The sequence below is a fragment of the Papaver somniferum genome, chromosome 7 (assembly GCF_003573695.1).
Source record: "Papaver somniferum cultivar HN1 chromosome 7, ASM357369v1, whole genome shotgun sequence".
Lineage (NCBI taxonomy): Eukaryota > Viridiplantae > Streptophyta > Magnoliopsida > Ranunculales > Papaveraceae > Papaver > Papaver somniferum.
This window is the reverse complement of record NC_039364.1, coordinates 248,846,347-248,918,435: the sequence shown is the minus strand read 5'-3', so window position 1 is coordinate 248,918,435 and position 72,089 is coordinate 248,846,347. Positions and strand designations below refer to the sequence as shown.

Genomic DNA, 72,089 nt, shown 5'->3' with positions numbered 1-72,089 from the left:
GCTTTTCATTGTCCTTGAACGGATACCATCAGCAATTTAGGTGTGAATCCATTTCCTAATTTTAGAGCAACAAAATGAAAAGTCCCACCGAGAAAATTCAGCAGATAACGGAAGAAAAAATTACTTACGAAGAAATCACATCAATGTTTAAACCATTTAACCAAAATGGTTTGTTGTGCGTGATAAACGTGTTTCGAAGCTAAAGGTTTCCTGGCCATCATCCGTATTTGGTTCATTCATTATGTTATACTCGATCCATGAATCACTACTACCATAATTGTTCCCACTAACAACGTACATATAGAAAACAAAAGTTTCTCTTCACCTAAAAATCAACACAAAATAAATCATCAACATACATAGCAATTAAACCAAAGAAAGGAAAGGACCATACATCTTATTTTAAGAACACAGAGTTCATAGTTTCACGGAATTCAGTTGTATTTGAGATGGCTTCATTGATTACACTCAAGCTGGTTTCTTTTGTAGCTTCTTCAATCACAAACCAAATGATCAAACCCTAAAATAAGCCAAGAAAAATTTGAAGCATCATAACCCTGCAAAAAAATCAAGAAAACCATATCCAAAAAATACGGGAGCTTTAGTTTTCTACAAACATAAGATTAGTTGTGAAAGAACAATCAGCAATTATTAAGAAAACTCCTAGAATTTTTTTTTCTTCCAAAACACCATATTGTTGCCGTCTAAATTTGGCATACCGGATTTAATATGGATGGTAATTATAGATTTGGCATGAGAATTTAAATGATGGTAACCGGATTTAATATGAATGGTAAGTATAAATTTTTCGCATAAGTTTGATTTAGGAATATCTCTGATTGCGATAATTATTATCGATATTATCTTAATGTGATATTTTTCGGATATTCACATTAATTGTTGCAATATCTTTGCCCACAAAATATGAGCATATCTTTTCCTACAAAGATATTGCAACCAAAGTCTTTCTGATCGGGTAGCTAGATCATGCAACAACAACAACAAAAAACGGATATAACCATTCTTACAGACCTTACCTTATCGATCATGAAGAAGAAAAAAATAACTGCGAAGGATCATAATCTTTCTGATCTGGTATATCACACAACAACAACAACAACAGTGAAGCAGGAAGGGCTAAAACACAAAAAATCATAGGGAAATATAAGCGCACATTCCTTATTGGCTTATAAAAAAACATGATTCTGAATCTCCTCATCAACATACTTTTGCAGCTTTCTAATCTGCTGATTTTTCGCCATGCCTGCCATCATTGGTTGGAATCAAATAAGAACTCAAAGTTCCATTAAGAACAAAAACCCAGGGTTTTAACAATCAAATGATCAAAATACCAATGAAAAATAGGAATCTAAAATCGAAAACAAACATCGTGCAAAAAAAAAAAATCACCTTGAAAATATTATCGTGCAAAAAAAATCACCTTGAAAATATTTCTGATTTCTCCGGATGTTAGTTTGCAGCAAAGCCAAAAAGTCCCGACTTTTTTAGGTGTCCAGTACCTGTAAACCAAAAACCACCATCAATAATTGAACCTTAATATCAAAAATACCTGCAATATAATGGCAAAAATGATAAACCCTAAAATTCAAAAACAATAAACCCTAACCGTGTGGGGAAAAGAAAAAAAAACTATAAGGAGAATGATGAGATCCCGCACTTGTTGCAGCACTTTATATAGAGAGCATCATGACAAATTTTACAATTATATATAATGACGAAATAGTAAAAAATTCCCGGTTAAGGTAACAAAATCTCATACAAAATAGCCGCAATTAATTAGTAACCATGAAATAAAGATTATGGAAATAGTGAATTAATGATGAAATCGTGAATTAATTATTAACCATGAAATAATATTTTTTCGACGAAGAAAATAATATCTAAAGATTTTGTTTACATTTTCTTTGTTTTTTTAATCATAGAAAAAAAACAAATTAAGAAGAATAATTTTTGGAAATCATAGTTTTTTGAGTGCTTGTTTGTTTTGTATTAGCTATGTTCAAATCATAATCTTTGTTCTAAATCATTCATACAGATTACTAACAAAAATCCAACTGTTGTGCAGAACCACCAACGACAACAAAGATTTACTAAAAAGAGATTCATGACCGGGCTAATCAAGTTTGGTGGAAAACAGATTTATGACCGAGCTAATCAGGTTTTTTTGAAATTTTATTTTTTCTTGATTTAATTGATAGTTTGGGATGTAATTAGGAAGATTACATTTTTTAAGAATGTAAACGGACACAATTGATAGTTTGGGAATGTAATTAGGAAAAATAACATTTTTTTAGAATGTAAACGGACACTGGATGCTTGATGATCATGCGATTTATTTTCTCATCACGTGATGATTTATTTTTTTGATTATCATGATGAAATCACGATTTGATAAATTATTGGCATGTTATGAGATTTTCAAGATTTTGTTATCTGAGGCAATAATAAGATTTTTCAAGATTTAGTTATTTTATTTTTAGAAAAATAATATTTTATTAGTTAAAATTCAATATTTTATACTAAAAAAAGTAAATGGTGGGGCCAGAATCAACCAGAGGCGAGAATTAACGTGGAGCTCCGGTGAATGAGAACGCTTTAAAAAAACTCTCTTATTATATAGAAAATGTTAGTCTTTTTTTTTTTTTTTTGGGTTTGGTCTTGTCCTTGTTGAGCAGATTATATTTTTCATTTATCGTGGATTTGCCTACCAAAAAGGTAAGTAACATACTCAAAATTTTATTTTATTCTTTCATTTATTTTTTAAAAATAAAGTAATATTTTTTTAAACTTTTATTTCTTTGTACATAAGTATTTTATTCCTTTATTCGTAAATATTTTTTACTTTTTTAAAAATAACTAAAAAAACAGGTGCATACACCAATTGCATTTTCGTCTGGCACCGATTTTAGGAAAACATGTGGTTTAATACGGTGAACCCCCTGGGTGTTATCATCTGAAACACCATAAGCCTTTGCCTTGTGCCATTGACCAGTCTCTGGTTGTAGGTATATTGCTAAAGGTAACTCGAGCTTACCTAAATAGTGAACCCCCAGCAGTTGCATGTGCACAAATTTTTGCTTATCGCTAGTGGTTGTACTTGTGTATGCGTCATTGGATACGTGTAGGAAATAGACTTGAAGAAAGCGATATTTTTTGTTTGAATCCAACCCGTTACACAAATTAAGGTGGTACATCTTTTTTTTTTGCCGAAATGGTTAACGAGAATGAGACCCAGTTAATAAAACCCTTAGAGACTGTATGAATCTGTCTACAGTAGTACGTGACCCAGGGGTAGTTTTACCAACCTCTACTGTCCAATTTGATATTAAATCTGGGACAATAGGCATGCTTCGTACTTTTAGGGGGTTAGATAATGAGAACCCGTATACCCACATAAAAGACTTTGAAATGACTTGTGACACAATGAATTAACAGAATGTCTTCAAAGATGTGCTTAGGTTGTGCTTGTTTCCCTTCTCTGTTGATGAGAAAGCCAAAGAGTGGTATCAAATTATTCCCTCCAAAACAATCACCTCTTGGGATGGTCTTGTAGAAGTTTTTGTTAAAAAATTCTACTCACACCATAAGAATGCTGCTATTCGGAAGTCCATCCAAACCTTTAAGCAAAAATTAGGTGAAACCCTTCATGATTATGTAGAAAGGTTTAGTGAATTGTTATACCAATGTCCACATCATGGCTTTGAGAAAGCCCACATGGCCCAAATTTTATATGAGGGCCTAGATAGTGAAACAAGGTTGCAGGTAGAAACAATGAGTTGTGGAGAATTCACCCATCAGGACCCAGATACATGTATTGACTCGTTTATCGAGTTGTCTGAGAAAACTAGGCAATGGGCATCAATGAGAGAACCATAAATATCTATAAATACTATCCATAGGGTTGATAGAGTAGATAATGGGCCAGATATTCTTAGGCGTCTAGAGGCCTTATAATTGAATCAAGGATCACACCATGCTAGATACGAAGAACAAACCCATGCTCTTTATAACAACTTTAGGTTTGAAAACCGTCAGAGGTTTGATCCATAATCAGGGACCTATAACCCCAGTTGGATAAATCATCCTAACTTTTCATGGTTTAAGGCCCACAATCAAGGTCAGACTAGTAATCCCCAGGCTCCCCAAGGTTTTGGCTATATTAAGAATCCTTCAGGACCAACACAATTTCAAAGCCTTTCCGATAAGAATTACATGAGTTTAGAAGAGTCTTTCACCATCTTATCTCATAACACTGCAGTGTTTAAGCAATCGGTTGAGAAAGATTTACAGGAAAACTCTCAGGCTACTTCCGAGCTAAAAACCTAGGTTAGTATAATTGATGAGTCTTTGAAAGAGATAAAAAACGCAAGTTCTCTATGTTAGAGCATAGCTCGGTCAACCTCGCATTCGTTGCTACATCAAGCATGTTTTTCAATGTTAGTGATCAAAACTATGAGTCTTGATTTCTAGTATATTATAGCTAAGTCTCGGACTAGGGTAGAAAAGTGTAGTTGAGCTCAAGAACTTCATGGCGATTCATCATGCAACGACGAAGATCTACACAAGGAACCGTGGAACTTCATCAACAAAAAGGTATGTGGAAACTTGAACTTATCTATCACTCAAAAGTCTATCTATTCTATCTCCTACTTCTTATGAGACAAAAAGTCGTACGCTATATAGACTGGATCATACACATTTGACATTTCGAGCTGAGTATTCACTACTTATCTTTTTCTCGAAATCGTGTGTTGGTAAAGCATTTCGCTTTGATCAAGTTTATTTTCACCTAGTGACGAAAGTCATGAAAAGTTTCAATTACTTAGAGAATTGCTCTGACGTGAAACGGTCTGTAATAACGGCCTCTAAGAATGTCTCAATGATTGGAATGAGAGTTTAGATTACATAACCATGTATTCCTTAATCCGAAGTTTTCGAACTTTGTTGATTGAGAGAAACCGAAGTTTAGAATTGCTAATTAATCACAAGGTTCGAGAACTTGCTCATATAAAATCCTGTTGAGTGAGTTGTGTTAAAAACATGTATACTTGTTGCTTGCATCTGTTAAGTTAAGCTATTTTCTTATCGTCCATAGCTAAACTTGTGTGACAGATCCGCTAATATCAACTATTGGTTAAGTCAAAAGAAAATGTTGCACAATGTCTTAAAATTTGTCTTTAGGACCTGATTTTCAAATGTTTGAAGGACTTTATTTCTTGGGTATTTGTTGTACTCGAACGGATTCCGTTCTGGCCTCAGTCAACAGTTTTTTTTGGAACCCTAAATTGTTGTCCCCAAGAATAAATATCCAACTTCTTAGGTTTAGAAGTCACGTACGTGTACTTCTGGTGGTTTCTGGATTTTCAAAGAATGTCTTCCTTCTCTTCCTACTATGGTGGTTTCGGAAAAGGATTTCTTGACAAAAGTGTTGAGGTTGACTCCAGGAGGAAGAGAACACTTGTAGAAGAAGATCATCCCAATGCTTCATGCTTCTTTGCTTATTCTCATGAAGATGTTGAGAAGGATGATATGATCTCTGCTGAATTTATTCATGATTTTCTTAAGTACTTTTGGGAAGCAAAACAACAGCTTGTTGATACTTTAAAAGGTCTTGATAAGGTGAAAACTGAATTGGAAAAGGTTGTGTCTGACCTTGGTCTCATAAAATCTCAAATCAATGATCTTCGTAAAAAGAATCATCTCTCTGATGAAGCAGAGAAGGATGGCGTTCACAAACCCGAAGACTCCATGTCTTGTGAGGATTCTGTACTGCCCATATCCCTATTCGCTGTCAGGGAAACGATGGAGTCTGATTCTCTCTAGCTTGTCTTTTTAGTTACCTAGTATGTCTTCTTTTTGGATTAGTTGGAAGAATAACTGGCGTTTCGAATAGCGAAGATTGTGACTACACATAGCTATTTTGTTTTCATCTTCTTATGTTATATTTTAGGTTTATTTGTTTTAAATTCTAAAAATATTTGGAGGATGATATGATTGCAGTATTAATCTGTTTTGAAGTATTGCAATATTTTTATGGGATATGTATTGTTTGCTTCCGTGAACTTGAAGGTCCCATATTTTGTCAAAAGTAAAGTCGTTCATAAATTGATATTCGTATTGATAAAAGGACAAATGGACTTTTGAAAATTACAAAAGTTATGCCTATGCAGTCATTTATTTGATGAAAAATAGGATGAAATCTTTTGTTTGACAAGGATAAAGTCTATTATGTCGTTATGCAAATAGTGATGGAAAATAGAATAGATCCTTGTATGTTATCCACGGTGTTGATCTTCATTGATCCATTTTGTTATGTTTTACCGTGAAGGCTCCATTGTATATCTTATGTTGAGCACCTTACAACTATGTCGATTAATATTGGCCTTGTTGGTTGTTCCATGAGATGCTATATGTTGAGCATTCTTGAACTAAATTAATCATCTTGATTGGTTATTTAGTTATTTGCTCCGAAAGTCTTCTTTTGTCGAGCAAAATTTTTTGACAATTAAATTGATTGCTTCGGTGATTAGTTTGGTTATGTATTCCAATTAGATTAATTATAGGTTCTCTTGTAACTAATCTAGTTGAGTTTTTCATATATTCCACAAGTTCTTGTGTTGATTATATGAACGACTATACTAATCATGTTCTATTGGTTGATGTAGTCGTATATTTCGTAAAGTTTTCCTTATGTTGAGTATTTGAACGATTAAGGCAGTCATCTGCGTGTGGTTATCTTAGTCGTAGCTCCGTGAGTTTTCTTATGTGGAGCACAATCAATTAAATTGATCACTTTTGTGGTTTGGTTTAGTTGTTATCCGATTAAATTAATCATGGGTTTACTTGTGATTAATTTGGTTGAGTTTTGGATATAGAAAATCATTTCCATGGTTTTTGGTGTCCAATTAAAAAATCCTTCTTTTCTTTCGAAATTAAGGTCGCTCTTGTTGTTCTTTCGGGAATGACATCAAATGGGGGAGAGTTCTTTTGAACTTGTGCTTAATGGTAATATCTTGCGGGGTGTGCGGCTGTGGAATTTTATAGGGGTTATCTTGTATCTTAAAACTCCATGACGAATGTATTTAGCTTCGGCTTTATGATTGCATCTAAATTAAGTTGGTATGTATTTTTTTTCTTTTAGTCTATGAAATGTCTCTTGTGGAAATTTCATTATGATCCCGTTCTTTTACCTTTGCCAATTTTATTGACAAAAAGGGGGAGAAATAATGTAGTTCACGCTACTACAAATACATATGGTTTTCGGATCATTATGTAAGGGGGAGTGGTTTTCATGATCGAGATGGAGTATTAACTAAGGGGGAGTGATACATATCACCATAGTATTGTTGTTAAAGTCGTGATGCAATTGTACTTTGATGTTACATAATGATACTATGACACTGTATAATAATGATCGAGAATCTCGATTTCTCTCATTGTTATAGCTACGGATCTTCAACAACGGTGGTGCTAAACTTACAACCTTTGGGATCCTTGGAGTACTTGGAAGGACGAAGATTTCAAGGAACGTTGAAGATTAGACTATGGAATAAAAGCCACTAAAGTTTATCTTTTTTGTATTCCATATGTAATAAAAGTTTTGTCACTAAAATTGACAAAGGGGGAGATTGTTAGAGCATAGCTCGGTCGACCTCGCATGCGTTGCTATATCAAGCATGTTTGTAAATGTTAGTGATCAAAACTATGAGTCTTGATTTCTAGTTTATTATAGCTAAGTCTCGGACTAGGATAGAAAAGTGTAGTTGAGCTCAAGGACTTCATGGTGATTCATCATACAACGACGAAGATCTACACAAGGAACCGTGGAACTTCATCAACAAAAGGTATGTTGAGACTTGAACTTATCTATCACTCAAAAGTCTATCTATTCTATCTCCTACTTCTGATGAGACAAAAATTCGTATGCTATATAGACTGGATCATACACATTTGACATTTCGAGCTGAGTATTCACTACTTATCTTTTTCTCGAAATCGTGTGTTGGTAAAGCGTTTCGCTTTGATCAAGTTTATCTTCACCTAGTGACGAAAGTCATGAAAAGTTTCAATTACTTTGAGAATTGCTCTGACGTGAAACGGTCTGTAAATAACGGCTATATAACGTCCTCTGAGAATGTCTCAATGATTGGAATGAGAGGTTAGATTACATAACCATGTATTCCTTAATCCGAAGTTTTCGAACTTTGTTGATTTAGAGAAACCGGAGGAATTGGCTTTTCCAAGTCCGCGAACCCATTCCACGAACTCAGTCCGCGAATTCAGTCCGCGAACTGACGGAAGTTCTCTTACCGATAATTTCTGCTAGGATTTTCCAAAAACTTGTTTTCGTGTTTAGTCCGCGAAACTAGCGAAGTCTTTTTGCTGAGATTTTCTGCTGAGTTTGGAAAATTATGTCGGTTGCCTTAAGTCCGCAAACTTGTTTGTGAGCTTAAGTGGTTATGATCTAAAGATGTGCTCTGAACATGAAACTTAAATTACTAAGGGATGCTTTATGCAAACCGTGGCTATAAAGTTCATGAGCCGATTCGATGAATCGAATCATCTTTGTTTCAATTGTGTCTTGTGTAGTTACATAAGATCTCATAGTAATTGAACAACTCTCTAACTAGTTCATTTGAGTCAATTGAACTAGTTATGGTTAATATGAATAGCTCATATGGTTAACCTTTTGGGTTACTATGTTGAACAAACATACACGTACACGTTTTGGCATGGTTTTCACAAATCCAGTAAACGTCTACCCAAGTGTGTGTGACAAGCTAAGTTTTCGATCTAACGGTTGAGAAATATTAGCTTGAATCTAAATTAGGTTTTTATCTAACGGTGAATATTGATTGCTTTGTAACTAAGGCAAAACCCTTATTTGAAGGCTATATAAAGGAGACATCTAGCATTGTGCAAACCAATCCCCACACGTCTGTGTGATACTAGTGCGCTCGCTAGAGTCGATTCTCCTTTAACCTTTGGTTTTCTTCTCTAAAACCAGGTTAACGACTTAAAGACTTCATTGGGATTGTGAAGCCAGACCGATACTACTTTTATCGTAGTTGTGTGATCTGATCTTGCATCTTCTATCGTATGAGTACAATCTTTGATTGGCTTGAGATCGTGAGAGTTCTCCGATAGGCAAGCTAAAGAAGTCACAAACATCTTCGTCTCACTGGTTGTGATTCCTCGACAAACCGCTTGTGTAGTCAAGAAGGATTGTTGAGAGGTGATTGATTAATCTAGGCTGTTCTTCGGGAATATAAGACCGGATTATAAATTGGTTCCTGTTCACCTTGATTTTATATCTTAAGACGGAACAAAACCTAGGGTTTTTCTGTGGGAGACATATTTATCCTTTGATAGACTTTTCTGTGTGAGACAGATTTGTCTATTATCAAGTCTGCGATTTTGGGTTGCAGTAACTCTTAGTTTTGGGTGAGATCATCTAAGGGAATCAAGTGCGCAGTATCATGTTGGGATCAAAGGCGTATGAGTACAACTGTACCTTGGATCGGTGGGAGACTGATTCGGGTTCAACTATAGTCCAGTCCGAAGTTAGCTTGGAGTAGGCTAGTGTTTGTAGCGGCTTAATACAGTGTGTATTCAATCTGGACTAGGTCCCGAGGTTTTTCTGCATTTGCGGTTTCCTCGTTAACAAAACTTCTGGTGTCTGTGTTATTTCTTTTCCGCATTATATTTTATATAATTTAAATAATACAGGTTGTGCGTTAAGATCATCAATTGGAAATCCAACCTTTGGTTGTTGATTGATATTGATTGATCCTTGGATATTGGTCTTTGGTACCGTCCAAGTTATTCTTTGTGTATGATTAAAGACTCGCTATTGTTTTAGATTGAGTAAATCAAAACAAGTGAGAGATATTGACTCCTTGAGATACTTTAATCTAGATTGAGTCTGATTGTCTAGTTGATTCTCTAGCAAATTATTTCGGAGTTAGTCCATACATATTGCTAAGCGAAATATTGGGTGGTGTTGTTAGACCCTCGCTTTTTCAATTGGTATCAGAGCAGGCAAACACACTAAGACCTCATCAGTCTGTGTTTGTCGTGATCTGACTCTATGGACAAGAGTATTATCTCTGATAAACGCATCACCAGTAATAAATATTCTCTCTCGTCTAAATCTATTAAAGAGAAAAGTACAATCTCGAATATAGAGAAACCTTGTGATTCGACGAGACAGACAGACAATGGCATGAGTATTCATGATTTTCCTTCGAAAGAGACCTTCTCTTCTAATGAATGGGATACAGCTGAAGAGAGTAAATTGATTCTAAATCTTGTTGGAATTCAAGTTGTTAGAATGAATCAGTTAAAACACCATGTCAATGTTCTTCTTGGTATTGTAAGAGATTGCAAAGTCTATGGAAACGCTGAAGATCAGTCTTCATGCTTGACTCTTGAGGACAGCCTCGAAAAGGATTCCTTGGATATTGAACGCCGCTTGAATAAACTCTCCATTCAAGGATGTTCAAAGCAATCTAATGTACCAAGAACTTCTGATTCTTTACTTTCAGAAGTAAATACAGATATTCCTAATATTTCCTCCAATCATGAACTTGGGACATTCTGTAAAAGAGACAACTCTTCTGACGGTAATATTAAGACTACATCCTCCAATCATTCCTATGATCAAAAGGTATGTCTCGTTTGTGAAACCAAGTATTCTGTTAGACAGAAGAGAAACTCCAAGTTGAATAAAGACTCCTTAGTTCAATTTCAACACACCCTAGATTTGATTCTCAAAGGTGTGACTGACATCCGTATGATTGAGCCAATTGGTTTTCGTACCTATCCTGTGTATGCAACCAGGAAATTCAGTACCGTGAGTTCCTCCAATGTTCAAGGGAAGAATAGATGTCTTAATAAACATCGTCCTAAGGGAGTTCAACGCTTTGTCTCTAAATGCAACATTGTTCCTGTTGAGAAGATCATTCCATAAGAAAGGAAAATTGATAAAATAAGAAAGGATATTAAAGAGATAATTGTAAGATACAAAGAGCTTGTCAACAGATTATCTTCTTCCTTATGTCAAGGCACTTCTTGTAAGAACTCTAACTATGTCTCTTACTTTGACGACAATAAATTTTATGATAATTTCTCATGTCAAACAGGATCCCTCTCTCAGACTAATAGGAAAAACAAACTTAACCAAAGACATAAACCTCGTAATGAGCCTGTGGCTCGTACTTGTGCTAATTAATCACAAGGTTCGAGAACTTACTCATATAAAATCATGTGGAGTGAGTTGTGTTAAAAACAGGTATACTTGTTGCTTGCATCTGTTAAGTTAAGCTATTTTCTTATCGTCCATAGCTAAACTTGTGTGACACATCCGCTAAGATCAAGTATTGGTTAAGTCAAAAGAAAATGTTGCATACTGTCTTAAAATTTGTCTTTAGGACCTGTTTTTCAAATGTTTGAAGGACTTTATTTCTTGGGTATTTATTGTACTCGAACGGATTCCGTTTTGGCCCGAGTCAGCAGTTTTTTTTGAAACCCTAAATTGTTGTCCCCAAGAATAAATATCCAACTTCTTAGGGTTACAAGTCACGTACGTGTACTTCTGGTGGTTTCTTGATTTTCAAAGAATGTCTTCCTCCTCTTCCTACTATGGTGGTTTCGGAGAAGGATTTCTTGACAAAAGTGTTGAGGTTGATTCCAGTAGGAAGAGAACACTTGTAGAAGAAGATCATCTCAATGCTTCATGCTTCTTTGCTTATTCTCATGAAGATGTTGAGAAGGATGATATGATCTCTGCTGAAGTTGTTCATGATTTTCTTAAGTACATTTGGGAAGCAAAACAACAACTTGTAGATACTTTAAAAGGTCTTGATAAGGTGAAAACTGAGTTGGAAAAGGTTGTGTCTGACCTTGGTCTCATAAAATCTCAAATCAATGATCTTCGTAAATAGAATCATCTCTCTGATGAAGCAGAGAAGGATGGCGTTCACAAGCCCGAAGACTCCATGTCTTGTGAGGATTCTGTACTTCCCATATCCCTATTCGTTGTCAGGGAAACGATGGAGTCTGATTCTCTCTACCTTGTCTTTTTAGTTACCTAGTATGTCTTCTTTTTGGATTAGTTGGAAGAATAACTAGCGTTTTGAATAGCGAAGATTGTGACTACACATAGCTATTTTGTTTTCATCTTCTTATGTTATTTTTTAGGTTTATTTGTTTTAAATTCTAAAAATATTTGGAGGATGATATGATTGCAGTATTAATCTGTTTTGAAGTATTGCAATATTTTTATGTGATATGTATTGTTTGCGTCCGTGAACTTGAAGTCCCATATTTTGTCAAAAGTAAAGTCGTTCATAAATTGGTATTGGTATTGATAAAATGACGAATGGAATTTTGATAATTACAAAAGTTATGCCTATGCAGTCATTTATTGATGGAAAATAGGATGAAATCTTTTGTTTGACAAGGATAAAGTCTATTATGTCGTTATGCAAAAAGTGATGGAAAATAGAATAGATCATTGTATGTTATCCACGGTATTGATCTTCATTAATCCATTTTATAATGTTTTACCGCAAAGGCTCCATTGTGTATCTTATGTTGAGCACCTTACAATTGTGTCGATTAATATTGGCCTTGTTGGTTGTTCCATGAGATGCTATATGTTGAGCATTCTTGAACTAAATTAATCATCTTGATTGGTTATTTAGTTATTTGCTCCGAAAGTCTTCTTTTGTCGAGCAAAATCTTTTGACAATTAAATTGATTGCTTCGGTGATTAGTTTGGTTGTGTATTCCAATTAGATTAATTATAGGTTCTCTTGTAATTAATCTAGTTGAGTTTTTCATATATTTCACAAGTTCTTGTATTGAGTATATGAACGACTATACTAATCATGTTCTATTGGTTGATGTAGTCGTATATTTCGTAAGGTTTTCCTTATGTTGAGTATTTGAACGATTAAGGTAGTCATCTCCGTGTGGTTATCTTAGTCGTAGCTCCGTGAGTTTTCTTATGTGGAGCACAATCAATTAAATTGATCACTTTTGTGGTTTGATTTAGTTGCATATTCCTATTAAATTAATCATAGGTTTACTTGTGATTAATTTGGTTGAGTTTTGGATATAGAAAATCATTTCCATGGTTTTTGGTGTCCAATTAAAAAATTCTTCTTTTCTTTCGAAATTAAGGTCGCTCTTGTTGTTCTTTCGGGAATGACATCAAATGGGGGAGAGTTCTTTTGAACTTGTGCTTAATGGTAATATCTTGCGGGGTGTGCGACTGTGGAATTTTATAGGGGTTATCTTGTATCTTAAAACTCCTTGATGAATGCATTTAGCTTCGGCTTTATGATTGCATATAAATTAAGTTGGTATGTATTTTTTTTCTTTGTCTATGAAATGTCTCTTGTGTAAATTTCACTATAATCACGTTCTTTTACCTTTGCCAATTTTATTGACAAAAAGGGGGAGAAATAATGTAGTTCACACTACTACAAATACATATGGTTTTCGGATCATTGTGTAAAGGGGAGTGGTTTCCATGATCGAGATGGAGTATTGACTAAGGGGGAGTGATACATATCACCATAGTATTGTTGTTAAAGTCGTGATGCAATTGGACTTTGATGTTACATAATGATACTATGACACTGTATAATAATGATCGAGAATCTCGATTTCTCTCATTGTTATAGCTACGGATCTTCAACAACGGTGGTGCTAAACTTACAACCTTTGGGATCATTGGAGTAATTGGAAGGACGAAGATTTCAAGGAACGTTGAAGATTAGACTATGGAATAGGAGCCACTAAAGTTTATCTTTTTTGTATTCCATATGTATTAATAGTTTTGTCACTAAAATTGACAAAGTGGGATATTGTTAGAGCATAGCTCGGTCGACCTCGCATGCGTTGCTATATCAAGCATGTTTGTCAATGTTAGTGATCAAAACTATGAGTCTTGATTTCTAGTCTATTATAGCTAAGTCTTGGACTAGGATAGAAATGTGTAGTTGAGTTCAAGGACTTCATGGTGATTCATCATACAACGACGAAGATCTACACAATGAACCGTGGAACTTCATCAACAAAAAGGTATGTGGAGACTTGAACTTATCTATCACTCAAAAGTCTATCTATTCTATCTCCTACTTCTTATGAGACAAAAAGTCGTATGCTATATAGACTGGATCATACACATTTGACATTTCGAGCTGAGTATTCACTACTTATCTTTTTCTCGAAATCGTGTGTTGGTAAAGCATTTCGCTTTGATCAATTTTATCTTCACCTAGTGACGAAAGTCATGAAAAGTTTCAATTACTTTGAGAATTTATCTGACGTGAAACGGTCTGTGAATAACGGCTATATAACGTCCTTTGAGAATGTATCAATGATTGGAATGAGAGTTTAGATTACATAACCATGTATTCCTTAATCCGAAGTTTTTGAACTTTGTTGATTGAGAGAAACCGGAGTAATTGGCTTTGCCAAGTCCGCGAACCCAGTCCGCGAACTCAGTCCGCGAACTGACGGAAGTTCTCTTACCGAGAATTTCTGCTGGGATTTTCCAAAAACTCGTTTGCGTGTTTATTCCGCGAACTGGCGGAAGTCTCTTTGCCGAGATTTTCTGATGAGTTTCGAAAATTATGCCGGTTGCCTTAAGTCCGCGAACTTGTTTGTGAGCTTAAGTGGTTATGATCTAAAGATGTGCTCTTAACATGAAACTTAAATTACTAAGGAATGCTTTATGCAAACCGTGGCTATAAAGTTCATGAGCCGATTCGATGAATCGAATCATCTTTGTTTCAATTGTGTCTTGTGTAGTTACGTAAGATCTCATAGCAATTGAACAACTCTCAAACTAGTTAATTTTAGTCAATTGAACTAGTTATGGTGAAGAAGAACTAGGTTAATATGAATAGCTCATATGGTTAACCTTTTGGGTTACTATGTTGAACCAACATACACGTACACGTTTTGGCATGGTTTTCACAAACCCAGTAAACGTCTACCCAAGTGTGTGTGACAAGCTAAGTTTTCGATCTAACGGTTGAGAAATATTAGCTTGAATCTAAATTAGGTTTTTATCTAACGGTGAATATTGATTGCTTTGTAACTAAGGAAAAACTCTTATTTGAAGGCTATATAAAGGAGACATCTAGCATTGTGCAAACCAATCCCCACACGTCTGTGTGATACTAGTGCGCTCGCTAGAGTCGATTCTCCTTTAACCTTTGGTTTTCTTCTCTAAAACCAGGTTAACGACTTAAAGACTTCATTGGGATTGTGAAGCCAGACCGATACTACTTTTATCGTAGTTGTGTGATCTGATCTTGCATCTTCTATCGTACGAGTACAATCTTTGATTGGCTTGAGATCGTGAGAGTTCTCCGATAGGCAAGATAAGAAGTCACAAACATCTTCAGCTCACTGTTTCTGATTCCTCGACAAACCGCTTGTGTAGTCAAGAAGGATTGTTGAGAGGTGATTGATTAATCTAGGCTGTTCTTCAGAAATATAAGACTGGATTATCAATTGGTTCATGTTCACCTTGATTTTATATCTTAAGACGGAACAAAACCTAGGGTCTTTCTGTGGGAGACAGATTTATCCTTTGATAGACTTTGCTGTGTGAGACAGATTTGTTTATTACCAAGTCTGCGATTTTGGGTTGCAGCAACTCTTAGTTGTGGGTGAGATCAGCTAAGGGAATCAAGTGTGCAGTATCCTGCTGGAATCAGAGGCGTAGGAGTACAACTGTACCTTGGATCTGTGGGAGACTGATTCGGGTTCAACTATAGTCCAGTCCGAAGTTAGATTGGGTTGCAACAACTATACTGATTCTGGTTATTTCATTAGTTTTATCATAGGATGATCGTATAGTGAGATATCGGATCAATGTAGACTCCACACAAATGGAAGAAAGTCTACGGGACGGAGAACCCAGAAGTAAGGACTACAGGATGTTAGCAAATGACATACAGTCCCCAGGCGTTTCTTTAGTGAGTTGTTAGCGCTCCTTGTGTCATGACTTATCCTGCCCGTGCAATTAGGATCACGAGACCAAGGTTTGTTATTTCTTTTCAGACTTTTGCTCTGTTCCTGGGCAAACAATTCAGGAATCCAACACTGATGAAGAAGTCGATGTAAGTGTCTCTTTCATGCAGGTGATTGTGGCATCTCCTTGAATGAAATAATAATTGTTGTTGATGAATCCAGGAAGAAATTATTGTGTATGAACAAGGTATTGATGCTGCTCATTCATCCTTGGACATGGTGAGACGGAGAATTCCCAAAACCCGAAACTGCATGAAAGTAATAACGCTTCTAATGATGACTCCGGCAATATTGGTTCTTCGAACGGCTTAGAGACCACTTAAGTAAGTACCCATATTATATTTTCTTCATAGAAGTATAGGATATCTGATTCATGAGTGAATGAATGAAGACCCATAGAATAAAAAAATTTACCGAAATACGTCACCAAAAAATTCAGAACTCAGCATTTTAGCAAAAACGCCCTAAAATCTTCATCCGATGTCAGATTTTCGTGATCTACTCATGTATCCTTATGCCTAGGAAATTTCCAAGCTTTTCCAAAGAAGATTTTTAAGTTTTGAGCACGTTTAGGGGTCGAGATCGATGAAACAGTAAACTTCCAGGAAGTTTTCAGAAAAATTTCAGCTGGTGCGTAGTCCAAAGTTTTGGCCACATCGTTTTGCTCATTTCTCCAATTGATGTGAATTTTGGATATATTGTAGAGAACATCCATACGAAGATAATGGTATACGACCCATACCTAGATTCTTCACCAATTGCTCCCAGTTCGTCGTTTTATACAGGACAGCGTAAAATCATCTCAGACGGTCTTGTTGTAAAACACTCCTGTTGTGTCTTTAGGCCATTCGCTTGTGTCTTGAACGGTTGGTGAAGGATTTTAATGTCATTGTTTCATTCGAGATCAGGACCCCTTGATTGATATATGAGCATGGTGCTTGCAGTGCCATCTTGTTTCTGTCAGTCATAGAAACATCACTTCTGAAACCCTGGTCACGGGACCATCAGTGAGGTTGCTCTCAAGAGGGGGTACTGTAATGACCATGATTTCATGTCCCGGTGGTAGCATTTCTTTTATGATGAATGATCAACACATGAGAGTCTGGTGTCACGAGTCTTGGACTGTGAAACTGATCGCCTTGACCAGTGGACCGTCAACCCCCAATATTTTGTTAAATCTCTCTTTTCGTTTTCCCTTCTTCTGGCAAGACCTAGATAGAGGACCCAGGTAGAAAAACTGATGTAAAGACTTAGGTGGTCGAAGTTGAAGGTACCTTGATGAAGGACTTAGCAGAATGACCTGGTGGACACCGATCGACCGTGGAGGTTATGAATCCCGTCCACGAATTTCTGCTTGCATGTTGTATACTCTGGAAGCTGTAGGAATCTCATACGATGTCGGAATTCAGTGCTTGACCCCAACTTTTGAATCTAAGAGACTGAGTTATTAAACGAGAAAAGAATCACTCAATTTGGAGTTGTAGAAGTCATCCAACGAAGCGTGCACATTTGTAATTTGTAATCCCGTACAAAATTTTCAGATTTCGTAGACCTGACATTAAAGGACATATCTTTCATCTCGTATGTCCGATTGATGCGCCCTTTTGGTATGTTGTAGAAGAGACATAGACGAACATCTTTCGTTGAGGAAGCATTGTCCCATTCCTCACCCATTGATACGTTTTTGTAAACCCATGGCCTGAAGTGTGTTGTATCTCATTTGTAGAGGTGATGAGAACATCTTGTAGAAGACTTTGGATTGTGCCAGCCAGTCGTGCAAGCTTTGGGAAGACTTTCATGTGAGCATGTTATCAGGTCTACACATCTTTATATGAATCATTAGTTCTTGGAGAAGTCCGCTTCATGTGTAACACTTCAGAGAATGGTTAGTTGATGAAGCCCTGTCATGAGGATGTTGCTCTTGAGACCGTTGTTGATGCCGAGACCATGATTGAATTTTCTCCAGAAATTCTTGTTGATGCTGAGACCATGAATGGAGTTCCTCGAAATATCCTTGTTGATGTTGATACTATGGTTGGAGTTGCTCCAAAGACCTAAAAGACGAAGATGAAGGTGTACTGGGAGTTCAACCCGAATTCTCCTGAACAGTGTGACTTTACTACGAACTGGCTCCGTCAGTGAGTCGACATTGTTGCGGTAGATAGCATCAGCAGTTTTCGTTCTGGATGTGATTGGTGAAGAGAGGAAGTTCTTCAGTCGTGCAGGGGCTTGTGATGTAGATAGGTCCCGTTGATGAAGTTTCATGGAACCACATAGGTTGCAGGAACTTGTTATGTGGATAACATTTATTGAAATTGATTTGAATTGATTTCTCCAATAAGATCAAGTCCCCAGTGTATGTTGAGGAGTTTGTGCCATCCATGGATGAATGATGTTGCCTCTGCTTCAAAAGTCTTATCATGGGATAATGAAGACTTATCGATTGTAGTTTAGTTATACTTTGATTGCGCTGGTGTTGAATCAGTGTGTCATCATCGAGATATTTGTGCTGAAGATAGATGCGCCACCATAGGAGGTGTACTCTTTGATTGGGAGTACAACTTGAAAGCTTCTTAGATGCTTGAGCGTTGAAGCGTCATATCCCTTAGGCGTCGAATGTCTTAGGTTTGATCATCTCGGGCCAGACTATCTTCTGTTGATTCAGCATTCCTTTCGTTGCGGCAGTGGGATTCAACACTTGTGCAGACATCAAAGTTTTATGATTTTGTGGCACACATGAACACTCCTGCAAGGCTATGGATAAATGCCCAAAGTGTTCTTTTCCATGGACATTATTTCAGTAATGAATGTCTCAGTGCTCTATTCGGATAAATGGCAGATTCAACCACTTGGTAAAATACTAATGCGGTGAAACTGCCATTCATAACGTCTTGCAATAGAAGAGTTGAGTCCCAATGCTAGGATAACATGTGAGGAAATAAATGACATATCCATGGAAGGAATGAGACTTTCCTGAGTGTGGAACCTCTTGATGAATGTCTATGCATCTTTTGCAGGTTCTGCTTCAACCTCGTCGAAGTTCGAAATTCTTCCAAGTGCTCTGATGATGGAACGTCCGCCAAATCTTCAGAACTTTCTTCGTTGGAGAGATGTGCAACCGAAGACGCTTTGCTAGCAGCAATCTTTTCAGCGTGGATCCACGCTCGTCCGAAGATCGTGTCATATCTTGGATCTTCCAAACTATGTGAAACTTGATCTCTGTTCAGGTTGAACCTATTTTCATCTTGAGAGTGATGCATCCATAAGCATCTCTAAGTGTTCCTCCATGGTCTCTAATTGAGATGGGAGTATGAGTAGATTCTTGTCGAGTGATGCTTGTGGATCTGATGGTTTTCAGTGGAATGATGTTGATGGCGGTGTCAGTATCGATCAACATTCTTCCAAATTCATTTCCTCTGAGATGGTCTTCGGTAAGCAGTCCCCAGTCGTGCATCTCCTTGTCTGTGGATGAAGGTTCGAGGAGTATTTCCGGGATGGACAGACTCTGACACAATGTAATTTGGTGCTGTGAACATATGTTTCATTTGTGCCTTAGACAGATAGAGCAATTTCACAGATATGCTCGATCAACGATTGAACTGCTTCTTTGACAGGTTGTTCAGAGAGTGTAAAGATCTGATTAGGAGAGGATTTGTGTGTACTCCTTCAGTCCCCAGTTGAAGCTATTGTGGATCAACCTTCTCTTTGAAGATGAGCTTCAAAATGTTGCAGTAACTTGTTGAATGATTGATGAATCTATGAAGGTGACAGTACCTGGGATTCTCCATTTTTCTTCAATTGGCTTTCTCTGATGCACGACAATTTGATTGCACCATCTTGAACCTAGAATGCAGTAACTCGATCACTCCTTCCTGAGAAGAGAGAAGTTTTAGTCACCGTTTGATCATTTCCCCGTTCGTTGATGCCGGGTCGAGGATTGTGCAAGATTGGTTATCCTTTTTTTGCACTTTTGGGGGAGCTTGGGATGTTGGAGAAGCGTTCTTATGTGGCTGCACTTCATCTTTTCTCTTGCTCCCTTCAGCAACAACGTTTGTTGAAGTCTGGAGATTATACTGATTGTTGACTAGGCGTTGGATGCTTCAAGGTTTCTCGACCTTACAGACTTTTCTCTTTCCAGTAAAGCAGTTGCAGTAGTCGCTGATCGTTTGGATGCTTCATGAAGTTCTGAGAAAGTCTGGAACCAGAGATTTTCCAACAAGGCTCTGTAAACCGGGATCATTCCATTGATGCACAAGTCTACCAGTTTTTGTTCAGTGACATTCGGGTCATGACAATACAAAGCTTGACTCTGAACCATCTCTCCCAAACTAGCGATGCTCCCTGGTGCAATGTTGTTGTACCGTGCGTATGCTCGACCGGTCAGAGATTTGGAGAATTTCTTCAGACGGAAGACATGGTTTTGTTCGTCTCTCCTAGTGCCTCTAGGAATCGAGAAACGCGTTCTCGAGCGTTTCATGTTCCGTTGTACAGCGTGAACGTTGGAGAAGTTTGGCCTTTCGGGAGAGGAATCCTCTGTGTAGCAGCGGGATATGGAGGTTGATGATGATGGACAAATGATGTCTTGTCTTTTCCTCGAGCCTCCATGAAGCTTTCCAGATCTTTATGAGTGATGAAGCCTGCATGTTCCTTTGTTAGTGGGTTATCTGCAGCCTCGTGGACTTTATCATCGTCTACTACATGGATTGGAGTGACTTCAGGATCAGCAGCCGAAGATGTTTCTTTGGCTTTTCCTTTCTCTTGAGTTTTCTCTGACATCTTGTCAGTGAGAGTTTTGAGATAATTACGCAGCTCTTTCTGAGTGTTAGCCATATCAATTTGATTTTTGGCTAGAACTTCCCAGACCTTCATGAGATCATCTATAGTGGGCGGATTTTCTCTGACTTCCTCGGGATGACGGCCGAAGAGAGGATGATTTACAATGTTAGCTTGAGGAGGAGTGGTATTACCAGCACCGTTTTTGGAAGCAGGAATAGTTTCTCGAGTACCATCGTTGTTGCTAGTGCTAGCGCTGTTTGTGTTAGGATTTGTCACTGAACCTGACCTAAGATCAACCATTTTGTGAAAGTTGAGATTGCAACCAAGAGATTAATCTCCCACTCTGGTCGCTAATCTGTAGATGGGGAAAGACGATTTGCTGGTTTTTCGGGGAATTGAAGAGACGAGCGTGTTGTCAAGACTCCTCAACCGAGCAAACTGTTCAACCTCACACATATGCACTACAAAGGGAATGCTTAGATTCGAGAGATCAATCAGTAGGACTCCGGCCTAAACCAAGTCAATGGCCGTTCCAGAGTCAATTCGGTCGCAAATATGAAGATGGGTTGATCTGTAGGAGGGAAGCTGATAATTGTGTGGGATCAATGATGATCAAGGATTGTGGATGTGTTGAAGGTTTCTGCAATTTTCTGTGAACTGATGAGTTCAAAGTAAGTTCTGGTCGATTGATGGAATTTCTGAGAGTGATTGCTCGAAAAATTGTTGTTGTTTAATCGTGAATCCAGAGACTTATTTATATTGTCAGAATAGCGAACACATTGATCCCAGTAAGTGTGACGGTTTCATGAATGGAAGAGTGGGAAAGTGGGATATCATGGTAAAACCAATTCCATGTCGTGCGGAGACTTGGTTGATCGTCCACCCATTACTTTGCTAACTCCTTAACCGTTTGCACGAATTACTCACATTTCTCATCGTGGATGAATCCACGTGTCGTAGGCCGCCAGACCAAAACCCTAATTGATATCCCCCCATGTGACGTGATTGGAGTCTCACGAATCGTGGAGTATGCATGATAGACGTGTATTTTATTAGTCAGTTGTTGATTGTTTAGACAATGAGTCTAGATTTTATTGAATTGAGCATGAGGGACGAATGCTCAGGGATTCATTGACTCGATGAATTATTGAGTATTGATAGTTGGATCAATAATCGAGCAACTGAGCAAGTATTGCTCAATTCGACGAATTACTGATAAATTACTGAATACTGATAGTTGGATCAATATTCGAGCAACCGAGCAAGTATTGCTCAATTCGAAGAATTACTGATAAATTACTGAATATTGATAGTTGGATCAGTATTCGAGTAACTGAGCAAGTATTGCTCAATTCGACGAATTACTGATAAATTACTGAATATTGATAGTTGGATCAATATTTGAGCAACTGAGCAAGTATTGCTCAATTCGACGAATTGTTTATAAATTACTGAATATTGATAGTTGGATCAATATTCGAGCAACTGAGCAAGTGTTGCTCAATTCGACGAATTACTGATAAATTACTGAATATTGATAGTTGGATCAATATTCGAGCGACTGAGCAAGTATTGCTCAATTCGACGAATTATTTATTGGTGTCGTGACCCAATAAAATATTAATTAAAATATTGGTAGACTACCGAATATTATATAACTAATCCAGATGTTGATTGTTGGATCAACATAAATTTATTAGTGTTTGAACTTGCTCAGAATGATGAATTCGTGAATCGTTTGCTCGAAACCCTAATTATCATGAGTGATAGAGGGACCGACCACATGGGATGATGTACGTCCATGTGGTGTCCAAGTGCTCAAGTGAGCACGCACCAGGGTCCTGAGTTGACCAGTTGGTGAAAGAATGATGATAAAATGCAAGTTTCATCATTTATTGAAATAGTGCTCGATTGAGCATTAGGTGATAAAGCCTAATTATGGAAAAGTGAGGACCGACCAAGAGGACATAAAGCTGACCCTTGGTGGTCATGGAACCAACAGATGGTCGTTTGAGAAAATTCCAAGTCGGTTGGAAAGAGTTTGGACCCAATATGAGCAATTGAGCAAATTAGGTTAAAATTATGAAAAAGTGTGGGACCGGCTCCTCGCAAGCCTTAGGGATGGCCTTGGTCGATCAAGGAAGCATGCCCGTGTCACCATAATTTCTGTGTCTCAGTCTTGAGAGTTTCGGATTTTCTGATGTATGTTTGAGCAATATTTCGGATTTTCAAAAGAGTTCGATCTTTGACTGAAATTCTTGATTTTGCTCGAATGAGCAAGTATAACTTTGCTCGTTGGATTAAAATTCGGAAAATATTAAAATAATTATATTTTAATATTTAGCGTGAGCAGCCTAGTCGGTCATGTGACCATTTGACTTTATGGCTTTTTCATGGTTTGAGCAATATTTGAGAAAATATGAGGAAACCATGATTTTTGCTCAAACTGAGGAGTTTCATGAGATGAGAGAAATAATAGTTATGAAAAATTGTGATTGTAAGTTGTGGGACCGGCCACGGCTAGGGCATGGCCGGCTGGCCAGGTAGCCCGGTCCCGCAACACCTTTCCTTATTTTATATTATTATTTTTCATGAAACTATGAAACTATGGAGAAACCATGAGTTTTGTTGAAAGGGAGAAGTTTCATGAGATTAGGGAAATAATAATTATGAAAGGACAAGGGATTGCAAGGTGTGGGACTGGCCACGGCCAGGGCATGGTTGGCCGGCTAGGTTGATCGGTCCCGCGACACCTTTCTTTATTTTATATTATTTTTCTCATGAAACCATGAAAATATGGAGAAACCGTGAGTTTTGCTCAAACAAGCAAAGTTGCTAGTATGAAGGAGTTTTCATGAGTTCATGAAAATAACAAAAATAAGGAAAAATAATGGAAGAGGCATGGGACCGGCCACGGCTAAGGCACGGCCGGCCGGTAGGCCCGACCCATGGGCGCCTCTTTATTATTTTAATGTTATTATTTTCTCTCTCCTGTTTTGTGTAGGATTCCTCGTTTGTCCATATTTTCGAATGCTCGTTCGTGCATTTGGGTGCTTGTTCGTGCATCATTTTTGAGTACACTTGCACCATTTTATGGGGCTTACTCAGTGATATTCCAGATGCCCGATTGTTGAGTATTTCTTACTAATTTATGAAATTCAGTGGATAATGATTCATGAAACTGAGTAATAAACATGAATAGTTGTTTATTATCAATCCATAGGACCAGCCGTGAATTCGACCATGGATTCAGAATGATAAAATGAGCATTACCATCCTATGGGATCGTGGATTCGACCATAGAATCGGAGTAATTAACTATTACCATTCCATGAGATCAGCCGTGGATTCGATCATGAAATCGGAGTAATGAGATTATCTATTACCATTCCATGAGAGCAATGTGGATTCGATCATGAAATCAGAGTAATGATATATAATAGATTATCTTCTAGGAATTTAGTGGTGAATGTTACGGTAGAATTAATCTATTACAGAAGGGATATTAGCTAGTTAAAGCGTCATACCCGTTCTAAAGGTGCATAGTCAGGAAACATCGAGTGTTGCCGAAGTTCTGAAGACGTTAATGCTCTCAATCTTATGGAGAAAAGCCTGGATCTATACACGATCTCTCTACATAGTCAGGGAATAGTGAGTATCACCGACGTCCTGAAGGCGTTATTGCTCTCAATCTTACGGAGAACCTCCCCATCGTTTTTCTATGTAGAGGTGGGTCTCTCTGATGTAGTCAGGGAACAGTGAGTATCACCGATGTCCTAAAGGTGTTAAGTGCTCAATCATATGGAAAACCGCCCAATTATGTTATTCTACATAGAGGTCATGATTAAATGTGAGGTATCGAACGCTCAACTAGTGGAGGCCTTTCGAGAAACATATTCATCATGGATCGTAAAATATGAATCGTCACATGCTTGAAAGTCGTGTCAGAAACATGCAGTATCATGATTTTAAGGTTTTGACCTTTGTTGAAAATCCACCATCAACAACTTTAATAGCTAGAACGAGTAATTGGATTTGTGACCCAAATTAAATTTTTGTTCATACAATTTGTACTTGAGAATATTCCGATTGTTATGGCTGTAAAAGACTGAAAAATGAGAGTTGTAATGAATAAGAAAAAACAGACTCAGAATGGAACAAGCTATATTTATGTGTAACTGCGAGATACACATACTAATTGAATATGTAAATGCAAGTTACACATGCATACTGGGTCTATAGACACAAGTTACAGATGCTAATTGAATATGTAGACGAAAGTTACACATGCTAATTGGACAAAAATAAACTCAGTGATGGAAAAAACCTGAATAAAATACACAAGCTATATGGATGTGTAAATGAAGGTCACACTTGCTGATTGGATGCGTAGCTGTAAGTTACGCATGCTAATTGAACAAACTTAGACTTGGAAAATCCCTGAATCAAGTACATAAGCTATATGGATGTGTAAATGAAAGTTACACATGCTAATTGGATGCGTAAACGAAAGTCTACATGATAATTGAAAGAAAAAACAGACTCAGAAATCGAATAAACTATATCTATGTGTAACTGGGAGTTACACATGATAATTGGATGTGTAGATGCAGGTTACACATGCTTACTGAGTGTGTAGATACAAGTTAGACATGCTAAGTGGATGTTTTTAGAGCATTGCTCGGACGAACTCACATGTGTTGCTATCTCAAGCATGTTTGTTAACTAGTGATCAAAACTATAAGTCTTGATTTCTAGTCTATTATAGCTAAGTCTCAGATTAGGATAGTAAGTGTAGTTGAGCTCAAGGACTCCATGGCGATTCATCATACAAGACGAAGATCTACTCAAGGAACCGGTGGAACTTCTCGACAAAAAGGTATGTGGAGACTTCAACTTATCTCTCACTCAAAAGTCAATATATTCTCTCTCCTACTCTTTGAGACAAAAAGTCGTATGCTATATATATAGACTATGATTATACACATTTGGTATTTCGAGACGAGTATACCTCGCCTATCTATATCTCGAAATATGTGTTGGTTATCTTTTCGCTTCGACCAAGTTTATCTTTACCTAGTGACAAAAGTCATGATATGTTTCAATCACTTTGAAAATTGCTTTGACGAAAATGGTGTAACAACTATATAACATCCTCTAAGAATGTTTCAATGATTGGAATGAGAGTTTAGATTTCATAACTATGATGGACATAAACATTGTTGTGGAAACACATTTATGTATAAGTCCTATTCCTTGAACCAAAGTTTTCGAACTTTGTTGATCAAGAGAATTGGAAGAATGGCAAGTGCCAAGTCCGCAAACCCAGTCCACGAACTGCCGAACTTCTCATCCCGAGAAATTCTGCTGGAGTTGACAAACTAGTTGCGTGAGTACCAGTCCGCGAACCCAGTCCGCAAACCGGCGGAAGGTCTTTTGCCGAGATTTTCTGATGGAGTTTGTAAACTCTGTCCCGGTTGCTTAAGTTCGCGAACCTAGTGTGCGAACTTGAGAAGGTTATATATCTAAAGATGATTTTTGAACTTAAACTAAAAAATACTAAGGAATGTTATTTGCAAACCGTGGATATAAAAGTTCATGAACCGATTCGAGTGAATCAAATCATCTTTGCTTCAATTGTGTCTTGTGTAGTTACATAAGATTTCCTTGCAATTGAACAACTCTCTAACTAGTTCAATTGAGTCATTTGAACTAGTTATGGTGAAGAAGAACATGGTTGATATGAAATGCTCATATGGCTAACCTTTTGGTTGACTATTGTCGAACCAACAGTGTACACATTTGGGTACGATTAACAAACCTAGAAGCGTGCATTTCATTTGTGTAGAACAAGCTAAGTTTTCGATCTAACGGTTGAGAAATATTAGCTTGAATCTAAATCAGGTTTTCATCTAACGGTGGATATTGATTGCTTTGTTACCAAGGCAAAACCCTGATTTGAAAGACTATATAAGGGGACATCTAGCAACTCTGCAAAACTAATCCCCAAACCTTACGTGTGATACTAGTTTGTGCGCTAGAGTCGGTTCTTCTTTAACCTTTGGTTTTCTTCTTCTAAAACCAGGTTAAACGACTTGAAGACTTCATTGGGATTGTGAAGCCAGACCGATGCTATTTTTATCGTAGTTGTGTGATCTGATCTTGCATCTTCTATTGTACGAGTACAATCATATTGATTGGCTTGAGATTGATATCTCCGATAGGAAAGATATAAAAAGTAATTACAAACATCTTCGGCTCATTGTTTGTGATTTCGCAACATCTTGTTTCGCAACCATACGATTAAGATTGTTGTGAGGTGATTGATTAATCTAGGCTATTCTTCGGGAATATAAGACCGGATTATCAATTGGTTCCTGTTCACCTTGATTATTATCAAACGACGGAACAAAAACTTTAGGGTTTTTCTGTGGGAGACAGATTGATCCTTTGATAGACTTGTCTGTGTGAGACAGATTTGTTTATTGTTAAAGCCTGCGATTTTGGGTCGTAGCAACTCTTAGTTGTGGGTGAGATCAGCTAAGGGAATCAAGTGCGCAGTATCCTGCTCGGATCAGAGGTGTAGGGAGTACAACTGTACCTTGAATCAGTAGGAGACTGATTGGGGTTCAACTACAGTCCAGTCCGAAGTTAGCTTGGAGTAGGCTAGTGTCTGTAGCGGCTTAATACAGTATCTGGACTAGGTCCCGAGGTTTTTATGCATTTGCGGTTTCCTCGTTAACAAAATTTCTGGTGTCTGTGTTATTTCAGTTTCCGCATTATATTGTTTTATCTTTATAATTGAAATAATACAGGTTGTGCATTTAGATCATCAATTAGCATAATCCAACCTTTGGTTGTTGATTATCATTGATTGATCCTTGGACATTGGTCTTTGGTACCGTCCAAGTTATTCCTTGTGTTTGATTAAAGACTCGCTGATTTCTATTAGCTTGAGTAAATCAAAACAAGAGAGAGATATTAACTCCTTGAGATACTTTTACCTAGATTGAGTCTGACTGTCTGGTTGATTCTCTAGAAAGTGTTTCATAGTTAGTCCATACAGATTTCTAAGCGAAATATTGGGTGGTGTTGTTAGACCCCCGCTTTTTCAATTGGTATCAGAGCTGGCAAACACGTTCAAGACCTTACAACTCCGTGTTTGTAGCGATCTGACTCTATGGACTGTAGTGCTATCTCAATAAATGCACCACCAGATCCAGGGATTTCAGAATTCTCTTCCATGACTGATTTAATAAAATTTATAGAAGAAATTATATCTAAACCTCCACCAGGTTTAAAATCCCTTGAAGTGTTTTCAGGGCTTGAAAAGAAGCTTGAGAGCTTATCACTTGATGTTGAGTTATACCTCCAGAAAGAGCAAGAATCTCTTGACAGGATAAATCAATTTATGATGAATAATATTCATATTGAGGTTGATATTGATTTACTAATCAGTGAGAGGAATGCTCCTCCTCTGCGTAATCCAATTAGTTGTGATAAACTAAACGAATTACAAGAGGAGTTTAAATCTCAGTTATCTGAGTGTATCACCTCAAAGCATGAATTGATTCGTTGCTCAACTCCTGATACTTCCTATCAAGATAGTGGTATTTTCTTCTTTTATGAATAATCTAGGACGTCTCTTTTTATCAAAAGAGTTTCCCTTCGCAGTACTAAAAACTATCTGCAGAAAATGTTTTTTATAAGTTGGAAAACAAGAAATCAGAAACACAAATCTTTTTGGGTTCTCTTAAAGTTCTTTGATAGACTTATAAAAACAGTTCCTTGGGTGTTTCTCAACACTACAAGATTTAAGAGTTGTTGGAAAGAAACTATTTCTTGGTGCCATGGTGAGCAAGACATTGTTCACCTCAACACAACTTGTTTGTGTTGAAAGTGCATCCTCACTAAGAAATGCGCTGCTATGTATACGGTGAGGGAAGCACAACAACTGGGGCGCACAGATTATATTCGGTAAGGCTGTAGAATTCAATTGGACTTTTATAAAAAGGTATGTCTATAAACTTGAGCAAGTTTTATGTTTTTATTACTTGTTTGAGTACTTATAAGGATCCATGTACCTTGCTTATCGTTCATTTCTACCTAACTTGATCTGTGTTTAAGGTTCCTAAATATTTAGGTTTGAAAACATTAGTTCGGGATGTTTGGACTTCATGGTACACATACCAAGTATGCATAACATCATTTAAAACCAAAATCCAGGGGTTTAAGCTCGCAAACCCCGTTTGCATACTGCTCCAGGATACGAAAATTCGTTTGCAAACCCGTATGCATACTTGACGTCGATATTCGGTAAACTTGTTTTGGCCGTAACTTCTTCGTCCGAACTCGGATTAACCTCATTCTTTTTGTAATCTCTTTCTATTTGGATTCTATTTAAAATGAAGATGAGAAACCTTGAATTTGTATGAGTTAAGATTGGTATTTGTCTTGTCTCTTGTTTTTGAGTATTTTGTTCTGTTTCGTTGCACTTGTTCCACTTCTATTGAACTTGGGCACTTGGATTCTTGGAGTAATACTCTTCTAAGCTAATTTGTAGCTTTTACAAGAATGTTGTTGGTGAATCACAAAGAAGGAAGTTCAAGAAAGGAAAGTAGTACGTAGTGCTATGGAATTCTTGAATGTTCGCAATCATCCTTTGTGAACTATGGTGCATAGTCGTTATTGATTTTGTATGTTCTTCCTTGTTAAGAAAATATTTTTATACGCCTTTGGTAGCTATTATTGGTGTAAATCCATGCGAAAAATATTGATTCTACCCTATAAGGACAAATCATCTTGTATGTGCATTACGAGTTTGTCTTGTTGCCTAGGAAACTTCTTATGAGAATTTATTCTTATTTTTGAGAAGGATTACTAGAGTTTGGAATAGCCATTATTGTGATTACACATAGCTATGTCCAACGGTTCCATCTTCATGTTTTTAGATTTATTGGTTTAAATTCTAAACTTGTTTGGAAGATGATTTTTGCAGTATTAATCTTTATGGTTTTATATATTGCAAATTTTTTATGGGATATGTGTGTTTGCGTCCGTGAACTATGATTGTCCCATAACTTGTCAAAAGTAAAGTCTTTCGTAAGTCGATATTTTTATATTGATAAAGGAATGAATGGACTTTTGACAAATAAAAAAGTTAAGCATATATTGTCAATCCTTGACGTAAGATAGGTTAAAATCTTTTGTTTACAAGGAATATGTCTATTGAATGTTGTTATGCGAATAGTGATGGAAGATAGAACGAATCCTTGTGTATTCCACGGTATTGATCTTCACTGATCCATATTTTATGAATACTGTGAGGCTCCGTAATGTGTCTTATGTTGAGCACTAAACAACCAAGTTGATTATTTTTGATTGGCTTTGTTGTTGCTCCGTAAGGTACTATATGTCGAGCATTATGAACTAAATTAATCATCTTGTTTGATTATTTAGTTATTACTCCATAAGTTTTTCTTGTGTTGAGTACATGAACGGTTAAGCTAATCATTCCTTATGGTTAAACTTAGTCGTAGCTCCGTAAGTTTACTTATGTTAAGCACAATCAATTAAATTAATCACTTTTTGTGTTTAATTTGGTTGCGTATTCCGATTAAATTAACAATGGGTTTACTTCTGATTAATTTGATTGAGTTTTTGGATATAAAAATCATTCTTATGGTTTTGGTGTCCAATAAAAATCCTTCTTTTCTTTTGAAAGTAAGGTCGCTCGTTGTTGTTCTTTCGGGAATGACATCAAATGGGGGAGAGTTCTTTTGAACTTGTGCTTAATGGTCATATCTTGAGGGGTGTGCGAATGTGGAATTTTAGAGGGGTTATCTTGTATCTTTAAACTCCTTGATGAATGATGTTATCTTCGGCTATATGATTGCATCTAAATAAGATGATGTGTGTTTCTTTCTCTCAAGTCATGAAATGTCTCTTACGGAAATTTCATTATGATCCCGTTCTTGTACCTTTGCCAATTTTATTGACAATAAGGAAGAGAATTAATATGTATTTCACACTACAAATACATATGGTTTTCGGATCATTGCGTAAGGGGGAGTGGTTTCCATGTGAGATAGAGTTTTGACTAAGGAGGAATGATACATATCACCATAGTATTATTGTAGAAGTTGTGATACAATTGAACTTTGGCACTGTGTAATAATACTATGACACTGTATAACAATGATCGAGACCGATGCTTTCTCATTGTTATAGCTACGGATCTTCAACAACGGTGATGCTAAACTTACAACCTTTGGGACCATTGGAGTACTTGGAAGTGACGAAGATTTCGAGAAATGTTGAAGATTAGACATGTGGAATAGGAGATACTAAACTTTCATTATCTTTTTTGTATTCCATATGTATTGATAGTTTTGTCACTAAAATTGACAAAGGGGGAGATTGTTAGAGCATTGCTCGGTCGAACTCGCATGTGTTGCTATCTCAAGCATGTTTGTCAATGTTAGTGATCAAAACTATAAGTCTTGATTTCTAGTCTACTATATCTAAGTATCGTACTAGGATAGTAAGTGTAGTTGAGATCAAGGACTCCATGGCGATTCATCATACAAGACGAAGATCTACTCAAGGAACCGATGAAACTTCTCGACAAAAAGGTATGTGGAGACTTGAACTTATCTGTCACTCAAAAGTCTATCTATTCTATCTCCTACTCTTTGAGACAAAAAGTCGTATGCTATATATATAGACTATGATTATACACATTTGGTATTTCGAGCCGAGTATACCTCTCCTATCTATATCTCGAAATATGTGTTGGTTAGCTTTTCGCTTCGACCAAGTTTATCTTTACCTAGTGACGAAAGTCATGATATGTTTCAATCACTTTGAAAATTGCATTGACGAGAAATGGCGTAAGAACTATATAACGTCCTCTAAGAATGTTTCAATGATTGGAATGAGAGTTTAGATTACATAACCAATGGTGGACATTAACATTGTTATGGAAACACATTTATGTATAAGTCATATTCCTTGAACCAAAGTTTTCGAACTTTGTTGATCAAGAGAACCGGAAGAATGGCAAGTGCCAAGTCCGCGAACCCAGTCCGCGAACCGGCGGAAGGTCTTTTGCCGAGATTTTCTGCTGGAGTTTGTTAACTTTTCCCGGTTGCTTAAGTCCGCGAAGCTAGTGTGCGAACTTGAGAAGGTTATATATCTAAAGATGATTTATGAACTTAAACTCCAAAGGACTAAGGAATGTTATTTGCAAATCGTGGCTATAAAAGTTCATGAGCCGATTCGAGTGAATCAAATCATCTTTGCTTCAATTGTGTCTTGTGTAGTTACATAATATTTCCTTGCAATTGAACAACTCTCTAACTAGTTCAATTGAGTCATTTGAACTAGTTATGGTGAAGAAGAACATGGTTGATATGAAATGCTCATATGGCTAACCTTTTAGTTGACTATTGTTGAACCAACAATGTACACGTTTGGGTACGATTAACAAACCTAGAAGCGTGCATTTCATTTGTGTATAACAAGCTAAGTTTTCGATCTAACGGTTGAGAAATATTAGCTTGAATCTAAATCAGGTTTTCATCTAACAGTGGATATTGATTGCTTTGTTACCAAGGCAAAACCCTGATTTGAAAGACTATATAAGGGGACATCTAGCAACTCTGCAAAACTAATCCCCACACCTTACGTGTGATACTAGTTTGCGTGCTAGAGTCGGTTTTTCTTTAACCTTTGGTTTTCTTCTTCTAAAACCAGGTTAAACGACTTGAAGACTTCATTGGGATTGTGAAGCCAGACCGATACTACTTTTATCGTAGTTGTGTGATCTGATCTTGCATCTTATATCGTACGAGTACAATCATATTGATTGGCTTGAGATTGATATCTCCGATAGGCAAGATATAAAAAGTAATAACAAACATCTTCATCTCATTGTTTATGATTCCACAACATCTTGTTTCGCTAACATACGATTAAGATTGTTGTGAGGTGATTGATTAATCTAGGCTGTTCTTAGGGAACATAAGACCGGATTATCAATTGGTTCATGTTCCGCTTGATTATTATCAAAAGACGGAACAAAAACTTTAGGGTTTTTCTGTGGGAGACAGATTGATCCTTTGATAGACTTGTCTGTATGAGACGGATTTGTTTATTGTTAAAGCCTGCGATATTGGGTCGTAGCAACTCTTAGTTGTGGGTGACATCAGCTAAGGGAATCAAGTGCGCAGTATCCTGCTGGGATCAGAGGCGTAGGGATTACAACTGTACCTTGGATCAGCGGGAGACTGATTGGGGTTCAACTACAGTCCAGTCCGAAGTTAGCTTGGAGTAGGCTAGTGTCTGTAGCGGCTTAATACAGTATCTGGACTAGGTCCCTGGGTTTTTCTGCATTTGCAGTTTCCTCGTTAACAAAATTTCTGGTGTCTGTGTTATTTCAGTTTCCGCATTATATTGTTTTATCTTTATAGTTGAAATAATACAGGTTGTGCGTTCAGATCATCAATTAGCATAATCCAACCTTTGGTTGTTGATTTTCATTGATTGATCCTTGGACATTGGTCTTTGGTACCGTCCAAGTTATTCCTTGTGTTTGATTAAAGACTCACTGATTTATATTAGCTTGAGTAAATCAAAACAAGAGAGAGATATTAACTCCTTGAGATACTTTTACCTAGATTGAGTCTGACTGTCTAGTTGATTCTCTATAAAGTGTTTCAGAGTTAGTCCATACAGATTGCTAAGCGAAATATTGGGTGGTGTTGTTAGACCCCCGCTTTTTCAGATGTGTAGACGAAAGTTACACATGCTAATTGGATGTGTAGACGAAAGTTACACATGTTGTACATCAGCACATAAAAAGTAACAAAATTATAGTTACAGACAAAGATAACAAATATCTAGAACAAAATTGCATTTGATTGAACAAGATCATTAACAATAAATACAAATTTAAGCCTAATATTCAATGTAGACAAGATAATCAATGAATGTAGACAAAAAAAAACTCTTAAATCAAATTTTATAGGCGGATCACTCAATGTTGATCTTCGTTCTTCGCTTTCAACAATTGATTTCACTCCAATCTCACTTTCACTAGATCTTCTACCACCACTACCACCGGCACCATCAATATTCCTGTAACCACCATCACCACTGTAAGAAGAGTGCCATAACCATAAATGCAATCTAATTAATATAAAACTTATCATATAACAATCACCAGCATAACCACTACATCATATCATGTCAACTACATACTTTTAGTGCCATCCAAGATCATATATACCTACTCTCAATATCATGCATATATAATCTGAATAATTTAACTACAAACACAGTTTTATGAGTATAACCTACAGATCAAGGCATTTCAATACAACTTAGTAAGAGAAACTCATATTCATATAATTGTATGAATATGTAACTTCGAGTTACACATGCTAATTGGATGTGTAGACGGAAGTTACACATGCTAACTGGATGTGTAGAGGAAAGTTACACAAGCTAATTGGATGTGTAGACGCAAGTTACACATGCAAATTGGATGTGTAGACGTCAGTTACACATGTTGTACGTCATCACATAACAAAAGTCATCTTACAACATGAACTAGAACATCAACAAGAACTTGATAACCCAATATACATGTGTACTTGTATCAACATGAACTAGAACATTAACTACAATATCGATCAACAATGAATTTTAGTTTGTAAATAAACCTAAATTTATGCATAAAAATTACTTGTATTCAAAGGAAAAATCATTTGATTCAAAAGCAAATCAAATGATTAAAAATCGTTTTGTTCTTTTTTCTTAGTCTGTAATAAAAAAAAAAATCAAATTAGCAAAAATCGATTTATTCAAAAAAAAGAAAAATGAAACTTAAAAATCAAATTAAATAAAGAGAAATAACAGCTTTAGTTAATCGTTTTGTTCCTTTTTCTTCCTTTCAATGTTCATACAATTTGTACTTGAGAATATTTTGATTGTTAGAATTCAAAACTAAAAGCTTCAAATTAAAACATACCTATTTGTTCATCATCAGACTCTTTCCTCTCACAATCTGCAGTTGGTTCAATTGATTCAAATTAAATCGATTTAGGATTTGAATCTGAAACTGAAATTCTTGTTTCTAACGTTTTTTGATCCGTTATTCTGATTTTAGGGTTTATCGATACATAAGATGATGGATAGTTTTGGATTTCTATCTGTATTTGCAACCGATTTCGGCAATTTTTTTTGATTTTTTTTTTTTCCGATCTGTTTCTGTTAAAGGTGAGAGTGAGATCCGGTTTCTCTCTCTTGAAATGAAAATGGATGTGTATGTTTGAGAGAAAACCTAAGTTAGATAGTTATATAGTGAAGGTCAATTTGGTCATTTCGATCTCTATTAAAATTTATTTTTAATTAGGAGCCTGGTTTTAAAATTCTTTTAACTAGGGGCCTCATATTATGGGTTATCCATGGGTGGGGCCTTAGCCTAATTTCCCTTTAGTTTATATACGTGTCAAAAAAAGAAAAGGGGCCACATCCTTTGAGTATGTGGCCCGACCACATCGTAGCCGGGGGCATTCGATTTTAAGTCCTGGTACCTAAACTCCAATTTCAATCTTTTTTAGGACCCAAATATTAGGGGTGGGACTTGGGTGGGTCAACCCACCCAACCCGAACATTGGCGGGCAAGGAAAATGTATTTTAAAATTTTGGGCAAGCTCGGGCACAATTTTAATAAACCCGAGTTAAACTTGGGCAAACATGGGTACAAATATTTTTAATCCGAGCAACCCTCCCAACCCGAGGAACTATAATATAATTATATAAACTATTTTTATAATTGGTAGTATTATCTATTAAGAGCAATTTTAGCCATTATCTTCAAACCTAATAATGCAAATATAAATCATATCTATCTCATTATTTATTCATTATTAAAAAAAAAAATTATTGCCAATTATCATAAGGTATTTGGAGCTAAATATATTAATTAAATCTTATAATTACTAAAATTTATTATTATCACTCTTAAATTAAGTTTATTAGGGTTTCTTTGTGTGTATATATATGAGTCTACTAAGTATTAGCATGGTCAACCCGAGGAACCCCGGGGGATATAACTTGGGAGGGACTTGGGCAGCACCTCCACGGGTTCCATGAGCAATCAGGACAAAGGATTTCTACCTCGAGCCTGACGCGGCCAAGCCTTCTAACCTGACCAACCAACCCAAGTCCCACCCCTACCAAATATAATACTAATCACAAAGTTGGGACCAAAATTTAAATATCCCAAAAAGAAAAAAGAAAAAAGGAAAATCTAATACACGAGGTACTAGATGACCGTTGCCACAGTGGGAGGGCCGACCGAAAAAATTGACGCAAACTTAACAGTCAGCCGTCAAACACAACGGTCAAGCTAACGGTCAATGACGGAGTAACCGAGTCAACTATCTGACTCGGCTGAATAGGTTCTAGACCAGAGTTGCAAAGGCCTGAGCCATTTTCATAGTCCATACTGTAATGATGCGCCTTCCATATCTTCAGTGTTGCACCATCACGGTGCAATACCTTTCGCTGTAACCTTCAGCTCATACCAACTGCATCTTCTTTTCTGCATCACAGGCGCTACTCTGCATTGCAACATCTCCTCCAGAACTGCAGAAACTTTTCCACAAACCAATTCACCAGTGCCCACTGCTTTAGCTCCATTGCATTGCCATCAACAACACCATCATAACTCAGCTATAACATTCATCTGCAACAAAAACACCAACTGCATTTTCCTGTCACAACCACATCATCTCAATCTGATCCATAAACCTTCACTTAAACTGCAGCTGCAATGCCATCTGTTCTAGCACTGTAATTCAGGCCCTAGCCATTATCACTAACATCATTTCATTATCATCAGCACCAGACAACCCATACTTGATTCACACCCTAACATACATCTAGGAATTTCAGCATCACCTCAGTCCCATGGCAATCACCAAGACCACCTGCTACTCAACTATTGTAACCACCTGCTAGCAGACTCCATCCAACTTGCCGGTTTCATTTCCTGCAACACCTGCTTCTACTCCTTGCTTCTGGCTGCCACAAACCAAAATAAAGTTAAACGCACTTCATTGTTGTCCTTCTAGGTCATCTGCTCCTGCAATTTCTCCACTAGATGCAACAACATACTCTTTACAACTCTTGTATCCAATTCATATCAATCTCTGGCACCAATGCCTCAGCATAACAGTAACACCGTCATGTACCTGCTACCACCTCAAATTATGTCTGCATCACATGCTTCATCACCATCTCAGAAGCTTTGTACCTGCAATACTCACATCAATCTCAACAATAACTCCACCACACCATCACCCATCTCTTCTTCTGCATCTGTAACAGTAAATAGGATTTAATTTTCAAACATATTAACAGAAACATGTTCACTTACACCACATAAAACAATCATAATCAGTAAAACGTGTTAACACTTCGTAAATGTTCAAACATAAGCCCTAATTTATAATCTACATAAAAAACCCAAATTGCATAAACCCTAAAACAGTTAATCATCAAAACAAATTTCAAATGAAAATTTTCAGCAAACCAACGAAATGGGTTTCAGTACTTACAGTTTTGATCGATTATTGTTACTATTCGTCTTCAATTTGTTCTCTACAACTTAATACCACAACAATCTTAACTTAACGAATTAATAAACTATCTCGTCTTCCTTTATCTTCACGAACTAATAACGCTGTAACCCTAACTAAAAATCACTTGTGTAGTCACCATGAATCCAAGATATATTTTCTCTCATGGTGGTCTGCACATCTAGGCGATAATCCGTCACATAGTTAAAAAAAATCGTCACATAGCTGCACGATATCTAGGCGTTCTATAAACTGTAATGTTTCATCTCTGGCAAAGTTGGCTCATAACATTGTTAAACTAAATAAACAAAAATCAATCTTCATTTATGGTGAATAATACAGATCAAAGTACAACCTCAAACATACATACTACTCCGAATGATCATTTAATGCACACAACCTAGCTCTGAATCAAAACTATACATGGACAATACACACACGCAACCTAGCTCCAAATCGAAACTATACATGGACACAGTACACATGTTTCTTGGCGAATCAACTTTCAACAGTATATTGTTCCACACTTCTTAAGATTATGTGGAACACAATGGTACAAAAGAGCCCAAAACTTAACCACATACGATTCCTACAACTTTGATTTAAGTAAACCCATGAAATAAATCATCAATTCATACTCAATTTCAAATTAAAAGAAAATCAAATAAGAAACCCTAAAGTGCCTCTGATTCTGAATGAAATTGACTCCACGATAACAATTCAATTAACTCCACGATAACAATTCCATTTCATTCTTCATCCATCAGCAACTCAAAACACCTATCAATTCAATAAAATCTCAAGGCCTAATCTGAAAAACCTAATCTCCAGTTCTCTCTGAATTATCTTGTTTCCTTGGGTCAGAATCAGCTATTGAGAACAACACCGCTACCGTTATCTAATGCAGGATCAATCTCCTCTTATTTCAATCTCGAAGCCTCCATCTCTGGTTGATAAAGATTGTTGTTCTCAGAAGAAATCGAGAGGAAGAAGAAGAAGAAAGAAAGGGGGAAAAAAATGAAAAAAATGAAAATTTGGAGGTGGTCGGGTTCGACTCTCTGACCTCTATCTCGTTTTTTTTTACCAAAACACCCTCAACAACTGATATATTTCCAACCTCCTTGTCCTTTTTCAGTATGTGAAATTTACGCCATTACCCTCACGTTTCTGTTGTATTTACGACAGTTTCAGAGGAGATTGAAAATATGAAGGGTTACTTTAGTCCTTTTATTGATGATTGAAATCTGTTTGGGACACCAAAATCCAATCTTTTTCTTCAAATTGGGGAAAAAAGTCATGAGCCACAATGACACAAAGTCACCGTATAGAGTCCTCCCTCGCTTCGATCGGTGGGCCTAATAACGTAGTCTTTCTCCAAAAATTCTCACAACCCTAAAAAGCGACTCGCATCTTTTCAAAAAATTTGTCACTCTGAATTCTGAAACCATCATGGAGTCATCAACTACTTCAATCGCCTTTTTCCAACTTAAGCTAAATCTAGTCACTCTGAATCTCTAATTTCGCGAACATCAAAAGGTACAAGCTCCGTTTCTCACTGAGATCTACATGGCACCTCTATTTAATTGGGGTTTCTGTTTTCGTCATCCTCCGGAGACTTACAGCAGGACATTTTCTCACCCCTCTCTCTCTCTCTCTGAAATTTCAATTCCAAAACGGGGTTTCTGTGTATATATATAGGGTTTCTGTTGGATTTAGGGTTTTCTTTCTTCTGTTTTGGTGTGGTTCGTGTGTTCAAAATTAGTGATTGACCATAATCGTACATTATGTGCTCGAAAGGGGATTTTAATTTCCATAATCGTACATGTGAATATGTTGTATTCTGGTTTTGTGTCAGTAATGGCTTTTTCATATGCAAAGCATCATGTTAATTCGAGGAACATAGTCATATATGAATAATTGAATATCGAGGTTAAACAACTTACTTTGTTAGTTTTCTTGCTGGTACCTCAAATGTTTAATATCAACTATAGAGTAATATATGAATTTCATTTCTGATAGATATTGTTTCTCTTCTACGCATTGGTGATAACTCAAATGTATAATGTACAGTAATATATGAATTTCATCTATGATAAATGTTATTAGTCTTCTGCACTTTGATGTGATGGAACCTTGTGATAGGTCACAGTGACAAGAATAGCCATCAGAGGTTTTTAATATAGCAGTTACAGACTTACAGTGTTATACGGGTACTTGTGTTGGTGTCAACACTCCAGTGGCAGAGCGAGTTGGAAAAACAAATGCCCACATGGCTCTACTCATATGTATACACTTAAAACAAATGCCCACATGGCTCTACTCATATGTATACACTTAGGACTCGTGTCTATCTGCAGTAATTCTAGCTAGAGTTTCATCTAATTGTTAGGAAACTTTCATTTGTAATATTATATACATATTATGTATCTACTGATTGAATCACTGATTAAGTAGATGAAAGGCATATGTGCCTATGGTTGAGTAACATGATTATCCTGATCTTATGTCATTTATAAAGCTTCATGCAAGCCTGGGATTATTTTTTTTTAGTATTTCATATCCCCATTGGTTTGCCAGGACTTTGTACTTGCTAATTGTGGCATTTTTGTGTTTCAGCAGTATGTCTGTTCTACACCTGTAAGAGACTTTTGGTTGGTGGAGAAGAACCGGATTATTTGAAAGTGCATTTTTCCAAAAGCTGGAATGAGATGCGCCACCTATTTATCATGGAGGTGCGATCATTTATCATTCCACCCTCCAGTCTCCCTTTTTAGCCACTTATTCTCTGTTAGGTGATTGCATATCTCTGGCCTCCTATCATACTCTGAGCAGTTTTGACTTCTTTATGCATTGTTACTTTGCTTAGTGACAGATTCTTGTCAGCATATATACATCATGAACATGAATCTGAAAATATTATATGTGAATTACAAACACGACCAATGTGCACATACTTGAAATGTGGTATCCATGGTCTGCAAACAATCAGTTAAGTCATAAAGGAGCATAATAATGCAGGAAAATAAATCATAAAGTTATTTGTTATAACATTGTAGTACCTCATATAAGCCTCACTAGTTGTTGGAGATTCATTTATTTCTTGTTACTATTCAGATGCTATGGAGTTCTATTGAGAAGTTCCCCCTTCACATGTTACTCTTGTTACGTTTCACCTTCCTCTTTGCACGAACTTGGTGGAAATTCCTGTTGGTTTGACTGATTTCTCGCACAACAGATTGTAGTATTCTATATTTCATGATAGTGATGATGTATGCAATAAGTTATAAGCCTAAGATTGGCTTCTAAGTAGTTTGCATATGACAAATTTCAAGTGTACCTCTTTACTTGCACTTTTATATTTTGCTAACCTGTGCAAGGGTCTTCATGCTTAACCTAGTCCCGAGATTTATAAGGTATTAAGTGTCATAAATTAATATATTTTTTAATTCATAATGCTTCAGGGTGGTATGAATTCTGATTATACCTGATAGTCATACAGTTATCAGATTTGGTAACAGAAAAATTATAGACAATGGTTTATTGATAACCAGTTGTTTTTTCTTAAAGATGGAATAAGATAGAGCAATAGCTTGCGGAATATTTAGGATTAAGAAAGTTAAATGGAAAAAGTTTCACTATGTACCCACGATACAAATGCAGATTGTCTTGCAGATAAACCTAATGCATTAACCAAAGGGGAGTTGAAGGATCTTGTGGAATTTTGGGTTAGTGAAGAGCATCAGGTAAGTTCACACATCTGACATGTATGGTTTTAAGTTCTGGGAATACATTCATGTCCAATCAATTCTGACTTGTGTATTCATAGGGTACTTTCAGATTGCAATGTCAAGAGTAGAAGCCACTAAAAAGCCAAGCACACAGTGGGCAGGAAAAACTGTTCAATGCAAAGCTGAAATGGTACATACACAAGTTGGTCTTTACAGTCGCTTTTCACTTTGCAACTTTAAAGTTATTCAAGGTGATATTGTTTGGTCGTGGATTTGAATGTTCATGGTTAAGAGATATTAATTTGAAGTAAAAAGTTTCTCTACTGGTTAATATGAAAGTCTGAGATTCTATAAATTAATTTGTTTCTTTTCTTGTGGTAAAATTGGATTTTCTATACTCTGTATAACATATAATGAAATTTGAATTCTTTGTTTTAATTCAATGTATGTGTGAAATTCTCTTATGAAAACAATTTTGCTGTATTATCAGTAATGGTTTCTTGCGGCGCTTGTTGTAGCAAAAAAAGGCTTTTAACTGCAGCAGTTGTACAAAAATTAAAGAAAGAAAATGTCTTTTTGCCACTTTTTATTGCCTCGCCGTTTGGTGTCGCAAAAGATTTTGAAAGAAAAGAAAGTAACTAATAAAAAACGATATTTTTGCCTAATGTTATTACCTCACCATTTAGTGTGGCATAAAAGCCCAGCTGTTGCCGCAGTGTTCTAAAGTGAGGCAATAAGCTCGTCACATAGGTTGTTGCCACAGGTGTGGCAAATGTTTCTTATGTGGTAAAACTTCCCATAACGTAACCACTCTTGCTCTAAACAAATAACTTGCTCAAAAAATCTACTATAATTCATAGGTTAATTTCTGATAAATCTCTTGAATTTACAAGGAATTTAGAGGGGTTAAGACTGTCAAGTCTTAAACGGGCAAAAATTAAAGTCAGCAAAAAAAACTTATCATATGCTCAAAATCAATGGATAGAAGAGGTCATTACACAGTAAAAAAAAATCTCCATGGCTGCTGCCTATTTATAGTAAGCACCAATAACATTGCGAAGAGAAGGATCCTAACAAGAGCTACAACCCTAAAAGTGAAAAAGAACGAAAAAGAGAACGGGAGAGATGTTATGAACAAACAAATGCATAAGAGTCGAATTTTTGAGAAAGATACATCAATGTCATGATGCATTTTGCATGACAAATTTGTACATAAGGGTTTCATGTTTTGTTTTCCTTAAATTAAACTAAATTAAATTAATTAAATTCTATCTAAAGAAATACAATGAATTGAGACCTATATTTCTTAATAAGACTGAAAATACGAATAACAAACGAAATGCCGGGGACGTAGGCATGTTACCATGTGTGCATGGATGCATCTCATGCACACATAATTTTATGTGTGCATGTATGCCTTTATCAAATTAGCTTACGATGGTTAACTATAAAATATATAAGAATTACGTCAAAATAATGTCATTAACATGAAAATTAGGTCAAATATTCTGCTTTCAAACCTGATCAAGATGAATCAGTTGGGATAAACTGTTAAAGGAACTAGACTGTCTATAAAAACCCTAGCCACCTTATTTCTCTTCTTTGCAAATCGATATCTTCATCCTCAGAAAGATGGATAAAAGACCTTGCAGTTCTCAAGAATCTGAAGTAAGAAAAGGTCCATGGACTATGGAAGAAGACATGATTTTAATAAACTATATAGCAAATCACGGAGAAGGTGTTTGGAACTCACTTGCTAGATCAGCTGGTAATTAACTCATCATCGAACGTTTGAATTCTCGGTTCACCCAAGTCATTGACGATATATATCTGATAATTCTTAGGTATTCTGTATATATATATATATATATATATATATATATACATGTTAGAAATCAGTTTTTTTCCCATGCATGTTAATGTTTACTGTTTTTAAATTATATGGTATATGAAGGTCTCAACCGTACTGGGAAGAGTTGCCGTCTTCGCTGGCTCAACTACTTGAGACCCGATGTTCGGAGGGGTAATATAACACCTGAAGAACAACTCCTGATCATGGAATTACATGCTAAGTGGGGAAATAGGTGAGTAAGACATGATATTACTTACAATTTTCTTGGCATATGTTTTTACATCTTTTGCTTTTGACAATCTGATTTAGAAACAAGGTATCTTTTGGTGTTTCCCTTTCTTCTTATTTGTGGATCAAGCAAAAAATAAAATAAATTATTTCTATCTAACTATAAGATAAATCTTGGTTATATATACAGTTTTCATCATATTTTACTCTTTTAACGTTGTTCTTTTATCAATAATATTTTTCCTTTAATCAAGTAATGTTGTTCAGTTTATCTTCTTCATGCTTTACTCTTATTTTCATTGGTTCCGGAGTTGGCTACTTTGTGGTGTAGATTGTCCACGACCTCTTGATACTGATGACCAACTTCGTGATAAAATTGGGAAACTAAGATTTAGCCACGATCATCCTCCGAGTAAAAACGACCTAGTATATAATATATGATTAATGAAGGCATTCTTCTAATTAAGAAAAATCAAGTTAGTAATCTTAAAAGGAGTTTAGGTCGACCGTGTTCGAAACTTACGTGTTGGGGATCGAAACGGGATCAGTTATCACTTATCATATGCATGCATGTCACTATAGGTAAATGCGTAGATTCTCAAAACTGGAACATAATCTCGTTGATATTGGGCCTTTGGTTAAGATAGTGCCACGTAATATGTCTTAGTTTAGTTCTATCTTTCTAAACATTAACTTGCTCAGATCTAAAATATTCAGCCCAGAAAACTTTAGCTAAAATTAAAAAAGTGAGGTAAGCCAACTCTATAAGTTTTTTCCATGGCTGAGGCCCGCTTATATCTCTATCCAGGTGAACTGCAATTGGGGCAAGACCGCAAGTGTGGTGCACGTTGTAGGTTCCAAATTCCAATATTCGAATCAAGCAAAGCAGTTTTGAAAAAATAATGACCTAAACGAGTTCGTTTAGCTTTGATAATAAAACAACAAAATCCCTGTTTATGTTGTTGGTGATTAATTTCAATTAATACAATTAACGTTACAGGTGGTCAAAAATTGCGAGGCACCTACCGGGAAGAACTGATAACGAGATAAAGAATTTTTGGAGGACAAAAATCCAAAAGCATATGAAACAACCAGGTGATAACTCGTCACAAAATCCTGGACAAACTAGTACCGATTTACAACATTGCGGTGGGGCCAGCACAAGTACTCAAACATCTACGACGGAAGACGGTGTCGAAAATTATTCACCAATTTATACAGCCGATCACCATCTTCATCAACACCTTCACCATAACCATCCAAGTTTTCCCCCGAATACATTACCACCCCCGGAAACTAACAATGAAAACTTTTGGGGTATGGAGGATTTATGGTCTATGCAGTTACTTAATGGTGATTAAGTAACTTTAATTAAATAAACACTCATCATCATTTTAAATTATTCACTAAAAAGGATTATATATATTTGGGAACCGTGAGAGGTTTATTTATATAGGTGTGTTTATAAATAAAAACATACATATGGATATAGTACTAGAGTTTGAATTGCTTCGTTTTATTGTTGCGGAAGACTTATATATGTGTTGAGGCACCTGTGTGTAATACAAAATTACATGGTTCGGTAGCTACACTAAGTAATTTACTATTTTATAGGGTTAATTTTATTCTTTTGGTTAGAGAAAAATTGCGTGTAGTCGAGATTTGAGCTCAAAACCTCGCATTGTTATAGGATTAGGAATAAAATATGTATCCTTATAATGAATGGATGAACAAGATCTTAACTGAAAATAACATAAGCAATTGAATGATTAAAAGGGAAATTCATTTCATAGCCATAGATCATGAAGAAAAAGTTGGGTTAAATTTTGTAAAAATGTATTGTTTTGTAAAAGAAGTGGACAGATTATTACTAGATTTTAGTACTATGAAGATATTAACAGTCCACGTCAGAAAATAGATAACTAAACAAATTACAAAATATTATTTTAGAGTGCTATATATATCCCCCGGTGTTCCTATGAAGCTCGTAATACAGTCCCAACTTTTCAAAAAGAAATTGGAAAAAAGTCCATGAGGAGGGCATAATGGATGCATGAAAGTAATCTACTTTACCTCATCTGGAACATCAAGAATCGATCGTGGGCTTCATCAATTTCTTCTCTATTCTGGGTACCAAGAATAAATCAAGCGGTGTGATGATGATACGAGAAGAAAGACTTCATATGGGTTTGAGGCAGATCTCCTTCTTATTTTTTCCTTTTCTCCATGACTTTCTCGTACGTGGAACCATGTATGGCATCAGTGCACCACTCATACCCTATTTAACCTCTTATTTATGTTGAGCAACGATTGGAGTTTGGAAGAGTTATCTCATCCATGTAGCCCTCGATGCAGGACTTGGTGCCGTGGAGATGATCCAAAGAATGATTTTTAATTTATATGTTTTATTTCTTGCCGGTTAGAAAAATTCTCATCGATGATCTTATCATGTGGAAAAATCATGCACATGGTTCGCCACCTCGTAAAAAAGTCACCGTAAAACAGCATAGGTTTACAATGTTAAATGGATAGCTCGGCCTTACAAACTGAACAATTGGATTATAAGTTTTATAATGAAATGATTTTGGAATAATAAAGAAAGAATATTGGTTTGATCAAAAATGTTTGCACAGATAACGGTTGGATAGTTAACATAACAGTTCGATTAGCAACATGGGCAATATAACTCTTCATGAGGTCTCGCTTTTTTAACTTCAGGATCTAGTATTGCATTTTTTTTTGTGAGGTTAAGATCTTTGTATACTCGCAAAACGTATATATATTTCGTCAAAAACTAAAATAAAAACCGGTTTGATTTTTGTCGTTTTAGAAAACGAAGTAAAAAAAAAAGTGAATAAAAAAAAATCACATCATCTTTCACCTTATCTCTTCCCTTTCCATTAGTATACAAAGACGGCATATAATACACCTAGGGTGATGATCAGAACATGTTACAGGACGTATACTACTGATGATGATGATTTCAGTCTCCCTGCAAGCTGATCGTCAGTATATGTGCGTCCCCATCTTCTGAACGGCCCAAAAATGTTTTCCCTAAAGTTCAGCTCTTATAACACCAATGGTGCGATAGCATATTGTTCGTTTTTTTTTCTTCTTTTTACTGTATTATATATATACACACACTTATTTATTTTCTCTTCTAAGTGTGTATGAACTTTCTTGTTTTTGCTTCGAAAAATAAATAAATATATGTTTATTAGTCGTAGAATATATAGTGATTTTTTCCTTTCCTTAATAATCGAGATATATGCCGAAGAGTAAATTAAAAAGCTTGTTCTTTCGCAATTCATGGAACATGATTGGCAGAAATATACTTGATAAACTCGTACGTGGTCTTCGTTCATAATAGTACATAACTACGTACATATAATAGAATTAAAAAGGGCCCCACTAATAGGAGAAAATGGTAGATACAAGAAATTTGAGCTGTCACTAGCTGACTAGCAGTTGAGTAATAACAAAGACAAATACAAGGTTAACAAGAAAATAGAAGAAAGAAAAAGAAAGATCGCAAAAAGTATACGCGAATAAGCTACAATGTTTCATCTTCGTGTTGCTTCCGATGAAGCCCCAGTAATCACCCACCCAACAGGAAATTCGACAACTGTTTAGGTTACAGATGCGATTGGCATAATAACGTTATTGATATCTCTGGAAGTGGTTAAGACATATACCCTTAAAATTTGGAACTTAGTCGTTGAATAGAGATTGAAGATTTCATCTATAGGCTACAGCCGAGAGTTAGGTTAATCAAAGGAGCTAATTTCTTAGCAATTTCGGATATATATATATATATAGCATATACGTTTCACTTGGGCGGGTGTATCATGTGATATTTGTGATGTATGAGGAGCAATAACTGATTATGATGGCTATGAATCTCATGACAGTGCATGCATCAGGTGATGACATAAAATGAATGTCATATAAGCATTTGTAAAATCTAGAATTGTCCGAAGGAATCAGAGGATATATATAGATAGACGTAGTGCAAATAGGTAAGCTACAAAACTGCACCACATACGATAGTCATGCATGCATGGAGAAAAATATAATGCCTAAAAACATGTCTATTATCTCCACTCCACGAGTATAATGCATGCATTCATCAAAATTATGGTATGCATCACGTTTTGCAAAAGTGTATTGTATCCGACTGCATAAAAATTAAACACGTTGTAAAATAAAGCAATCGAATAATCTATACATTTAAAGAAAAACTCAACTCTCCTTTTGAATGTTATCGTATATCTCAAGCTGGCCATGCAAGAAATAAATAGATTCGGACGTAAACCTAACTCCATATCTCCTCTCAATCTCAAATTCAAACACGACGAAATTTAATTCATTCTCATCTCTAATATCATCACATGTTTGATGTTTACATCTCCTTTAGATGACCCCACGTGTATCCAACATGTTACCACGTGATGAAATGAAATTTTATTTTATCTACAAGTTACTGTAAACCCTTGATTTTTTTTATCGAACATGCATTAGATTCAATATTGGGAAATGGAGAAGAAGACATAGGAGTACTAGGTACTAATTCACGAAAATGGTCGGATAGAAGAAAGATGAAATACTAGAGGAGGAGTATAAGTTAACGACACAATTGATGATGGAGAGTTTAGAGTATATGCAAAAGTCATTACATATGAAAAGCAGTTTCTTTATGGGTACTGTTTGTTTGCTTGCTTTCGGCAACTACATACGCACACTTGCAATCAACCACGTTTTTGAAATGTGATATGGAAAGAGACAACGTATACAAATTAAACATGTGGAAAAAGCAAAGAAAACAAATCAAGCAAAGACAAAATGTGGTACTATATCTATCTAGCTAAATAGGTACATAGCTCTAGAGGTATCTCTACTTTCACGATATATCTATTGTCATAGTACCATTAAATGAGGGATGGATAGATCTCTGGAAGTAGAAAACAAACGTGATGGAATTTCAAACAACTTGTATGATGGAATCACATGTGTTTGATTTACTTAGATGTGCCAGTTACAATTATTGTCTGCAGAGCACTGCATGCGTTGCTTTTCTCATTTTCAACTGTTACGATCCCTCTACACAAATTTCAACTGTTACGATCCCTCTACACAAAACGTGTTCTTGAATTGTATTGTTATATACATACAAAAACATCTAATGTTAACTAAGGTCCACCCACCACTGACCTTAGAAGATGGTCTTTTGATGCTATCAAGCATTGCTTAAAGTACGTGCCCGTGTTCCGACTATAGCAAGCTACGTAAAGTCATTCTAAGTTACTGAGGAGCTATGCAGGCCAAAAACAAAGAGCTAACTGTTATCAGCTTTGCTAAATCCCATGAAGTATAATACTTTTCTGGGCAACAAAAATTGATCAACGCTGCTCAGTTGTTACATCTATCCAATGAACCCACCCGCACAAAAATGATAATATTGCTCATGATGATGAGAACGAAATATTATTTCTTTGTAGATATTTTTTTCACATATTTCACATACCAGTTCATTCTAGAACTTGCAGCACCACTGTTTTTTTCTTTATTTTTGAAAAACCTAATGTGAGAAAATCATAATGCAAATGAAATACCAAACTGATACGCAAGCAATCCACAACAATCAAGACAACTTCAAAATGAAAACAAACAAAAATGAATCTCAACTCTTTAGTTTCCCCATATGAATTTCACCGAATCTAGACCACCTTCCTTGCGTTGTCATAAGATTTCTGTTTAGAATTTATTCTGGCCATATCATACAAGTAAAGATACATTTAAGATAATAGAAAAGACATTATCAAAAAGTGAAGTTGAGCCATAAACCCATCATGTTCTTCATGAAGTAGTGGCATTTGAAATAGAATCAAAAGATGCACCTTTTGCCTTTGCGCCGTTTAAAAATCAAGCAAGTGCAGCTATTGTTGTGTTCACTTCCCACTTTTCCATTCCTTTTGGATATAAGACCACCGTGGTTCACTTCAGCAACCACTTTTATGTCTCAACTTGGAATTGAAGAAATTGTTTCTACTATCTGCCCTGATAAACATCCTCGCACTTGGAGTTACAACTAAATAAATGTACTATTGACTGCAACACCAACCCTTTCATGGGAAACTCATGCATCAAGTAGAATTAGTCCTGCAAGTAACTCCATAAACATACCTCTTCGCCGTTAAACATTAACATCTTCCTATCAAAGAACAAAAAAACTGATGATGATGTGTATACCATGTATATGACCAAGTTTCCAAAATCTGTTGAACAGAACCCATCAACTAAAGTCAAACATCCAAATTTAAAATTGAGCAGACATAAGCCAAATCTAGCAATTAGAAAAGCTCTTTATGATCATTACTGTAAGAGTTAATATCTAAAGTTGGTAAGAAGGTCATTAATAGTTAACTAAAAAATCTTCATAAATGGTATTTTTCAGTAAATCAATTTCTCAAATTTACAGTGATCTTTTGTTCGAAACGTGGTGTTTTTAGTAAATCCAATTCTGAAATACTGTACTCGGTGATCTTTTGTTTACACAATCATCCAAGTTATCTAAGAGGGTTTTGTACAACATTTACAAACAGATACGCTGACCATAGGCCATGCCAGAAGAAATTTTACTCTTCAGGTAAGTCAATTGTTAAGAAAAAAGAAGTTGGAACCCTACTTTTCAAGATCACAATGTTTTTGTGGACTGGAGACACATCCAACTGTTACTTTACCTAATTAAAAAACATGTGTGTAAGAGCTTAACCCGTACCATACAGATGTGGACATGCCGCCCGCCCATCGTAAATTTACTTCACTACCTCATTGTTATAATTATCGTTAGAGCTTGATGACAGCTCCACGCTACGACGGTCAGAAACCAAATCTACAAATTATAATCCCTTGAATAGGTCCACATATCAAACAAATATGATTTAATAGGAGTCGAGGCAACTTCTTATGGTAAAATGAAGGAGTAGACGAATTTAGAAGCATATAATTTGTATGGTGAAGTTAAGCTTTGCGAGGATAATTTCAAGTTGTCAACCATGAAAAAGAAAGAAATAGGAAAACAGAAAGTTGTTGCTAGATACCAAATTACTTTGAACATATAGAGCCTCGATTTTCCTTGCTGATTTAACTCCATGGAGCGAAGCCGTTCAGAGTCATCAATCTTGCCTACACCCCAGCAAAAGATAATCAAATAAAGTCATCAGGGTAAAAATGCAGACTACGACTTTTCGTAATATCAAAAATCAAAATGGTTAACTTGATTACCTTCATGAGACAAATACAAGTCAACCTGTTAGATTATAGTATTAAGCACCACAGCACTAACAATTTTATAGTAGCTAAAATATTATAAGTTAAATAATACTTATTACGTTATCTGATATAATGATCCATGAGAGCAATGAAGAGTTCGTTCTTATTGTCCATAGACAAAGGATGCAAAAGATTTGACTAAACTTGGAGGACTGGGAAACAGAACCTAAGTTTATCTCATGAAATATTTTCCTAGTGCCAATCAATTGGAAAAAACACTCCACTCCTTTATGATATTAATACTCTATCATAACTTTGCGCAAGACAGAATGCTCAACAACAATATGGCTTACATACAACAAAGAAATCTAAAGCCAATTTCAAGGTAGAACATATGTTTGAGAGTGATTATTCACAGTTGGAGGCAAACTCATTCTCCGCAATTAAAATCAGCTTGACGAAAACCTAATAGCTCATCACGGCAATTAGTTTTCTAGAAACTCAAAACAACATCAACCATCTATGCGGCCAAAAATAATTAAAATTTTACTATGTATAACGCTCTTCGACAACAATGTAGTATTGCTGTAATCATTTTACAAATTACCTCTGTTGATTGATGGAAGAGGTACTTCCACAGGACCTAAGGACCTTAATCTTGCTCATACTGTAATGGATAGATTGGCTACTGGCATTAAGACAACCTGCCATAGTAAAGTCCGAAAACCCCCTCCCCTCTCCGAGTCTATGGATTCACATTCTCTTCTCAATTCTTAGTTGGCTGTTATGGTTGTACCTGTTTTTTTAACAAAACCTATTCAGGACATGAACGGAAAGAAATTAAAGATAACCTTTAAAGTAACTAATAGTGCATTCATTCAATAATAATTGCAGATAATCTTTTGTAACTCTAACAGCCCCTACAATGTAATACAATTGAATCAGTTGATGACCAACAACACACTCCATATTCATTGTAATTTGAAACAGATGTCTGAGAAATTCAACAATTATTGCTGACATAATTTTCCAAAAGTGTGCTAATTCATACCTCTTTTGCTTGTCAAATGGTGTTTAACCGACAAAAGTGCAGAGTTTGTGGCCTTCCAACGAAGGAGTTTAACAATTAGAAATGGTGGAACAATAATAAGGATTTTTATCAATTAGAGATGGTGGGAGAATATTTCCAGCAAACCAAAAATTAACAAATCTAACAAAAGTTTAAAGTTATTCTTTAGAGCACCCATACTTCTCACCTGAAAAGAAAATAACTACACGATCACCACAAATAGATATGGTGTGGTGTACAAAGTTGGCAGTCTACTCCACCAATGGGTCTTCTTGAAAAACTTGTGACCCTACCATTTCTGCAAATCATTTGAGCAACCCACTGGTACCCATATTCGGCCAGGATTGCTAATAAATTGAGCTATGGAGCCAATGATAAATTTAGTACCGAAGCTAATAAAATTTAGTACCGAAACTAATACATGATTACAATGTAAAACAACACACTAACCAACAGCACTTGCTAGATGTATAGAAATTGTTCGAAAATAGTTATTCAAAGCAAAGAAAAACGATAATACTTGTGACGTACTGAAAGAAAAGAATATCAATCAAAAGAACTAATTTTGCAAGGAAAAAAGTTACGTGATAAACTTTTACAGTAGCCTGGACAACTACATTATGGCGATGGTGGTGACGGAGTCTGTTGAGAAAAAACACAAACCCAGATATCCAAAACAGGCAAACTGCAAAATGAAGTTAATTTCTAGAGTATAGGCACACCTGCATTCTAGTGGTGGTGGGATAGTGTCTTTTGATGAAAAAAACCCTAAAAAATAAAAATAAAAATAAAAATGCAAACCTCGAATATTCGCAAGCTTGGTGGTGACTCAATATAAACCTCGAATGTAAAAGCTGGAGGTGGTTGTGATTCTATCATAATGAATATGCACTATGATAATAACACAGAAAAATTAAAAAATAAATCAGAGAAAAGTAATAAACTGAAAGGAAATAAATAAAAGAAGAAGATTTGTGATCACTTACATTACATCGAAACGGGTCTGGTTGTTGTGGTGCCGACAGTGATTAAGGTTATGTTAAATTAGGATGAGAGATGTGTAGGTGGTGGAGAAGAAACGGGGATGCGGAGCTAGCTTGAATAGTTCAGAGATATCAAGTAATGTATTATGTGGGTTGTTCTTCTGATATATAATCATGGAATTATGCTTCAAAAAGAATATAATCATGGAATTTAGATTTGAGAATTGTTTCGTCCATAAAAACCGACCCGCTGGTCCAAAAAACTTTTAAAAACGCAAAATTACCAAGCTACCCAGTAACCACAGATATGTGTGTCAAAGTAACAGGTGAATAAGGAGGTTTGCGGTTGTTTTTTCAGTTTTCTCTGAGTTTTTCATAGTTTCCTTCGCTCTTCTAAAACTTAAACTGCATAACCCTAAACTGCGTCTTCTTTTCTGGAAAGCGAATCAAAAAATCTCAATAAAAAATCATGAGATTCAGATGACAAATTCAAAATCATCAGTTTTAGAAATAAGCACCACTATCAGTTATACTTACATTTCTAAGTCACCAACAACAAAGACTTGTTAGACACTTGATAGTTGATATGTAGTGTTTTTAGTGTTAGACATACTACATATTGGTATGTTTAGTCTTGGATAAGCACCACTATCAGTTATACTTACATTTCTAAGTCACCAACAACAAAGACCAAACAGAAAGCAGCAGCAGCTAAATCACCGCTAGTTAAAAGGACAAGAAAATCTATTCCTGCTTCACCAACAACACCAAAAGGGAAGAAAGTTATTACTGATGCACCAACATCAAAGGGGAAGAAAGCCATCACTGCTTCACCAACAACGAATGAGAAGAAAGTCGTTATAGCACTAGAAAAAGGTACCCTTCTAGGCAATTGTATTATAACAAGAAATTACTAATAACGAGGGGGCAGCGCCCCCTCGACCCCCGTAGATGATATGAATAGGTTCATACTAGATCCAGTTTCTTAATACGTGACTTACAAAACCACTACATATGTTTTCTTGTGTTAGTAATCACCAGGACATATTCATATGTAGTAGTTACATTATGCTTTAGTAAGCACCAAAACATATTTATGTAGTAGTCACATTATCATACTTTATGCTTTAGTAAGCCCCGGTACATAAAAAAAACTAAGCTAATTATGATCTTAGAATAGGCTTATCAAAATAAGGTACGATTATTCAAGCCTAATCGGACTCTGATAAAAAAACTAGTTATCTAACCCAGTTAGGCTTATCGAACAAGGTACAATTATATTTATATAATCGGATCCTGATAAACAACTAAGTTAATTCTGATCAGAAATAAAGGAAATTACTTTGGGTAATTGTTCCTTGGTAAGAGGCTAAAATCAAATTACTTTGGCAGTTTCAGTTTTAGTGTTGCTTATCAAAAGTAGTATGTTAGACCTTCTTGCTTACCTCTTATAGGTTGTATCGATTTCTTATAAACTTGAGGGTCCTTTCGCAAAACTTGTTGTATTTTTTTGTTTCTTTGACATTTTTTGTGACAAAAAGTGAGAGAAATATACATAGTATACGGTGACTCGTAATCACTAAGAAAGAATATATGTGCTGAAAAGTATATATCTAAATAAAAAGAGTAAAGCATTGATTAGATGGGAGAAACATATCATGTTGTGTAGTATTACATACTACGAAAGTGACTAACAAATATGATTGGATTGAATATACACGTATCTTTCCTTTAAGGGAGTAAAGCTTTTTGTATTCAAATGCTTCAACATCGGCATTTTGTTGAAACTTGGAATCAGGCGTATAAAGAATGAGTTAAGAGACTGTTATATAATGTAATATGTTTATCTTTTTATACTTGTATTCTTCATAAGTAAAGAGTTTAGTCACTAAAATTAACGTTGTGTGTGTGTGGGGGTGGGTGGGGGGGGGGGGGGGGGGTGTTTATTCAAAACTGAACTAGGTCTATGAGGTTTTCTGCATTTGGAGTTTCCTTGTTAACAAAATCTTGTTGTGTGCTTTTATTTTACTTTGCGCATTATCATTATTGTTTAGGTATAATAAAATAATTGTAGTGTACGTTAATCCAACACTTGGGTTTGATCCTAATGATTAGGTTCAGTTTCGATACCTATTATATGTACCCAGTGTCACCTTGTTGAAAAGTAATCTCCTTGAAAATACTTGTCTGAATTATATTACGCATGGTGTGTCTCAAATAGGTTGATATCGAAACTATTGTGGTGTACTTGGTACCCTCGTCATTTCACATCTTATTTCAAAGTACATAAACGACTTCAAACATAACTACAATAAAATAACATTTGATTTAAAAAAAAAAATCTGATTGGTTGGGTTTTGACCACCGCGCATAGCTCCTCTTCTATCTCAGAGGTGCCCAGTTAAGTTTTCCCTTAACTTTCCAAAGGGGTCTCCTTTTTGAATTATGTCAGTGGCAGGTCTATAGTCTCTTGCAAGACGGTCATGGTGCACTACAATACTAGGCCTCACATATTCGTATGGATAACTAGTTCAAGGTGGGGTCACGCCAGGTTTCCTCAATGACCATGTTATGCTGAATTATGCAAGTTAGCATAATTTTGTTAATTTCTTGAAGATTAAAAAAATGACACGACCCATAAACGAAGGCGAAATTCCTTTTCAAAATTTCGAAAAAGCATTCGACATTCTTTCTCAGAGCCATTTGTTGGGTGTTAAAATACTTCATATCCTTCGAAGTCATTGGTCCAAAGCCTATTTGACTATATGCTTGAACCAAAGTTGACCATTGTGGATAGATCACGTCTGCAATATGATATCCCTGAGTGTAGTCATGATCGTCGATGGTGAAATTACAGTGTGACGCAAGTCCATGCTTAAGATCTTCAAATAGTGGTGACTTACAAAACGTTGATGTCACTTTGTGAACCCGGGAGTCCAAAAAAATAAGCATGCCAGATCCAACAATCATAAATAGCCGAAGCTTCTAATATTACAGTTGGTTTTGGATAATGACCCTTATATTGGCCTGTCCATTCAACCGGACATGTGTCTCACTCTCAATGCATGCAATCAAGATTACCTTGCATTCCTGGAAAATCCCTAATTGTGTTTTCTGCAATGAATTCTATCAACATCTGTCTGAGTAAGTTCTCGTAAGGAAGTTGGACCAAAATACTTGACTATTGTTTCGCAAAACATTTTGAGATGCCTAAATGCGGTTGCTTTGCCCATAAGGATGTACTCATCTGCGGAATCCGCGGCTATCTCATAACATAGTATTTGGAGGGTTGTAGTGACATCTTGTTCAGGATTAAAGCCTGTTACATGTCGTGCATCATACTTATAATTAAATGTAGGTTGTACCTCATACAAAATTCTTCTTTTTAACAAGTCATACAACTGAAATTTTGGAACACGTTAATAATCCTGATCTATCTTAACTCTGATTAACTCAGTTATTTATTTCTTCTAAATTCTCTTCGATTTCAAGGATTTCAATCATTAATTAGGTAATTCTTACATCATATCAATGATCGGTGTTAGTTTTCTGGTCCGATTTAAACATTAATGATGTCTGAAAGGAATAAATCTGATACAGATTTTGAATCTTGATCGAATATGCATCAAAAAAATGTAGGGTTTCTCTCACTAATCAAGAGAACGCTTCGGAAAATGGAATAATGTAGTATAACCTTCGTTGTACATTCCAGATGAAGATATTGATAAAAGTATAGATTTATTGGCAGATTAGATTTTGTGAAAATGAAATTTGAAGCGGCTGCATCTTCTTTAAGATCAACAGAAGCTTACAGGTACTTATCAATTAATCCCGATTGGTAAAGGTTTTTTCATCATTAAGCTCACAAATGAAATTGATATCAAATATGTTTGGAATGGTTACTGGATGATTGGTGCTCAAGCCTTTAAACTGAGATTATGGGAACCTAATTTCAATCCAGCGACTAAAAAAACAACTACTTCTTTTGTATGGGTTAATTTCCCAGGATTGGGGATTGAATACTGGAAGGAGAAGATGATTATGGCTTTGGGTGACATTCTAGGAAGAGCCATTAAAGTTGACGAAACTACACTGAAGAGGGAAGTAGGATATTATGTAAGTGTTCTTGTTGAAGTAGATTTAGCAAATCATATTCCTCATCAAATTTTGGTCAAAACAAAATATGGTAGCTTCATGCAAGATGTCATCATACCAAAATTACCTAACCTTTGTAGTCATTGTAAGGTTGTAGGCCATTTAGTTACTGAATGCAGAGTCTTAAAGAAAGAACAAGCTCAAGATGAAGGAACTAATAATTCTATTCCAGTTCCACAAAAGAATGTTTGGAGAGTTAAAAGAAGGAATTTGGTACCCATTGGTTTTGATATTTGTCAAACACCTGAAGGTTCTGACAAGAGGATGGAAACTGATATTACTGAAGATGCATTAGTTGGTGCAATCATTCCTCCAGTGAGCAATGAAGTTGAAAATTCTGCAAAAGCAAGTACTTCAGGTAAATTGCATGCTTTGCAAGAATTAGATGATAACTTTCCTCCATTAAGTGTTGACAAAATTTTAGATGCAACATCAAGTACTTCTTCAATTCTTCAAGTAGTTCATGTTATTGGTGAAAAGGAAGAAGGTACTCATGAAGTTATTAAGAAAGTTGTTAAGCCTAAGCAAATCAGTCTCATCACAACAAGAAGGCAAAGAGCTCAAAATTTTGTAAAAGATAAAAAAGGAATGAGAAGTCATGTTTCTTCTCAACCTTCTCAATCTAAATGAGGACTTTATTCTGGAATGTCAGAGGCTTAAGAAGAGTTAAAACCAATGACAAACTTAGAAGTTTAGTGAATTAGTTCAGTCCTACATTATATTGGATTGTTGAACCAAAAATTAAATGGAATTCTAAAGATAGTAAGAGCTTGAAGTTAAAAGGAATCAATCACATGATAATACATAATTCTGTTAATGATGGAAAAAGAAATATTTGGCTTTTTTGGAGTACTTCAATTACTACTCCAACTGTAGTTTCTATTACAAAGCATGTAATAACAGTAAATATTGGTGGTGATTTGGTCTCAGGGGTTCATGAAGATTCTTTAACAGTGGATAGAAGAGAATTAAGGAATGAACTAGTAAGCATAAATTGTTTGGATTTACCATGGCTTATAATAGGTGACTTTAATAGTGTTGTTAGTATGTAGGAAAAGATAGGAGGGAGAAATCTTCTTGGTGTTGCAATGCAAGATTTCCATGATTGCATTAATACATGCAATCTCATTCAAGCACCTCATTCTGGTCTTTAATACACTTGGTGTAGAGTGGGCTTGAAAAGAATAGTTTGCACTCTTGATAGAGCTTTATAATAATCTGAAATGGTTAGACCTTTATCCACGATGGAGTTACAATGTTGGGGTTAGAGGTGTTTTAGATCATAGTACCCTTTTGGGATCAAATATTCATATACCAAAGCCTAAGAATATTCCCTTTAGAATTCTTAAAATCTGGTTGTCTCAAGATGGTTTTAAAGAATTTATCAAAGAGGTATAGTCTGAAGAAGCGACTGGCAATCCAGCTTTTGTCTTTATGCAAAAAAATGAAGATTACGAAAAAATAAAATTAGAGAATGGAACTGGAATGTATTTGGAGATGTGAGATTAAAAATGAAAATAGTTGAAGAAGAGGTAAAACAAGCTTCATTATTATCTGACAAGAATCCAGAAGACATTACTCTTTTCAATAACCTTATTACAGCAAGGGGGAGGCAAGAGACCATAACTCAGCAACATAAATCTATTTTGCAACAAAAGTCAAGAGAAAAATGGTTGAAAGAAGGAGCTGCTAATACCAGATTTTTTCATACTTCAGTTAAATTAAGACAAGCATCTAATACAATATCTGAGTTGGAAGATGATTCAGGATCTATAATAACAGATCAATAAAGGATTTCTTCTATTCTTGAATAACACTTCGAGGAAAAGTTTAAATTTAAAGAGAATCATTTGGTGGAGGACATATTAGAAGCAATTCCAGAAGTGATTACTCAAGAAGATAATAAAATGCTAGAATCAATTCCTTCTTCTGAAGAGATCAAAAATGTTGTTTTTCAACTAGATGCTGATAGTGCACTAGGACCAGATGAATTTCCAGGTTTGTTCTACAGATTTGCTTGGGATATCATAGGAGATGGTGTAATTAAAGTTATTCAATACTTTTGGAAGCATGGTTTTATACCCAAAGGTTTGAACTCAAATTTTCTATTCCTTCTTCCAAAAGTAAGTCGTGCTAGAAAGCCAAATCAATTTAGACCAATAGGTTTAAGTAATTTCAGCTTCAAAATCTTTACTAAAATTCTTACTGCGAGAATAAGAATTTTAATGGATAAAATTGTATCAAGGAAGCAAGGTGCATTTGTAAAGGGAAGATGTATTCAAGAACATGATGTTTTAGCTTATGAACTCATTAATGAATTGGATAAAAAAGGATGGGTAGAAATGTAGGTTTAAAGTTGGATATTACTCAAGCTTTTGATTCTCTGAGTTGGGATTATTTATTCACAACAATGAAGAAATTTGATTTTTCTGACAATTGCATAAATTGGATCAAACTACTTCTTTCTTCAGCAAGAGTTTCTGTTCTAGTCAATGGTGGACCAGTTGGCTTCTTTCAAGTTGCAAGAGGGTTAAGGAAGGGTGACCCACTGTCACTTATTCTTTTTGTCATCGCAGAGGATGTTTTAAGTAGGTGCTTAAGCAAGATGATTAATGAAAACAAGTTCATCCCAATGGTCAACAGAAAAGGTATTCAACCTTTCATATTTTCTTTGCAGATGATGTTATTCTTTTTTGCAATGGTCATAAGAAGAATGTTGAGAAGGTTTTAAAACTGTTAAGTGATTATCAACTATCCTCTAGACAAGTTATTAATCAACAAAAAAGTAAGATCTTTGTGGGAGGAGTTACTGAAGGGAGAAAAAACGAACTGCTGAATCATTTAATATGACTCTCTCTAATTTTCCCGACAAGTATCTTGGAGTAATTCTAAAACAAGGTGGAGTTAAAAAAAGTTATGTATGGGGGTTTGTTGAGATGTTTCAGAAGAGACTTGCTAGTTGGAAAGGAACATTATTAGCATTTCAAAAAAGAGTCATCTGGTTAAAATAGTTTTATGCAGCATACCTATCTACAACATGTAAGTGTACAAATGGCTAGTAAAAGTAATTAAAACTTGTGAGAGGATTATAAGAAACTTTATTTGGTCAGGAGATCCATCTACAAGAAATTTAGTTACACTAAAATGGGATAAAACTTGTGCACCATTGGAGGAAGGTGGATTAGGTATTAAAACATTGACAGACATAAATAAAGCTTTGTTGATGAAATTGTTATGAAAGATCCAAAACTCAGTTGATGAATGGCCTTTATTCTTTAAAGCCAAATTTCAAAAAGCTAATGGTGAATGGCAATCCAATTACATTAAATCTTCTATATGGTCCGGGATTAGATGGGTTATCAGTGAAGTTAAACAAAGTACAAGATGGATTGTTGGAGATGGGAAGAATATCTCAGTTTGGCATGATGCATGGATTAAGGAAAAGTATTTAAGTGAATTGTTCCTTGAGGATGAATATATAGATCAAAATCAATCAATGATGGTTGCAGAATTAATATATGGTGATGAATGGTCCATTCCTGAACAAATGTTGAATTATTTTCAAGTTGAAGAATTGCATGTGATAACTGGAAAAGATGATAAAAGGATTTGGAGTGGAACTATGACTGGAGATTTTACTATTAAATCAGCTATACAAATTATAAGGAATCACCTTCCAGTTGTGGAATGGTACAAAACAGTCTGGAATTCTTTCCTGCATCGAACTACGGCTAGTAATGTCTGGAAACTTGTCAGTGGAGTGTGTGCTACAGATAAAAAACTGCAGGTGAAAGGTTTATCTCTAGCTTCTAAATGTTATTTATGTGGCAAAGATTATGAGAACATAGAGCACATATTGTGGAAATGTGATTTCAATAAACTAATCTGGAAATGGCTAGGTGATATTTTCTTATTCAAAGTACCTAAAACATATGAAGACATAATGAAATTTCCTAAGAATAAGAGTAGTGCAGTAAAAGAGGTGTGGGAAATAGAAGCATCAGTGACCATGATGGAGATTTGGTTCTTGAGGAACAAAATAATATTTGAAGAAGAAAAACAGGATGTAACTAAATTCAAGAAGAGATTTATGCAGTCCCCATAACAGAATGTTCTATAAGAATGAAATGATGTATGTGGGAATGTAGCTATGATTTTCAAGTACTCAAAAGTTTTGATTTGGGAAGGAGGCCTGTGAAGACTCAGAGGATAGTGGAGCTGCAATTCTATCATGCTGCTCCTAATAAAATATTAATTTGTTGTGATGGAGCTTCAAGGGGTAATCCAGGGAATGCAGGATATGGGTTTGTTTGCAGAAGCAATCTGGTGAAGTTTTGTATGCTGAAATAAGAGGACTGGGAGTAGCTACTAACTTTATAGCTGAAATAATGGCAGTAATTGGAGAAATGGAATGGGAAAAACTAAATAATGCATCTGATTTACTTATAAATTCAGATTCAACTGCTGCAATAAAAGCATTTACATCAGGGAGACTCCCTTGGTTTGTACAGTCCAGGTGGGAGAGAGTTAAAATTTTCTTGCAGAAGTTAAAATTCTTTCGTAGTTCCAGAGAGATCAACTTCACAGCTGATGGTCTTGCCAATAAGGGTGCAGGCTTGAATAAAGGTGAAGTTAGAAGATTTTATATAAGACAAGATTTTATGAATATGATAGAAAATCCGAATGACAGATACTATCGTTTTTGTTAAGGGGTAACCTTATATTAAGGCTCTCCTTCTGTTTTTTTCTTTCTTTTTTCTTTCGTTTGCTTTTAACCTTTATGGCTTTTCTTTGTAATTCTTTGGTTATTCTTTTGGTAATAAAATATATTGATCAAGCAAAAAAAAAGTAGGTTGTACCTGACAAAGCTCAACAATGTTAAAGCATAGCTCGGTTGAACTCATCAAGCGTTGGTATGTCAAGTTTGGTTGTCATATTTTAGTATCAAAACTCATCTAGAGTCGCTTGATTAAATACTAGAGTCAACTTCGTTTAGGTTAAACTAGAAAGTCTAGGAATGTTGAAACATACAAGTATTACTCCGAAGACCTGAAAAATGTGAAGAAGTAACGAACTACAACGATGACATCATCCTTCCACTTGAAGTTAGTAATATTGACTTGAACGTGTTTCATTCCTAACGTATCTTTCAAGTCGTGCTATATTGAAAACATAACATGCGAAGCTGTATTGTACGTATTTGTATATAATACTCTAGTGAAGAGATATTATCATAATAGTATGTCATAGTATTAAGAAATTAGATTACGAAGTATAACGCTTATCTTTTGAACTTCGTAGATATGACATCGACATAATCTTGTATATAGTTTGATGATTATGTGTATGGGTTAATGGTGAAGATTTCATCCTATGAAACATCGTTTTACATTTGTTTAAAGGAAGTACATTCATGAACTTGTTTCATAAATCGAAAGGGAAATCAATAGGTTTATTGGTCTGGCTATTCATTGCATATTCTTTGATGACCAATATGTGTGAGTTGGTAGAACCGATCTTAACTCAGGCTATGTATCTCGGTCGGAATCGCATGTGTTGCTATCTCAAGCATGTTTGTCAATATTAGTGATCAAAATTATATGTCTTGATTTCTAATTTACTTATGACTAAGTCTCGGTCTAGGATAGTTAAGTGCAGTTGAGCTCAAGACTCCATGGCGATCATCTTACGAAGACGAAGAACTACTCGAGGAATAAGTGGAACTTCATCCGGAAAAAAAGGTATGTGGAGACTTGAACTTATCTGTCACTCAAAAGTCTATTCTATCTCCTACTCTTGAGACAAAGTCGTATGAGTATGATAGTTTTCATACATACACATTTGCTATTTCGAGCCGAGTTTACTCGCATATCTTTTTCTCGAAATATGTGTTGGTGAGATTTTGCTTTAACCATTTTCATCTTTACCCGTGACGAAAGTCATCATGACGTTTCAATCTTGAAAATAGCTTTGATGACGATAGTCGTGAATAACGATTGTTATAACATTATAGAAGAATGTTTCAATGATTGAAATGTAGAGTTGAGATTACCAACTATGGATATAAGCATATATAGTGTGTTCGCACATTAGTGTATAAATCCATGTGACGGAAACCAAGTGCATGCATATGTGTGCATGCGGTATTGGTGAAGGAGACAGGTTGAGTACGCGTACCCGTACGCGTACCAGCGGAAGTTTTCCAACCGAAATTTTTTGTTGAGTTTGTAAGTTTGAAAACTAGTAAAGCAGTCACCTTAGGTACGCGTACCCACGGAATTTTTTGAACCGAAAATTTCTACTGAGTTTGTAAACTCGAATCCAGTAGCTAAGGTACGCATACCCGTACGCGTACCCAAGCTGGTTATTTCTCAAATCGGTAGTTCATGAGCTTAAAACAATAAATTATAAGGAATGCAATATTTGCAAACCGTGGCTATATTGTTCATTAATTGATTCAAGTGAATCAAACCGATTTTGTTTCAATTGTGTCTATGAATAAATACCTAAGCAGTTGAACAACTCTTGAACTAGTTCTTATGAGTCATTTGAACTAGTTATGAGAAAGATGAATACGGTTAATATAAAAGTACTCATAGGGCTAACCATTGGTTAACTATTTGTGAACCAACTAAGAGTACATATTTAGGTACGGTTACTCAAACCTAAATGAATACATTTCATTTGTGTGTGACAAGCTAAATTTCGATCTAACGGTTGAAAGATATTAGCTTGGTTGAATCAGGTTTTTCATCTAACGATGATTACTGAATACTTTGTTACCAAGGTAACTTGGATTGCAAACCCTGATTTGAAAACTATATAAAGGAGACATCTAGAAACTGGAAAAACTAATCCCCACACCTCCTGTGTGATACTAGTTGGTTTTTCTAGAGTCGATTCTCATTTAACCTTAGGTTTGTTCTTGAGACCCTGTAGGTTAACGACTGAAAGACTTCATTGGGATTGTGAAGCCAGGCAAAACTACTTTCTTGTAGTTGAGCGATCTGATCTTGCCATTTTCTATCGTATGAGTTCAATTGAATAATTGACTTGAGATTATATCTCCGATAGGGCAAGATAAAAAGAAATCACAAACATCTTCGTCTCATCGTTTGTGATTCCACAATATCTAGTTTCGTTACCATACGATTTAGATTATTGTGAGGTGATTGATAATACTAGTCTGTTCTTCGGGAATATAAGTCCGGGTTATCAATTAGTTCCTGTTCACTTTGATTTATCAAAAGACGGAACAAAACTCATAGGTTTATCTGTGGGAGACAGATTTATCTATCATCATAGACTTTTCTGTGTGATACAGATTTGTTTATTGAAGTCTTCGACTTTGGTTCGTAGCAACTCTTAGTTGTGGGTGAGATCGGCTAAGGGAATCAAGTGCGTAATATCCTGTTGGGATCAGAGAAGTAAGGAGCGCAATTGTACCTTGAATCAGTGTGAGATTGATTAGGGTTCAACTACAGTCCAAACTGAAGTTAGTTTGTAGTAGGCTAGTGTCTGCAGCGTCTTAATACAGTGTGGTGTTCATTCTGGACTAGGTCCCGGGATTTTTCTGCATTTGCGGTTTCCTCGTTAACAAAATTTCTGGTGTCTGTGTTATTTCTATTCCACATTATATTTCGTTATATAATTGAAATATCACAGGTTGTGCGTTAAGATCAATCAATTAGAATATCCAACCTTTGGTTGTTGATTTAAATTGATTGACACTTGGATATTGGTCTTTGGTACCATCCAAGTTATTATCCTTGTATTTGATAAAGACTCGCAGATTTCTATTTGCTTGAGTAAAAATCAAATCAAGTGAGAGAGATATTAACTCCTCGATATACTTTTTCCTAGATTGAGTCTGACTGTCTAGTTGATTCTCTGTAAGTATATTGGAGTTAGTCCATACAGATTCCTAATCGAAATATTGGGTGTGGTGTTTATACTCCCGCTTTTTCAATTGGTATCAGAGCAGGCAAACACGTTTAAAACCTCAAAAGTCTGTGTTTGTGGCGATCTGACTAAATGGACAGTAAAGTCTCTATAAACGTTTCACCAGGAATAAACCACAATCTTAGGGAATGTTCCAAAATCCTTGTTATTCTCCAAAGGAAGTTGTATGGACAAATCTGGATCAATCGTGATCTTGCTGCAGTAATTGCAAAGCAGAAGGATTTGACGTCTGTCAAAAATTCTTCAGTATTGATGAATAACTCGTTTGATTCCTCTCTAAAGGATCATATTAAGTCAAGTGTTAAATAAAGTTCATGCTTTGAGAAACTTGATAGAAGGAAGAACTTCTCAAATAAGATTATTGATGTTGGCTCTTGTATGTTTTGTGAGTCTCACAATCACAATCAACATACATGCACACGTTTTCAGAAAAGTATAAAAGTTGCGAGCAATCTCCACAAGAAAGCTGAACGACTGTTTACTTATCTAAAAAGGTGTACAAGACTAACAAGAAATCCTAAACAGGAAAGTAGTGTTAGTATGGGAGCTTTTGCCTTAAATTCAACATCACCCTTCCAATGGTTTCTTGACAATGGTTGTAGCCGACATATGACTGGTGACCTTTCGTGGTTTGTCTCCATTAGTGACTTTGAAGGAGGACCAGTTACTTTCGGAGATGGGAGTTGTTGCTACATTAACAAGAAGGGTAAGATCAAGCTTCCCGGTGTTCCAGAAATCCATGATGTAGTATACGTTATAGGTATGACTGCAAACCTTCTTTCTATTAGTCAAATTTGTGACAACGTCCATAGAGTTGTCTTCAATGCAAATGGATGTGACATTGTAGACAAAACTGGAAAAGTAATTTTTCAAGGAACTCGTGGTAGAAATGACTGTTATCTCCTTGATACTCAGTTTAGCAATTGTTGCAATTTGACTAAGGTGGAATCTACACATCTTTGGCATGAGCGTTTTGGTCACATCAATTATCGTCTTTTAACTAATATCATCAACAAAGAACTTGTTAGAGGCGTTTCCAAAATCAATGCAAATATTGACGGTGTATGTGGTGCCTGTCAAAAGGGTAAACAAACGAAAGTTCACCATAAGTCATCTCGAGATATTCTCACTAAGTCTCCACTTGATATAATTCATATGGATCTCTTCGGACCAATTCAACAATCTACTGTTGGAAGAAAGAAGTATGCTTTAGTGATGGTAGATGAATACACCAGATTCACTTGGGTAGCTTTCCTAGCTCATAAGAATGAAACCCTTGGTGAATTTAAGATTATTGTTAATAGGATCCAGAATGAACAAGGTCGCAAACTAAAGAAAATTAGAAGCGACCGTGGCACTGAATTCAAGGACAAAAAAGTATTTGAATTCTATGACAAACTGAGGATTATTCAACAATATTCACCACATATTACTCCTCAAGCCAATGGAGTTGCAGAAAGAAAGAATATGAATATTCAGGAAATGGCCAGGGTTATGCTCCATAATAAAAACTTGCCTCTAAAATTTTGGGGAGAAGATGTGTTCACAGCATGTTACTTGATCAACCGTGTCTATCTACGGTCTAAAATCCTAAACACTCCATATGAGTTGTGGTATGGTAGAAAACCCAACTTACACTATCTTAGAGTGTTCAGAAGTAAGTGTTACATCCTAAAAGATCGAGAACAAAGAGGGAAATTTGATACTAAAGCGATGAAGGTAAATTTTTGGGCTATGCATTTGATAGTCGTGGTTTTCGAGTATTTAATCTCAGAACCCAAGTAATGATGGAGTCCGCTAACGTTATCGTTGATGATATTAGAGACTTTCATCATGATTTTTCTCCTGCTGAATTGCCTCCAACTGAGACAATTGAGAAAGTCAAAGAATTTCCGGATTCAGTTGAAGTTGTACCTACAGTCACTGATCCTGATATTTCTAGTGACGAGGAGAAAAACACTGATCAGAATGTGCCTGTTGAACAAGAATGTGTCCTTCAACGACACCTATGGGTTCAAAGAAACCATGATCCCAACAGTATCATTGGAGGAAGATATTCTACTGCAAAGACTAGAGGAAAACTTCAAAATCTATGCAATTTTGGTTGTTATCTTTCACATGTAGAACCAAGGAATATTGATGAAGCTCTTAATGATCCCTTATGGGTGAACGCAATGCATGAAGATTTAAATCAATTCCAAAGATAAGACGTATGGAAGCTTGTACCTTGTCCTCCAAATGTCAATATATTTGGCACCAAGTGGATATTTAAGAAAAAGTCTAATGAGTTTGGCACAATTGTCAAAAACAAAGCAAGACTTGTCGCTCAAGGATACTCACAAATCGAAGGAATCGACTTTGACGAAACCTTTGCTCATGTGGCACGCCCTGAGTCCATTAGATTGTTATTAGCTCATGCTTGTTTTCTTAAGGTAAATCTATTTCAAATGGACATCAAATCCGCTTTTTTAAACGGAACCTTAAAGGAAGAAGTCTATGTAGCTCAGCCTAAGGGATTTGAAAACCCTGACTTCCCAGATCACGTCTTTAAACTTAATAAGGCGCTACATGGGTAGAAACAAGCACCTCGTGCCTGGTTCGAGAAACTGACCTCATCTCTTCTTGGGAAAGGTTTTTCGAGAGGAGGAGCTGATAAAACGTTGTTTACCAAGTGGAATGGAAAAGTTGTTGTGATCGCTCAAGTTTGTGTAGATGATATCATCTATGGATCAACATCGGAGAAACTTGCACAAGATTTTCAAGTGTCTCTTGGAAAGGAGTTTGAAATGAGCAAGGTTGGTGAATTAAAATTCTTTCTGGGTTTACAAATTCAACAACACAAGGATGGAATTTACTTATCTCAAGAAAAATATGCTAAGGATCTTGTCTCAAGATTTTGCCTTGATAAGTCCACTCCTAAACTAACTCCTATGCCTACCACTGGTAAACTGCATCGGGATGATAAAGGTGTAAATGTGGATCAAAAACTCTATCGATCTATCATTGGAAGCCTTTTATATCTTACAGCTACTCGACCTGATATTGCTTTAGTGTTGGTTGTTGTGCTAGGTTCCAGGCAAATCCAAAAGAATCTCATCTTGCAGCTACAAAAAGAATTATACTGTAGATGGTGGATTTTCGATAAGGGCTAAAATCGTAAAACCATAATTATACGTGCTCCTGATTCAGCAATCAGATGAGTATTGAGGCTCATGTCTCTCATCGAAGCATGAAAGCTCATGCCACAAGAATCTCTGACTGAGAATACTGTCTCTCAGAGTGTATGTAGATATGTAGTCTCTCAGCTGAGGCAACGACATATCTCATGAATACTGAGCAATTTCGGTAATTGCTTCTATATAGAATCGAAAGATTGGACAGCTCTTAGACAGCTTGCCTGCTAGTATAGAGCAATAACGTCTTCAGGATGTAACAATGTTTTCCCTGACTATATAAAAGAAATATGACGCTTCAACAAGCTCATATCACTCAAATCCTGATTAATTAATGCTCCTAGATGATCGTACTAGTATAGAGCTCTCAATTAATTATTCTCAAATCATTAGGTTCATTAACTGAATCCCTGGAAAATATTCTAGGTTTTTCATAATATTTCGTTACCTCAATTCATGGTTCTTCCCAGCAGAATTCCATGGGTTAGTAATAAATATTCAACACACGGGCATCTGAGCGACTATTGAGTAAGACCCGACTAAAATGGTGCAAGTGTACTCAGCAATAACGCACTAACGAGCACCTGAATGCACGAACAAGCATTCCAAAATACGAAGGAACGATGAACCTATGCAAAATAGGAACAAAATAATAAATAATAAAATATTAATCAAGGCGCCGGGGGACTGGGCCCACCGTCCGGCCGGTCGTGCCGTGGCCAATCCCACGCCCAATTTTATATTTTTTCATATTTTTATTATTTTCCTTAATCTCATGAAAATCCCTTCATTTGAACAAATATCCTTCGTTTTAAGGAAACTCCTCAGTTTCATGGTGTTTCCTTCGCATCAAGGAAATAATATAAAATTGGGAAAGGTGTCGTGGAACGTATCTACTAGACGGCCGGCTATGCCCTAGTCGTGGCCGGTCCCACACCTCATGATTTCTCATTATTTTATTATTATTTCCCTCATCTCATGAAAACTCCTTAATTTCATGATATTTCCTTCAAGTCATGAAAAATAATATAAAATTAGGAAAACTCGTGGGATCGGGCCCTAGCCGTCCGTTCATGCCCTAGCCGGCCCCACACGCCCCTTATTTTATTATTATTATTATTATTTTATGTTTCCTTCATCCCATGAAATTCCTTGGTTTCATGATGTTTCCTTCAAATTATGAAAATTCCTTCAAATCATGAAAATAATACATAAAATTAGGGAAAGCTCACGGGATCGGGCCCTAGCCGGCCAACCATGCCCAAGCCGGTCCCACGCTCCCTTATTTTATTATTATTATTATTATTTGTTTCCCTCATCTCATGCAAACTGAAAAAGCGGGGGTCTAACAACACCACCCAATATTTCGCTTAGCAATCTGTATGAATAAAATCCAATATACTTTTTATGAGAATCAACTAGACAGTCAGACTCAATCAATAAAAAGATATATCAAAGAGTTTATATCTCAATCTCTCGATTTGATCTTTACTCAAGCAAATAAAAATCTGCGAGTCTTTATCAAAGAGAGATAACTTGGACGGTACCAAATACCAATATCCAAGGATCAATCAACTACAATCAACAACCAAAAGTTGGATTAGAGAAGTTGATGATCTTAACGCACAACCTGTATTATTTCAATTATATAAATATAATGCGGAAAAGAAATAACACAGACACCAGAAATTTTGTTAACGAGGAAACCGCAAATGCAGAAAAACCCCGGGACCTAGTCCAGATTGAATACACATTGTATTAAGCCGCTACAGACACTAGCCTACTGCAAACTAACTTCGAACTGGACTATAGTTGAACCCCAATCAGTCTCCCACCGATCCAAGGTACAGTTGTACTCCTACACCTCTGATCCCAGCAGGATACTGCGCACTTGATTCCCTTAGCTGATCTCACCCACAACCAAGAGTTGCTGCAACCCAAAATCGCAGACTTGATAATAAACAGATATGTCTCACACAGAAAAGTCTATCAAAGGATAAATTTGTCTCCCACAGATAAACCATAGGTTTTGTTCCGTCTTTTGATATAAAATCAAGGTGAACAGGAACCAATTGATAATCTGGGCTTATATTCCCGAAGAACAGCCTAGATTAATCAATCACCTCTCTACAATCCTTCCTGACTACACAAGCGGATTGTCGAGGAATCACAAACAGTGAGACGAAGATGTTTGTGACTTTTTTATCTTGCCTATCGGAGAACTCTCACTATCTCAAGCCAATCAATCGATTGTACTCGTACGACAGAAGATGCAAGATCAGATCAAACAACTACGATAAAGTAGTATCGGTCTGGCTTCACAATCCCAATGAAGTATTTAAGTCGTTAATCTGATTTTAGAGAAGAAAATCAAAGGTTAATGGAGATCGACTCTAACGGGCGCACTAGTAGCACACAGACGTGTGGGGATTAGTTTTGCACAATGCTAGATGTCTCCTTTATATATCCTTCAAATCAGGGTTTTGCCTTAGGTACAAAGCAATCCTTGTTCACCGTTAGATGAAAACCTGATTTAGATTCAAGCTAATATTTCTCAACCGTTAGATCGAAAACTTAGCTTGTCACACACACTTTGGTAGACGTTTACTGGGTTTGTGAAAACCATGCCCAAACATGTATGTGTATGTTGGTTCAACATAGTAAACCAAAAGGTTAACCATATGAGCATTTCATATTAACCTTGTTCTTCTTCACCATAACTAGTTCAATTGACTCAAGTAAACTAGTCAAAGAGTTGTTCAATTGCTATGAGATCTTATGTAACTTCACAAGACACAATTGAAATAAAGATGATTTGATTCGATTGAATCGGCTCATGAACATTATAGCCACGGTTTGCATAAAGCATTCCTTAGTAATTTAATGTTTCATGTTCAGAGCACATCTTTAGATCATAACCTCTTAAGTTCACAAACAAGTTCTCGGACTGAGTTCGCGGACTTAGTACACAAATGAGTTTTGGAAAATCCAGCAGAAATTCTCGGTCGAGAACTTCCGACAGTTCGCGGACTTGGCAAGCCAATTCCACATCCTCCCGATTTCTCTTGATCAACAAAGTTCGAAAACTTCGGTTCAAGGAATACATGGTTATGTAATCTAACTCTTATTTCAATCATTGAGACATTCTCAAGGACGCTATGTAGCCGTTATTCACAGACCGATTCACGTCAGAGCAATTCTCAAAGTGATTGAAACTTTTCATGACTTTCGTCACTAGGTGAAGATAAACTTGATCAAAGCGAAACGCTTTACCAACACACGATTTCGAGATAAAAGATAAGCAATGAATGCTCAGCTCGAAATGTCAAATGTGTATGATCTAGTCTATATAGCATACGACTTTTGTCTCATAAGAAGTAGGAGATAGAAGAGATAGACTTTTGAGTGATAGATAAGTTCAAGTCTCCACATACCTTTTTGTTGATGAAGTTCCACGGTTCCTTGTATAGATCTTCGTCGTTGTATGATGAATCGCCATGAAGTCCTTGAGCTCAACTACACTTTTCTATCCTAGTCCGAGACTTAGCTATGTAGGCTAGAAATCAAGACTTATAGTTTTGATCACTAACATTGACAAACATGCTTGAGATAGCAACGCATGCGAGGTTGACCGAGCTATGCTCTAACAATCTCCCCCTTTGTCAATTTTAGTGACAAAACTATTAATACATATGGAATACAAAAAGATAAACTTTAGTGGCTCCTATTCCATAGTCTAATCTTCAACGTTCCTTGAAATCTTCGTCCTTCCAAGTACTCCAATGATCCCAAAGGTTGTAAGTTTAGCACCATCGTTGTTGAAGATCCGTAGCTATAACAATGAGAGAAATCGAGATTCTCGATCATTATTATACAGTGTCATAGTATTATTATATAACATCAAAGTCCAATTGTATCACGACTTTAACAATAATACTACGGTGATATGTATCACTCCCCCTTAGTCAATACTCCATCTCGATCATGGAAACCACTCCCCCTTACACAATGATCCGAAAACCATATGTATTTGTAGTGTGAACTACAATATTTCTCCCCCTTTTTGTCAATAAAATTGGCAAAGGTACAAGAATGGGATCATAATGAAATTTCCACAAGAGACATTTCATGACCAAAAGAAAAATACATACCAACTTAA

The 72,089-nt window shown here is 36.0% G+C and overlaps 1 protein-coding gene and 4 long non-coding RNA genes across 12 annotated transcripts in view; 2 read left to right on the top strand and 3 right to left on the bottom strand.

Moving 5' to 3' along the window:
- Window positions 1-1,755, bottom strand: part of LOC113293617 — a 3,393-nt gene extending 1,638 nt beyond the window's left edge. For 2 of the 5 annotated variants that reach the window (XR_003332397.1, XR_003332401.1), the window contains exons 1-4: window positions 1,628-1,755; window positions 1,442-1,520; window positions 1,038-1,264; window positions 1-557 (exon numbers count right to left, since the gene is read on the bottom strand). The exon at window positions 1-557 is cut by the window's left edge and continues 68 nt beyond it. This is a non-coding gene — a long non-coding RNA (uncharacterized LOC113293617). Of the gene's footprint in view, window positions 558-1,037; window positions 1,265-1,410; window positions 1,521-1,627 lie in introns of all 5 variants that reach the window. The other 3 variants (XR_003332398.1, XR_003332400.1, XR_003332399.1) reach the window with 3 other exon arrangements.
- Window positions 1,756-36,141: 34,386 nt separating this feature from the next.
- Window positions 36,142-38,523, bottom strand: LOC113300096. The gene is made up of 2 exons (XR_003335407.1): window positions 37,488-38,523; window positions 36,142-37,248 (listed from the first exon to the last, which is right to left on the bottom strand). It is a non-coding gene; the product is annotated as an uncharacterized LOC113300096 (long non-coding RNA).
- A 292-nt stretch (window positions 38,524-38,815) lies between these two features.
- On the top strand, window positions 38,816-41,706 carry LOC113300095. The gene is made up of 3 exons (XR_003335406.1): window positions 38,816-39,044; window positions 40,128-41,251; window positions 41,346-41,706. It is a non-coding gene; the product is annotated as an uncharacterized LOC113300095 (long non-coding RNA).
- Window positions 41,707-42,798: 1,092 nt separating this feature from the next.
- LOC113300094 (myb-related protein 305-like) lies at window positions 42,799-45,101 on the top strand. The gene is made up of 3 exons (XM_026549273.1): window positions 42,799-43,004; window positions 43,191-43,320; window positions 44,317-45,101. The coding sequence occupies exons 1-3, from the start codon at window positions 42,869-42,871 to the stop codon at window positions 44,675-44,677; spliced, it is 627 nt and encodes a 208-aa protein (XP_026405058.1). The 5' UTR covers window positions 42,799-42,868; the 3' UTR covers window positions 44,678-45,101.
- Window positions 45,102-48,911: 3,810 nt separating this feature from the next.
- On the bottom strand, window positions 48,912-52,798 carry LOC113300093. 4 transcript variants are annotated; one of them, XR_003335405.1, is made up of 5 exons: window positions 52,644-52,798; window positions 51,640-52,548; window positions 51,196-51,384; window positions 49,214-50,501; window positions 48,912-49,082 (listed from the first exon to the last, which is right to left on the bottom strand). It is a non-coding gene; the product is annotated as an uncharacterized LOC113300093 (long non-coding RNA). The 4 variants fall into 4 exon arrangements; XR_003335403.1 differs by having other exon boundaries at window positions 48,912-50,501; window positions 51,640-52,299; window positions 52,459-52,548; XR_003335404.1 differs by having other exon boundaries at window positions 48,912-50,501; window positions 51,196-51,402.
- Between the last annotated feature and the right edge of the window lie 19,291 nt (window positions 52,799-72,089).

Bases quoted from the DNA above. Each gene is read 5' to 3' on its own strand.
- LOC113300094 (XM_026549273.1), top strand. From the start codon at position 42,869: ATGGATAAAAGACCTTGCAGTTCTCAAGAATCTGAAGTAAGAAAAGGT. The intron at 43,005-43,190 runs GTAATTAACTCA...TGGTATATGAAG, and splicing joins CTCACTTGCTAGATCAGCTG to GTCTCAACCGTACTGGGAAG. The intron at 43,321-44,316 runs GTGAGTAAGACA...TTAACGTTACAG, and splicing joins CATGCTAAGTGGGGAAATAG to GTGGTCAAAAATTGCGAGGC.